The 72,089-nt window shown below is 41.9% G+C and overlaps 3 protein-coding genes across 4 annotated transcripts in view; 2 read left to right on the forward strand and 1 right to left on the reverse strand.

Annotated features, from left to right (window-relative positions):
• Positions 1-13,330: 13,330 nt before the first annotated feature.
• LOC149289498 (MARVEL domain-containing protein 2-like) lies at positions 13,331-31,917 on the forward strand. Its single transcript, XM_089490549.1, has 4 exons — positions 13,331-13,354; positions 14,139-14,918; positions 30,670-30,783; positions 31,849-31,917. Exons 1-4 carry the CDS (start codon positions 13,331-13,333, stop codon positions 31,915-31,917), a joined length of 987 nt encoding a protein of 328 aa, XP_089346675.1.
• Positions 31,918-34,167: 2,250 nt separating this feature from the next.
• Positions 34,168-57,174, forward strand: LOC149289499 (occludin-like). The gene is made up of 7 exons (XM_089490550.1): positions 34,168-34,866; positions 34,957-35,118; positions 51,621-51,775; positions 54,254-54,418; positions 54,865-55,036; positions 55,143-55,184; positions 57,073-57,174. Exons 1-7 carry the CDS (start codon positions 34,168-34,170, stop codon positions 57,172-57,174), a joined length of 1,497 nt encoding a protein of 498 aa, XP_089346676.1.
• A 6,807-nt stretch (positions 57,175-63,981) lies between these two features.
• Positions 63,982-72,089, reverse strand: part of LOC149289500 (nuclear receptor subfamily 2 group F member 6-like) — an 8,426-nt gene continuing 318 nt past the window's right edge. The window contains exons 2-4 of one of the 2 annotated variants that reach the window (XM_089490573.1): positions 67,806-67,900; positions 64,386-64,913; positions 63,982-64,256 (exon numbers count right to left, since the gene is read on the reverse strand). In XM_089490573.1, coding sequence (XP_089346699.1) covers positions 63,982-64,256; positions 64,386-64,913; positions 67,806-67,900 — 898 coding nt within the window. Of the gene's footprint in view, positions 64,257-64,385; positions 64,914-67,784; positions 67,901-72,089 lie in introns of both variants that reach the window. The other variant, XM_089490572.1, reaches the window with a different exon arrangement.

Consider the following 72,089-nt stretch of genomic DNA (forward strand, 5'->3'; position numbering starts at 1 on the left):
GGATTGGTGTTCTGGGCAACATGGAAGGATGGTATCCGAAATTCGCAAACAAAGGAGACATCTTTATGGAACGGTGAATGTGGTTATTATATGCAAACTTTGCTATAGGTAAGTATTGACTCCAGTTGTCCCACTGGGCAGGGCACAAGGCAAGAAGCCCACTGGACAGGGTACAAGGCAGGAAGCTCACTGGACAGGGCACAAGGCAGGAAGCCCACTGGACAGGGCACAAGGCAGGAAGCCCACTTGAAAGGGCACAGGGCAGGAAGCCCATTTGAAAGGGCACAATGCAGGAAGCCCACTGGACAGGGCACAAGGCAGGCAGCCCACTGGACAGGGCATAAGGCAGGAAGTCAACTGGACAGGGCACACGGCAGGAAGCCCACTTGAAAGGGCACAAGGCAGGAAGCCCACTGGACAGAGCACAAGGCAGGAAACATTCAGGATCAGGTACAAAGCAGGATCAGGTACACAGGAAGCCAGGAACAAGTCAGGATCAGGTACAGGGCCAGAGCAACACGGTCCCATTACTTCAATGCAAAGGCCCTGACTGAAGGGCAGAGCAGGATAGGCAGGCTCAGTCCAGTCAACGAGGCTCAGCTGGTTGCACTGATTAGGTCTAGGTGCTCCAGAGTGAGAAGGGTTACACCCAAGTAAGCAGAGGCAGCTGGTCTGCTCGTTAGCCTACAGGGTACTGTGTACACACAGGAGGCCTCTAGGGGCTGCCGCTGATATGACATGAAGTAAAATAAATACAGAGTCCTGGCTCACAGGGTGGAATCCTGACAGTGCCCCTCCCCAAATGGCAACCTCCAGGTGCTCTCAGCGGTACTACTTCTTTCTGGGTCCAGCACGCAACACATTTTCAAATATCTGCAGGTCTTCCTTTTTAGTACTGGTAACAGACTTGTAGGAATACCTAGTTGATGTAACAGGTTTAGGAGATCTGTCTTTATAAGAGTGATTGAAGTTGGAGTCCCACATTTGCATCAATGCTTTGCAAAGTTCAAGTACACATTCTCCTATCAGTTTGATAACCGAAATCAACCCAGTGGACTAATTGTAATGGCCTTTGCATTCTGTCAGGACCCAGTCAATCAGGTTGGGTAGGAGCCACATTGCAGGGGATACCTGGGGTTCTGTCTGCACACGGCGATGTATGGTAACCGAAGGATAAGACAGACAGGCACAAAGGAATACACCACAGGCAGAATTCCAAGTAATGCTATGTATTCCATAATATGGCAGGACAAGCAAATACAGGTTAAACAGTCTCTTAGCAAGAAAACCGACGTATGGCAGAATGTATTGTAAATTATGGCAGGGCAAGCAAATACAGGTTAAACAGTCTCTTAGCAAGAAAACTTACGTATGGCAGGAAGCCCTCTGGACAAGGCACAAAGCCGGAAGCCCACTGGACAGGGCACAAGGCAGGAAGCCCACTTGAAAGGGCACAAGGCAGGAAGCCCACTGGACAGTGCACAAGGCAGGAAGCCCACTTAAAAAGGCACAAGGCAGGAAGCCCACTCGAAAGGGCTCAAGGCAGGAAGCCCACTGGACAGGGCACAAGGCAGGAAGCATTCAGGATCAGGTACTAGTCATGATCAGGTCAATAGCCAATAGTTCTCGTTTTCCTACACAGTGGTTTCTTTCAGCGGGAGAGAGGGTACGAGAGAAATAGGCCACAGGATATAGTTGACCGTCAGTCTCCTGTCTTTGTGACAGAACAGCGCCCACGGCAGTGTCGGAGGCATCCACATCGAGTGTATATGGATATAGAGAGTCAGGCATCTGCAGTATAGGTGCGTAAATTGACTTGCTTTTCAAGTAACTGAACGCTCGGGCGAAATCGTTCCAGACGAACTTGGTGTTCTTGGAAGTTAGTGCTGTGATGGGTTGAACATGCTTAGAAAAGTCTCTTATGAACTTTCGATAATTATTGGCAAAGCCTATGAATCTCTGTACCCCTTTACGATCAGTAGGTGGGGGCCAATTAAGGATCGCTTCTACTTTCTTGGGGTCTATTTGGATGCTGGTGGTAGAGAGGATATACCCCAGAAAATCAATGCTTTGTACCTCGAACGCGCATTTTTCCAGTTTGGCATAAAGTCCGTGAGCAGTAGATCCAGTGATGGTGAGAAGATTAAAATGTCATCCAGGTACATGATGACAAAGTGGTCCAGAATGTCACAGAAGACCTCATTAACAAAATATTGGAAGGTGGAAGGGACATTGCAAAGCCCAAAAGGCATCACTAAATATTTAAAGTTGCCGTACACCTGAACGCAGTCTTCCACTCATCCCCATTTCGTATCCTCACCAAGTTGTAGTCTCCCCGTAGGTCAATTTTAGTAAAGATCTTAGTCGATCGTGCGTGTTCGAGTAATTCAGGGATCAGTGGAAGGGGATATCTGTCTTTTACTGTAATGTTATTTAATTTCCTGTAATCAACACAGGGTTGCAAACCGCCGTCCTGGGGACTTAGAGGGACGAATAAAACCCTTGGCGAGACTGTCATCAATATATTCTTTTAATGCAGCCAATTCTGGTTCAGACAACAGGTAACAACGTTTGTTGTGTGGGTAAGGCCGACCGCCGTCTGTTTCAGACAGGTGTGGTTGCAGCACGGGGAGGCGAAGCGGAAAACCCCTGTCTCCCAGTTGATGGAAGGGTTCTGTAGCCTTAACCAGGGGAGACCGAGGATAATCGGAGAAATGGGGGATGGTATGACATCAAAACGAAGAGACTCGATGTGTCTATCTCCTATTTTGAGGAGCAAGGTGATGGTTTCTCGGACGATGGGACCAGTCTTCAAAGGGCTGCCGTCGACAAGTAGGATTGAAACTGGATGTTTCTTGCGATGCGTCGGGGTGAAGAGGGATTGGACGTACGAAGAGTTGCCGCTTGCTCCAGAGTCTATCATTGCCAGCAGCGTGGTGGATCTCTTACTCCACTGCAAGGAGACAGAGAGGGAGAGGTGAGTTGACATACTAGGCAACTGGTCTGAGGGAACATATAGATGGGCTATAGGCCTCTTAATCTTGGAGTAGCAGGCACGGGATCTGCAGTCTTTAAAAGCGTGGCCTGCTCTGCCACAGTACAGGCAAAGCCCCAGGTTTCTGCGTCGCTCCTTCTCTGCTGCGGACAGGGGAACTTGCACAATCCCGATCTGCATTGGCGCCTCCTGAGACATGGTCAACTGGTTAGCAGGGCAGGACCGTACCGGGGTCCAGGTGGAATTGGTGGTCAGCCGTTCCCTTCTCCTTTCTCTAAGGTGACGGTCGATCTGGGTAGCGAGCAAGATGAACTCTTCCAGTCCATTAGGAATAGTGGTGCGAGCGAGATCATCCTTAACGCCATCTGAGAGGCCCCAACGGAATTGATCGTGCAGTGCCTTCTCATTCCACGATGAATCAAGAGCCAGGCATCTAAACTCGGTGACATATTCCTCCACCGGCCGTCTCCGCTGCGGGTTCTATGGCGCACTTTTTTAAGAGTTGTTGAAGTTCTGCGTCCACCAGAGCCCGTTGAGAGAGCGAAAGACAGGGGGACAGATAAGGGACAGCCGGAAAGGGGGCTTGAAAAAGTCTATGAGGAAACCCTGAACCGAGTGAAGAACCCACGAATCTAGGGAGACGAGGGGCCTGTTGTGGGAAAAGAGCAATAGTCTGCCCGCAACCCTTGGGGGGAAAGAGAGATTTGAAGATAAATGACAGTTGCATGCTCTCAGGAGGAACCACTGGAGCCTCTGGAAGCTGGAAACAGGGCACAGAGCTGGTAGCCAGATCGATATGATGGCTGGTAGGTACGGGAGCCTCTAGTTGCAGGCTCCTCAGACATCCAGCCCTGGGGGAAAAAGGCTGACCCGATGAAAAGGCCTTCCTCGTGGAAGAGCTTTCGTAAAGGATGTAAAAATGTTGACCTGTTTGTTCAGTTCTTTAATAAAGGCATTGCTAAAGAGGAGACCCTCAGCAGTTGGACCCAAATGTTTGAGGCGTAGAAGGGCAGCACAATGACGTTCCGTAGAAAGGGCCACATTCTTGTTAGCCAGCAGAATGACACGTCTGACATGACCGCTTGATCAGCCATCAGGAACAGCTGTGTTAGGGGGACTGCAATGTCCAACAACTTATCCTGTGTACCCCTAATGCCCACTCTTCCCCCTTTCTTGGGGTCCCGGCCTGTCTTGGACATATATGTCACCATAGTGGGGTCAAACTCCGGTGTCTTTAGCACCCTGTGTGGAAGGGGCAAGGGCACTCCACCCGCAGTTTATTGCGTACCTCCCTCTCCACAGGCTTGCGAGTCCACTTTACCAGAAAGTTAAAGACGTAGTCTGGAGGTGTCCACTCAGCGGAGAGTGGGTGTCTGATGCATTCCGGGTCAAACCAAGGTTTGCCCACAGCGTCCAGAGCATTAGATTCCCCTGGAGTGTTAGTCGTGCCTGTTGGAGTAACCATGTAGGGGTCTGAGTCACCTGTAGCTAGAGCCGTCTCACTGAACATGCGAGAGGTAGGGAGGTCTGGATTGCCAAGACCCAGATGATAATTGTGTGAATGTCCTCCCCAATCATCCAACGGGGTGTAGGAACTACCTGCAGCCTCGCCATCCTAAGATGAGGAATCAGGAACATCCCCAGTGAGCTCTAGGGCAAAGCCACCGGGAATGTGCACAGCACAGTGTTTCCCTTTACTGGTGCCAAAAAAAAATATGTACTGAGCCCTCAGTATCGGGATCTGAATGCGCACAATCTTCTCTGCAGCGTACTCTGGAAATAGCTAAATAAATGAAATAAGTGAAATAAGTGAATTAATAACAATAAAATAAATTAGAATCAAGAAAAATAAATAAAAAGATCATTTTCCCCTGATGGATTTTGAACCTGAGACCCTGCGGATCCAACATGCTCTGTAGTCAGGTTTTATAAATAAAGAAAAAACATAAGAAGGCAGCGATTATCCAAAAGGAAAGGGGAAACATGAAGGGGTTAAAGTACCAGGAGAAGACCACGAGGGACGAAATGAACAGCAGTACACCCTGGGGGCCCGAAGAGACCAGGCAAGAGGAGAACAAAAAAACAAAATAAACAGAGCAAAGACATCCACAGGGTAATTGAGACATACCCCAAAAATGGCAAAATTGCTCCAGGCTTTGAGGTACCAAAAACCCCTGGGATTGAAGGGGTTAAATGCCTTTCCTCGCACGTTGAGGTTAGGACAGTATCAAATATTCTATACTCTGCCCTTGGGTATTTATGCCCTTGATGCATTAGTTTGCATTTATCCACATTAAATGTCAGTTGTCACAGCTCTGACCATTTTTCCAATTTACCTTAATCATTTGCCATTTGGCTTCTCCCTCCAGGAATATCAACCCTGTGGCAAATTTTTGTATCGTCAGCAAATAGACATACCTTTCCATCAAGACCATCTGCAATATCACTCATACAAATATTATAGAGAATGGGTCCAAGTACAGATCCCTGAGCTACCCCACTTGTAACAAGACCTTGCTCTGAATATACGCCATTGACTACAACCCTCTGTTGTCTTTCACTCAGCCACCCCCTAATCCATTCAACAATGGATTAGGGAAGAGAAGTGATATAGCGTATAAATTGAGTGAAGCGGAAGTGCTGAAGCCCTTTGGGTCTGGGAGATGGGACAACCCTATCAACAGGGAAGGGAGCATCCAGATCTCATACATTCGACAGGTAGGACTCAGGAAGAAAGCCCATCGACCGAAGGAACCCTCCTTCCATACCCTGCAAGAAGTCCAAATTGCCCGCAATAGGTGTCAACGGGGATGGAAAGGGTGAAAGTGTCCCTCCATTCAGCCTTAAGCGCCAAACACCTAGAGTAGCACGAACAAATGGATTAGAACAGGACGAAGCTGGAAGAGCCCCCGGATGAAGCCACATTCATGTGGATAGGGAGAACCGCATGGTCACTTGTTCCAATTCTATCCATATCTGAGAAGACGGACGGTAGTTCCATTCCAGAATGCGCTGCAGGTGTGAAGCGTGGTAATAGCCAAGAAAGTCGGGTAACACAAGGCCACCCTTATCTTTCGGTCGGGTAAGCACAGCATAGCGTAGTCTGGGACTCTTCCCCCTCCAAACGAACCGTGTCATAAAGGAGCAGAGCTCCGTAAAGAACACCCTCGGAATAGAAATAGGTAGGGTCTGAAAAGATATAATACCCTCGGAAGAATGTTCATCTTGATCACGTTGATCCTGCCGTGCCAAGACACATGGGGAAGAGTCCAGCGCTGCAAATCACCTCTCAATTGTTTCATAAGTCTGGGGAAGTTTTCCCCATACACCACGGATGTATGGGACCCAGTCACTCGGGACCCAGGCTCCCAGATATTTAATGTTATTATGGCACCACCTGTAGGAGAATTAATCCTTAATCATCTGCGCCTCACCCGAAGGTAAAGAGACATATAGGACCTCAGATTTTTCAGTATTGATTTTGAAGTTAGAGAGGGAGCCATAAATACGCAACTCTTCATGAATATGCAGAAGGGTGATAATGGGCTGAGAAACTGGGAATAGTAAATGATCCGCATGTGTGGAAACTTTAAGTGAGCGGCCGAGGCAAGCCAATCCATGGATCCTGTGGGAAAGGTTCGAGTGAAAGGGCAAACAAAAGAGGAGATAGAGGGCAGCCTTGAAGTGTACCGTTACAAAACGGAAAGGGTTCCGTGAGTGCCCCGTTCAATCGGACTCGAGCAGAAGGTGACGAATATAAGTATGTGATCCAATGGAGCCAAAAATGACCGAAGCCCGTAGATCGGAGGGTCTGGAACACGAGGTCCCTTGCAACCCGTTGGAGCCTGGTCACCAAAACCTTCACAAAGATTTTTAAATCCGAGTTGAGGAGAGATATGGGCCTGTAGCTCTGGCATAACAAAGGATCCTTGCCGTCTTTAGGCAGCATAGAGATCGCTGCCATTAGCGAGTGAGGATGCAATTGCTCACCGGACCTCACGGCATTGAGCATAGATGTAAAGGGAGCCTGCAAGTGCTTCCAAAAGACCCGGTAATATCTGAGGGGGAGCCTATCTGGTCCTGGTGCTTTCCCGACAACCATGGATTTCATGGTGGCCAACACTTCCTCAACTGTAATTTCACTCTCTAGGTCCTCAGATTGATCATCAGTAAGTTTGAGGCGTACATGAGTATCCAAGTAGTCACTGATAAGAGAACGCCCACGGCCCCCTGCGTTATCATTCTGAAGATCATATAGCGACCGATAATATTGACAAAAGGTGTCTGAGGGAGAACAAGAGATCATGCCTCTCAACGTTTGAATTTTACTGATGTATAGCGGTTGTTGCTTAGCTCGTAGCGCTTTTGCGAGCAAGCGCCTGCCCTTATTGCCATGCTCGTAGAAGCGAGATTTAGTGCACTGGATGCTATAGTTGAGCAACGTACCCAATCAACGCCAATCGACGCCTAAGTGCAACCAACTCCAAGTAGGTGTGCTCGTCACACGAGCGTTTATGGAGTTGCTCCAATGATGCAATGCTACTCGTAAGGTCCGAGATTTCCGGGATCTCAAACATTTCAAATGCAAGGCCATGCTGAGGAAAATCCCCCGTATAGTGCATTTATGGGCTTCCTAAATTCCTAAATGAGTCGCTTCTGTCTCACCAAAAAAGTGGATAAACATCTGCAACTCTGCAGCATTTACCCACTTTTATGAGAAAACTCATCTATCACCATACACATCAAAATACAAATTTGATCCCAAAAGCAACCTCCAGACAGCCAGATCCACTTAACATAAATTGGCAAAATAAAAGTGACCCCGCATGCAAAATAGAAGGTTTAACCCCTTAACGACCTTTGCCGGTTCAGGACCGTCATGGAAAAACGGTCGCTTAATGACCTTTGACGGTCCTGAACCGTCAAAAAATTAAATAAGCTTCGCTTAAACGGTGTTACTGTAATGCCTCGATGTCGAGGCATTCAGCAAGGCCGAGATCGGCATCGGGGGCCATGTCTGGCCCCTCCCCGGGGCGTCAACAGCCGCCATACATTGTATGGCGGTGGACGCCCGTTTTAAAAGCTTTTAGGAGGCGATCAACGAATCAGGAGGCATCCAGCGACACCAAACACTTACCTCTGGATGGGCTGTGACACAGCCGCAGCTGCCGGTGATCTTCGCCATCAGCAAGATGGCGGCGGCCCGGGAAAAAAAAACAATAAAGATGAAAGAGTTCGCTAGATGGTCTCCAGACCCTCTAGAGAACTCTGGCTCCACTTGCAGGTTGAATACAGGTACTGCACTCAACCATGCAAGTCAATAGAGCCCAGCTTTCTAATCACAATGTGATTAGTAAAATATTCAAAAAATAATTAAAAAAAAAAAAAAATGGGAAAAAAAAATGTGCTAACATTTAAAAATAATTATGCAGTGATGTCACTAGAAAAACCATCCAGTACAAGCAAAATTTGTAAAAAAAAATATTTAAAAAAAAGTATTAAAAAAATAAAATAAAATAAAAAAATAAAGTTTATTATTTTGAGCAAGTGCTAAAGTTTCTCAAAAATCTCAACAAAGAGTTAAAATAAAAGCACTTCAAATACCCAAGGGGTGTCTAATATAAAAAAAAAATGGCTGATGGGGTAAATTGGAGTGGCCGAGCTCAAAGATAGGGCATAGGTACAGACTGACCAAAATGGAGAAAAAAAGCGCACTTCCCAAATGTGGCATTTTAAATCTCAAACAACACGACAAACACATGCATGTCGGGTATCACTGCACTCAGGAGATGTTCCTGAACACACATTGGGGTGTTGTTTGACAGTGACATATACCAGAACCTGTATATCTATAACTAAAGTACAATTTGTGTGAAAAAAATAAATAAAAAAAATTACTATTACAAAGTTTGACAAAGTGTAGTTGTATAATTGGTGCATGGAAAGGGTTAAAATAACAGCAATTTGAATACCCTGGGGTGTCTAGTTTTCAAAAATATATGGTTTGAATGGGTTAAATTGAGTTAACCAGATTCAAAGATATTCCAAAGAGGAGATGGAGGCAGAATGACCAGATGCTAAAAGTCTGTGTTGCCTCAAAAGTAGCCCTTTACCAGTCAAACAATCTAACAAACCCATGCATGTGGGGTATCGCTGTACTCAGGAGATGTTCCTGAACACATATTGGGGGCTTGTTTGACAGTCACATATACCAGGACCTGTATATCTATAACTAAAGTAAAATTTGTGTGAAAAAAAATTAAAAAAAATTACTATTACAAAGTTTGACAAAGTGTAGTTGTATAATTGGTGCATGGAAAGGGTTAAAATAACAGCATTTGGAATACCCTGGGGTGTCTAGTGTTCAAAAATATATGGTTTGACGGGGTTAAATTGAGTTAACCGGCTTCAAAGATATTCCAAAGAGGAGATGGAGGCAGAATGACCAAATGACTACCTGAATTACTGTATTTGCTCGATTATAAGACGAGGTTTTTTTCAGAGCAAATGCTCTGAAAAATACCCCTCGTCTTCTAATCGGGGTCGTCTTCTAATCAGACCTCAAATAGAGGTCTGATTATGAGACTAAGATCCAGATCCCCCGCACCGCTGCAGGGGACCTGGATCCTCCTGTCTCCCCTACACACACACACACTTACCGGTGCTTCCTGCTGTATTGCCGGGGCAGCGGGTTGACGTCTACGCGATCCGTGTAGACAACGTCCGCTGCAGCCGGAAGGAGGTGTGGCTAGCAGCGGGGATTGTCTGCGTCCGTCGCGGATACCTTCCCCGACTGTCAGAGATCAGAGTTCCCCGCACCGGTGCAGGGAACTCTGATCTCTGAAAACCGGGGAAGGTATGCGCGACGGACGCAGACAAACCCCCGCTGCCAACTCCACCTCCTTCCGGCTGCAGCGGAAGGAAACGTCAACCCGCTGCCCCGGCAATACAGCAGGAACTTGGAAGCAACGGTAAGTGTGTGTGTGTGTGCGCGTGTGTGCGTTAAATGGGGGCATAGGGCATTTCTGGAATGCCTTATACCCCTATATGCCACTCTGGCACTTAGGGGGTTAAAAGGCATATTATGGGGCAGAGTGGCATATAGGGAGGTATAAGGCATTTCAGGAGGCAGAGTGGCGTTAAGGGGGCATTTAATAGAGCACTCTGCCTCCTGAAATGCCTTATACCTTCCTATATGCCACTCTGCCCCATAATATGCCTTTTAACCCCCTAAATGCCAGAGTGGCATATAGGGGTATAAGGCATTTCTGGAGGCAGAGTGCTCTATACAATGCCTTTTAACTCCCTTAATGCCACTCTGCCTCCTGGAATGCCTTATACCTCCCTATATGCCACTCTGCCCCATAATATGCATTTTAACCCCCTAAATGCCAGAATGGGATATAGGGGTATAAGGCATTTCTGGAGGCAGAGTGGCACATAGGGGGTTAAAAGGCATATCATGGGCCACAGTGCCATATTGGTGTGGCAAGCCTGGGGGCAGATGTGCGTAACTGGGGGACAGGTTGGAAAATACAAGGAAATAAAAACAAAAAAAATATTTTTCTCAATCATAGCTTTTATTTAAAAAAATAGTTTACATGAATTAACATTTACTGGTAAAACTTTTTTCCTTTAGGGTCGTCTTATATTCAGGCTTTTTCTTTTTTTCCTAAGTTAATATTCAGATTTTGGGGGGTCGTCTTATAATCGAGCAAATGTACCATTTCCAATGTATTTTTCATTATATAATTATGCTCTAAAGTACATCATAACTCCCATCACTCTATACTGTTCCATACAGTGGCAGAGCTGGGAGACAGAGGCCTTGCACCCCCACAGCAGGACTCCTGAAAGGTAAGTGAACTTCAAAGAGGGAGAGAGTAGATAGTTAGGAGGGGGTAGATAGGGAGAAGGGAGTGAGATGGGGGATAAGGGGTAGATAGGGAGAAGGGAGTGAGAAGGGGTAGATAGGGCAATCATACTTCTATTATGCCAAGTCTGCGAGTACATCCTGGAATCTGGGTATGCCTGGGCATGATAGGAATGTGATTGCTGTTAACAATCATATATATATATATATATATATATATATATATATATATATATATATATATTGTTATTGTTATTTAATTGTTTTGTCCTATTTTGGTGTGTTACTTACTTTAAATAAAAGTGTTAGATTTTTTTTATGGTGTGGGGGGGTCATATTCGGTTTCGGCCAGGTAAATGCTGCATTTTCGGTTTCAATGTTTGGCTTAGTATATAGTGATAGGAGTTATGCTGCACTATTGTCAATGTCTGGCTCAATATATAGTGATAGGGATTACGCTGTACCACCGTCAATGTGTGCCTCAGTATAGAGTGATAGGTGTTATGCTGTACAACCGTCAATGTCTGCCTCAGTATATAGTGATAGGTGTTATGCTGTACCACTGTCAATGTCTGCCTCAGTATATAATGATAACAGTAATGCTGTATCACCTTCAGTGTCTGCGCCGGTATATAACGGTAGAAGCTATGCAGTTTTAAAGTGTGTCTGTGGGGGGGTGCCACATATAGGATCCACCCCAGGTGCCAAATACTCTAGGTACGCCCCTGCCCTGAATGCCGGAGAGACACATTGCTTCTCCTCGCACTGTACGGCTCTACTCGTGGCTCATCGCTGAGTGACTTCTCCTGCACTCTGGGACTTATTCTCGCACCTATAGCCACAGGTTCACTGTTATGTTACCGTCTCTTGCTGTTTGGGGGTTGTTTATTTTGGGGTGAGGGACGAGGGTGGTTGAGTACCCCCCTTTTTCTTTTTAAGAAACAATATGGCGAGAGACACAGCAGAAGGACATCAGTAACCTAGCCAGAAATGCATGTGTGCAAATCAGCATGTATTAGACCTTAGTTTACATTAGTGATTAAGCAAGCATGGGCATAGGAACTGCCTTCAATTAGATGAGGGGGGGATAGAATTCAGTACCATCAAGTGGTTTATGTTTATCTTTGAAGCAGGGCTGATATTCAGCAGGGCCATGCCAGGATGTAAACCCAGTTGCTTTAAGAAACAATATGGCAAGAGACACAGCAGAAGGACATCAGTAACCTAGCCAGAAATGCATGTGTGCCAATCAGCATGTATCAGACCTTATTGTACATTAGTAATTAAGCGAGCATGGGCATAGGAACTGCCTTCAATTTGATGAGGGGTGAATAGAATTCAGTACTGGTACATCAAGTGGTTTATGTTTATCTTTGAAGCATCTTATTCAGGAGACATAAGCATATATCTCCTTAAGTGATGACCTATAACCAGCCATAGTAAAATATATATAAAACTAAAAAAATGTGTACAATGTCCAACTACTACCAATATAAACCCTGTCCCCAACATTTCAGGTGTCCAAACTGGAATAGTTTTGTTGGGGAATGCGGTTATAGATCATGCCATATCCCAGCTCATGGCTTTACAACATCGAAAGGAGCCCATGTGAGAGTCATGATTGCAGTAGCACGGACCTAAATTCATCACAGCTTGGTGGGCCAGTAAGAGAAAATCAAAGGAAAATGCCATGATCCACACTGCCCACAAAAAAACAGGAGAGTAAAGATGCTTTAGCGGGTAGCCCGACTATGTACAAAAATTGGGACACATGAGAGATGATAATATCCCTTTAATTAACTACAATATACACAGCAAGAATTAAATACATCAACCCTTTATGCCCATATTTCTCGAGAAAAGGGGAAAAATATCCAACATTAGCTAACACTGTACAAAAAAGGCAAAAATGTATTAGTAAATGGAACAGCAGTTTTAATTAGCATTATTGTAAAAATGTCAGCCCACGTCGACATATCTCATCATTCTACATACTTATTATACCTCTCGTACCCTTGCTAATTAAACCCTAAATCCGTATATTTTTAGTTTACTGAAGGTATTTAACCTGTTATACACTTTCATGAAACTCTTTCACCTAGCAATATCTTATATAGGAGATACAGTTTTCATTTGAGCTCAGTCAATTCAATGGTATCTTAAAAATTTGATTAGTTATAAATAATCAATTGTGAATCATGTATTTTGGTTCCTTCATCCATATGCTTTCAAATGAGATCACCCTTTTCATTCAGCACACCTTTCTGTTGCTGTGCCTTATCTTGCAGTTAATGATTAACTGCACATTACCCATTACCCAAGATAACAGTCCAGTTGAGTGGAACTCCCTCTCCATATCTAAACTCAAAGACCTGCCTGGCACAAGAGATCCGGGCTCAGAGCTGGTACAGCGAATTTAGCCTGCGTACTTCTTTAACATACAGATAGGGAATCATGCCCAAATGGCCTATACAGATTTCTGCAAGGTAAATAATTAAGCTTTTTATAAACCTTATTGCTACTTATTATTATTATTATGTTATTTGCATCCCAATTCCATACTTTTGCTCCACCCCTACTGCTTTCCACTTATCTACAGTTTTTATTTGTATTCATTTTTTTAAACTCTTCAGTTAAGCACTTATGGTATTCCCGTTTCCTGTCACAGTGTATTATGTATTCTTTCTTCAGGCAAATCCACTCATAATAATTTAATCTTAAATTTCGTTTAACATGACAACGTGATGTGCCATTAAACTCCACCTACTTTGTCCATGTTAAGTAAGAGACTATATCTGTTTTCCTGTAGGATTTTTATCTTTGTGTAAGAAAGTTAGATGTACCACGTGCTTCATAAACTAGAGCAGCCTCTCCTAGGGGACATGGAAAAAGAACTGGAGCCTACAGATATATTTTCAGAAGCACATCTGACAAAGCATCATTAAAATAAGTGTTATGTATTCCATCCCCTTCCTCTCTGAGAAGGAAAGGAGCAGGAGACCCGTTGCATGCCCATCAGACACCTCTACTGCAAAATCACAAAGAGGGTCAAGACTTTGTGACAAAATGCCCAACTGGGGGGATACACCAAGCTTTTCATTTGATTACTATGACCACAACGCACGCACAGCACATGGAAGATCACAACACTTGCATGATACAGAGCTTCCACTATCAAATGAATCAAAACCCACCAGATGTTTCATTCCTGATTCCTGGAGGAGCTGCTTTAGGAGAAATAAAGCAAATGGTGAACCTTTCACATTAAAGAATTTGGAAGGGGGACAGCGCTCACCACCTGTCACCCCTCTTCTTGATATCAGCAGAGACTCCAGCCTAACTGAAAAGAGTGATGCCCACACCAAGTCATGCAGCACCATCAATTCCAGTAAAGAGATCCAGATCAAGAAATCTTTGGATGCCATGGACCGGAAGAGTCAGGAGTCCACAAACTTCATGGAAAAGGTAGAAGCATACAACCTAAAATACTCATATATGAAGTCCTGGCCAGGTTTGCTAAGGATCTTAGCTGGAGTTCAACTTCTTTTTGGTGGGGTAGTATTTGCCTGTACTTGTTCTTACATCCAGAAAGACTATCAATGGTACAATCTATTTGGCACTGAACTCCAAAGGACTTTACCTGGTGGCTACAGCTACTATGGCCCAATGACTCCATTTGTGTTGGTTGTGACCAGTGTTGTGTGCCTGATCACCTTGATTCTAATGGGTTTGGGTCTAACTATGTATTACCGGACCATTCTCCTAGACTCCCACTGGTGGCCTCTGACAGCGTTTGCCATCAACATCATCATGTTCCTTCTTTACATGGCAGCTGGAATAGCTTATGTAAATGACATAAATCGGGGGGGCCTCTGCTATTCCGTGTTTGCTGTGAATCCACTGATGGCAGCCTTCTGTAGGGTGGAAGGTGGGCAAGTGGCTGCAATAGCTTTCCTCTTCTTCAACATGTTTCTGTATTTGGTGAGTTCCCTGGTGTGCCTAAAAATGTGGAGACATGAGCAGAGACGGAGGCAGGCCAACAAGGTTAAGGTGAGGGATGGTTTTTTCAGACCTTGTAGTTCCTTTCATCGCATGTTCTGACATAATGTAAGATTTCTGAAACAATTCCATGACCACCACTGCTTCTCACAAAGTGAATTTGTTCAATTCATTTCTATTTCAGTCTCTTATCTTACCATCAACTTTTTTTAACGCTTTCTTTCTACATATCGTATTATTATTTTGTGTCACGTTATCTAAATCACATCCATCAGAAGTGAGCTAGACTTCTACAGCCCAACAAACACAAACAATGGACAATGGTATGTGACTGTTGCTTGCCTCATTTAACAAAGCCTCTTCCCTTCTATTTTTTACTGGCTCTTTAAAAGCGTGCATCAATTAATTACATCTGCTTATAAAGAACATGGTTTATTTTTAGTCTTCTTGTGCTTTTTAATATTTAATATATTTTGTGCTTTTTTTAGTCTCCTTGTACTTTTTAAATATTTTTTTATGTGTGGTCAGTGCATCTTGACACATTTAACCACAGGAATATGGCCATTTGCTCTAAAACATTCTCAAATTGAAGTAAAATACACTTAACCTAGTTTGAAGGGTTGAAGAATTTTAATCCCAAAAGGAACAACTGGAAGTTGATGCAACATTTACAGTCGGTTGAAACTTACCATAGTTACCATCTCATTAGATATAAAGCAAAGTGAGTGTGGACCATTGTAGGCCATCTCATAGCTCTCATTCTCCCGTTTTACTAGATGTCGAGGATGATGGAATATTTTTACTGTTTCCTTTACCGACAACGTCAGCACATTATTAAAATTAGGAAGGTAAAAAAATAGACACAACTGTGTCTTTTTTTAGACAGGCAAAGTTGTGTTCAACTATGGGTATGTTGAACCTTATTACTAGTTGCAATATCCAAAGAAAGAGTATTATTTTTTATTGGCCATCTATAATGATGAATAAGCTTGCCACTGTTTGAAGTTTTAATAATTTGAGCGGTTAAGATACATTCATTTTAAGCATCATTCAAATAATTCAGAGGATGTGGGAGAGGTTAATAAAGCAAGATAATTCAAACATGCATCAGACAACAATTAGGCTATAAGACAAGGCCAAGAACCAAATAAGGATTGAGGCTTTTGCACAGGAAAAATGGGCAGACTAGATAGGCCGAATGGTTCTTACTAAAATTCTATATTCCCTTGTAACTCCTTTCTTTTTTGCAGAGATTGGACAGACCTAGAAGGATAGTTTTCCAGGATGAAGTTGAACATTTAGAAGGAATAAAAGCGAGAGTTACCAGTACAATCAATTTCTCAGACAAAGGGAGTGACATTGGTGTCTTAAATCGTTCCATTCCCACAGGTTATCGACCAAAACCTCATGTGGTACCAGACTATGTATTGTAAGCATCTTAAATCCTTCTTCAGTCCTCCTAAGGCACGTGTGCAATAGAATATAGCTAAGATATGATGTTCAGAAGGGTAAAATACCTTAAAAGGGCCTTTGGATGCAACTTACATTGTCTTATTTTGGTCCAGTTAATATTTAGTTTTTAATTGATGAATGATCATTATGGGTAGTTAACTAAGCTTTGCTGAATATAGCATTGTTTTGACTAAAATAATCATATTACTTGATTGTGGTGTTATATGTCCTCTGTTTTAAGAAAGTATCCAGAGATCAGAACCACAGAAGAACGAGAAAGTTACAAAGCTGTGTTCAATGACCAATATGCAGAATACAAAGAACTGTATGGGGAGGTGAGAACAGCAATGGTGAAGTTTAAAGAACTGGACAATATGATGATTAAATTGACCAGTGGGCCACAAAGCCAAAAAGTGAGTTTGATAAATGAAGTGCAGCTCTACATAAACATTTCTAAATCATTAAAGGAAAAATGCAAATATATATCATTGAACCAATGTCTTAATGTTCTACAAATCCCATATTATCATATCCCATTATGGATGTGGCATTGAGATCATTCTGGATATTTGGTGAAACTGTTCCCTTATATGTTCTTTTTGGTCCTCAGTTCATTACATAATAGCTAAACATTAATACCTCGTTATTTCACCCTATCAAATTGCTGCTTCACCAGACATATGCCACACAATGGCATTGGCCATACACCTCTATAAGGCAGCTTAATGTCTCATTGGCACTCATTGGCAATGGCGGTGCACCTAACCTATAAAAATGAAAGAGAGAGACTAATGAGACTGAAATTCAGACCTTGAAACAGATTGTTTGAAAGAACAAAGAAATTAAAAGATACAGTGGATATAAAAAGTCTACACATTCTTGCTAAAATGCCAGGTTCTTGTGATGTTAAAGAATGAGACAAAGATAAATTGTGTCAGGACTTTTCCACCTTTAATGTGACCTATAATGTGAACAATTAAATTGCAAAACAAACTGAAATCTTTGAGGGGAAAAAAACTCACAATAACCTGGTTAACCATAAGTGTGTACACCCTTAAACTAATACTTTGTTGAAGCACCTTTTGATTTTATTACAGCAATCAGTCTTTTTGGGTAGGAGTCTATTAGCATGGCACATCTTGACGTGGCAATATTTGCCCACTCTTCTTTGCAAAAGCTCTCCAAATCTATCAGATTGCAAGGACATCTCCTGTGCACAGCCCTCTTCAGATCACCCCACAGATGTTCAATTGGATTCAGGTCTGGGCTCTGGCTGGGCCATTCCAAAATGTTAATCTTCTTCTGGTGAAGCCATGCTTTTGTGGATTTGAATGTGTGCTTTGGGTCGTTGTCGTGCTGAAAGGTGAACTTCATCTTCAGCTTCCTAACAGACGCCTGAAGGTTTTGTGCCAAAAATGCATGGTATTTGGAACTGTTCATAATTCCCTCCACCCTGACTAAGGCCCCGGTTCCAGCTGAAGAAAAACAGCCCCAAAGGATGATGCTGCCACCACCATGCTTCAGTGTGGTTATGGTGTTCTTTGGGTGATGTGCAGTGTAGTTTTTCCGACAAACATACCTTTTGGAATTATGGTTAAAAGGTTCAACCTTGGTTTCATCAGACCATAACACATTTTCCCACGTGCTTTTGGGGGACTTGATGTTTGTAGTTGCCAACTTCAGCCGGGCTTGGATGTTTTTCAAAAGGCTTCCGTCTTCCACCCTACCCCATAGCACATGACTGCTTAAGCCCATAGCCCGAGGTCAAGAACCCAACACCAAGCTTAACCCCAACATATCCCCCCAAATAAAGACACAGACACCATTAGTGGGGAAAGGGCTTTTGGCCACAGCTTTATTAACATTTGTATACATTCCCCAGGCCAGCGGAAAAAACACACAACCAAACCTTAAAACGACCTGCCAGCTGTTAAGCACTAAACCCAACAGGCAGATAATTACCACATGAACCAAGAGTCCTAGCCCCGTAGGTGCCATAAGCGGACCACGGGACACGCCTCCCCAAGCCCATTATGGGCAAACATACCATGCTTATTTTAAATTCGTGCTGGCCAGGGGACCCAGACCGCAGCTGTGACAATAAACAAAAACATGTTGAAATAAAAAAGGTAACAAACAGATAAGTAACCTGACAGACCAGAATGAGCGTAAAATAACCATCAGATTGAGAACACAAAATGAGGGCGGGCGGGAGGGGAACGTCTGCAAGGTAGCTGGTGACAAAGGAGAAAGAGGTAAGATTCACCTCGTGTCCCCAATATAACCCTAATACCCACCAATGACAAGGACCCTGACTTATGCCCTGGGCATGAGCCAGCAGTCATGACCCCCTTCCCTATTGGTCCAGGGGGCCCCTTTCATAGGAAGAATACGGGACATTTGTTGTCACATGCGGCACACAGCCTGTATTTGCCAGAAATTCCATCAGTTCCAGCAGTAGGCCTTTTGTAAGCCTCCCTGACCAGTTTTCTTCTTGTTTTTTCATCAATTTTGGAGGGATGCCCAGTTCTTGGTAATGTCTCTATTGTGCCATATTTTCTCCACTTGATGATGACTGTCTTTACTGTGTTCCATGGTATATCTAATGCTTTGGAAATTATTTTGTACCGTTCTCCTGACTGATATCTTTCAACAATGAGATGCCTCTGATGCTTTGGAAGCTCTCTGCGGACCATGGTTTTTGCTCTGAGATGCAACTAAGCAAATGTCAGGTAAATCCTACTAGAACAGCTGAACTTGTTATTTGTGATTAATCACAGTCACTTTAAATGATGGCAGGTGTGTAATGACTTCTATTTAACATGAGTTTGTTAATTCTGAACAGAGCCACAGCCCCAGTGTTTTTCGTCAAAGATTTTAGTTTGTTCTGCAATTGAATTGTTCACGTTATAGGTCACATTAAAGGTGGATGAAATTCTGTCATGATTTATCTTTGTCTCATTCTTTAACATCACAAGAACCTGGCATTTTAACAGGGGTGTGTAGAATTTTCATATCCACTGGTTCCATTGAATAGAATTGATTTCCCCTTTAAAACTTACTCCAACCTGCTTTATGCTACTGGATGCATCTTTTGGCCCTGAATTATAAAGCAATGAGATTATTCACTGAGCAAGAATGAGATACAAGGATGCATATCATTCTTGCCTTGAGACTTAGGGAACCATCTTTCCCTGACTTTGCACTGATTCCTCATAACAGATCCACCACTCATTAGCTTTTGCACCCAAGACTATACCTTTATATGCCTATATTAAAGAGTTTATGGTGAACATGTAAGTAAATGACCCACCTGCACCAGACCACCACAAACTTTGTGGTACTGACACTTTGCCTGTGATCCTGGCCTTGTTGTTTGAGGAAAGTGGATGTTAAGAGTAACTCTTCTGTAATATAATAGAATTAGAAGCCCTACAGCTTTCTTGTTACCCGAGGGATCATATAGTTCAAGCATATATCCTAATAATGTTTGTTGAAGACCAGTTTTAACTGACCAATCACACAAAATTAACTGCACTTCTTATTACCCTTGGCTTATATGTAACACTAGATTAGTTGTTTAATTTTCCTGTAGAAAAAATTGACTACATGTTTCCAGTTACAGTAGTGCATCTCCTTTCATTTGGCGGTCTTTCATTTTTGCACCCTCTGCAAAATGTTTATCTTGTCGTTTATACTGTATTATTCCGTAATGTGCTCATGTGTTTCAAAAGAGATACCAAAACATTTTGCTGTACTAAAAACAACTCAGTCTCACTTTGGTAGAATTACACTTTATTCACAATAGGCTGTGTAAATAGTCCTTAGTGCTTCTTGTCTTCTAATATTTTTAACCCATTCACAGCTCCTTCACTCTTCCCACCTACGTCACACACAGCAGCGGTTAAAAGCTCCAGACTGGATCAAAAGTGTTTTTGCACTACATCATTCTAGCAAGAATAAAACTTTCCGATCTCGGGCTATTGCTTTCATTGGATTCGACCCTCCATCCATAAAGGGGCGCACAATTCTTCCATTCTCAGGAAGCTTTTAGGCAAAACATATCAGGTCAACTACAACCAGAAGTCATGTACATAAGTTGAAGAAATTCTGTATTGTATATCAATTTTATTACATCTGGACTACATTCCTTTTATATAAATTGTTACTTTGATTTAAACACTACAAAGCCCTAACTATGTTTGCTTAAAATGCCTGTTAAAATATAAATCAATATAAAAAGATGGACTCTGAAATCGCCTGTGAAAAATGTGCTTTGACCCTGCCATTTTGAAATAAAATGACAGCTACAACAAGGGGCTGACCCAGACAGCTTGCAATCTTATAATTTAATTTCCTATATATTTTCTTCACTGCTGCCAGAATAACATTTAAATGTAAACACTGCAATTTATTGAAAGTTTAACATCTTTAATATTTTATGCAATCTTATAGGCACTAGACAGAATGAAAACCATTACTCAAATATATGAAAAGAAGAAAAATGTAAGTGTAACAAACTTAGATGTCATGGTCATTGAATGTCACATTATCCAACAGCACTGGATCATTTATTCAATAAGAGTTAAAACATACTGGCCCATCATGAGAAATTCCCCTTGAAGTGTGTTATACTAAATATGTGAGCTCAGTAGAATCATCCTGCTGTTCTGTTAGAGGACTGTCTTTCTAAACAGGAGATCCAAGACTCTTGCTTCATGGAAGCATGATGGCAAAAGCTTGCAGTCTCCTCACATACTTATACCTGTTAGAACTCTAAAAGGACTGACCCTCTATTATCACATTATGTTTTATTTCCGATTTTTCTTTTAATCAAACTGCATATGAACTGCTGGTACTAGGAAATACAAAAAAAAAAAGAATTCAGATTTAAATTTTCTTGTGACCTGCATGTGTAGCTGAGATAAAGGGGCAAGGCTTGCCACAAATTGGGCTGGGGTTGCCCCAACTCAGCTTGCAATTACGTGGCAGCATGACCCAGCTCCACTGCTTTACCTGGAGGGTTTGGCTGTCCTTGCATATTATAGTTCAATTAGTAAGGTGACTTTCAATAAATGCAATTGATTTAACAATTAATTCTACTGGGGCAATCAAGCCTTTGTTGCACAAAAAAGCTAACGTGGGGATGGATCATAATAATGCAGTTATTTTTGTGGTTTAAAATTACAATTCGCCTCCAAACCATACATGAATAATGTAGAATTCAGCCACATAATGCCAGCAGTATATAAAAATAAATCAGTATATTAATTTAACATACTGCTGGGCAGTTTCTTGTAGGAAACAGATGGGTGTCTGGTATTCAAACAGAGTCTAGTCAAAGTTAATACCTTTCATTTGCCCAACATAGAAAAAGATGTAAAGTCACATAAGTGTTTGGGACCTCAGAGGTCTTTTCCTCGTATAAGACCTTACATCTTTTTCTATGTTGGCTCAATAAAAGATATCAAATTTGACTGAAGACTTCTCTTGGGTTAATACTGCTGTATCCTTTTTTAGTATTCAAACGCTAATCTTTCAGTCATAAGGATTTGAAAATGTTTAGCTCTGTCAATTAAATTTAGCGTGTACATTGCCTTTCATAAATGGTATGATTTTAAAGTGATAAACCTACTTTTATTTCCTCAGGACCCTGGATTTCTTGAGAAACGTGAACGCTGTATGTATTTAAAGCAGAAACTCACACACATCAAGAAACGGATCCAGGATTATGACCAACAGGAGGGCTCTGTGTATTTTTAAATGTTTTTTCAAATATATTTATGGATAATTTAGTTCTCATGCAGCAGCTATAGTAATGCAGTTAAAGACATATTTAGGAAAATACTGCTTTAAATATAAACATTTAATGTTTAAAGTCTGTTATTATTAGCCACTTCTAGATACCACCTTCACTTATTGTACAGAACAAAGAAACATTGTCTTAGTACCATCACAATCTTGGCCTAAGCCTAAACAGTAAACATGGTGCACATGGAACATGTGGCATATCCGGACATGCCAAGGGGAGCAGACTCGTAGAGTGTAGTAGCTCTTAATAGGCTGGTTGGAAAGATACAACATTTATACAGTGGAGGACTGTAGACCTCCCTCGCCTCTTTTCTATTCTAATTTAAGGCAGATCACAAGGATATGTAAAATCTTGTCAATTTGCACACAAAAAGAGACATGCAGTGTAAGTGAAAGAGGTCTCTTTGCATAGTGGGTCTGATTGCTGCCTAAACAGTGATAAATACATCACTGGGGTTTCTAATACTAATCATGCACCTTATTCTTAAACCTTAGATTATAGACATTAGGGGTAGTCACTGGTAGAGCTGGATGCATTCAGCCAAGCTTACCCTTAAAAGAAATCTGCCTATTTATTCTCATGGGGAAATTATAGTTTCAGACAGGGCAAGAGTTATGTATGAAGAGAAAAGCCAGAAATGGGAAGCATATTGAACTATGTCTGCAGGACTCTAAGGACAACTAACTTTTCAACAATATGTCTTTATCAAAGGCTACACATCTTGCTTCTGCAAGGGCATCCTTTATTCTGTAATGAAGAGTTGATGTCACTTTTATCATACGAACAGCACTTTATTGCAATAAATTACATGAAAATATTATTCTGTGTATAAATCTTAATATTGATGCTATAAAATATTGGAGAAAGCACAAGGGTATTGCAGAAACCTGCATACATTTGCAGAAGCAACACCACAAAGATTTAAAGGGGCCACACATCAAAGTATATACGATGACTGGAGTCGGCCTTTAAAATGATGCAAAAGTAATCTGACCAAAATATAATTAATAAAGAGCACAATGAATAAGCAAAACTTCAGATCAGTATTTATGAAGGCAATTGGAAACAAGTACAAAAGATCCGCAGAGGATCAGGGCTTTAGAAGTAAAAAAAAGATTCGGCCACTGTATGAAATGTGTTCATCATATGCTTTTTTTAAATTATATTTTCACATTTGTTAAAAAAAAATCATTAGATATAACATTACAAACAAACAAGAAATAAAAACCAACACTTTCAAAAAGTAAACCAAATAATATAAAGGACCCAATAGAAGAAAAACAAAGGAAAGTGGATACATTTCACAAATTATTTCATTAAAAATTCTTATATAATTCTGTGTAATATTATTGATAAATTAGTGTCACTTATACGCAGGTCTCTCCCCTCCACCATCTGTATTGCACATTCACAAACTAAACAAATCAGAATAAATGGCACATTAGTTGTTTGTTATAAAATAAAAATGACAAAAAACCGTGGTTCCTCTGTATTAGAGTCCACCTTTGTGTGGTGTTTACACTGCCAGATGTACCCATTGATGGGACAATGAGGGAAAACAAACAGTAAAACATATCAATGTGGGCTTGGTGTTACAAGGTGTAATAGGCAGATAATAACATGTTTCCTTTCCTTGAAATCTTTATTCAGAGATTAATAACCCAAATTATGCAAGAGAAGGGAAAAAAAACATAACATAGTGTATACTTTGTAACAAGGTGTATATATTGTGTGTTTATATTACTGTCACAAAACAGAGCAGATGTAAAATTGTAATCAAAAGGTATTGCAAATTCTCTTTAACCTCTAGGGATGAGAAAGAAATAATGTTTTTAGAAGAATTATAGGTTTTATTGAAATGTAGCTTCTTATATTTAAATCCTCAATAGAGGATACAACACAGTATCCTTATTAAGTATGAGGTTCTATCAGTGTCCATTAAAAAAGAAGGGAATAGTCTATCTCCAGTCCAAATGTTTGGACGTGTTTCGCCCCAATGAATAAGGCTTCTTCAAAGTGGAGATTGTGACTGAAATTTCTTCAATGTTTTATGTGCACTGCAGTCTGGTGTCACGATAATGAGTATTCCATCTAAGCACGTTTTTCCGGTTGCATATGAAAGCGGTGTAGGCAGAGGCACATGGGGTGAAAGGAGGGATGGAAGTAGGGCAGAAAGCCACCAGGGTTATGGAACCTTCCTACTCCATTCTGAGGTTTTGGATGAGCAGCACACATCAGCTTACTTTTTGGCAGCACTTTTTGGACCACACGTAGGCAGTAGGAATGAGAATGATGGTTACTGATGGGGCAGCAAATATGGTTACTGATGGGGACTTTGTGGGTTTGTGTTGCGCAGAACATATACTACACCTGGTGGCAAGGGCAGCTATTCCAACTGACAGGTGGTGTAGGCTTGAAAAGTGCCATAAGATTGCAGGGCACTTTCACCACAGCGTAAAGGCAAGCAAGCATCTGAGGAAGGAGGAGGAGAAGGCAGGACTACCCCACGAACATCTACGTCAGGATGTAGTCACCCACTGGAGCTCCAACCTGGATATCACAGTGCAGATCCTAGAGCAGCAGCATGCTCTTCACTCCATGTCCTCTGAGCAGACCATTGTGGTGTCCAGCCCATTGGGCAGTGAGGAATGGCCATTAATGGGGCAGGTGGTGGCAGTCCTGAAGCCATTTAGGTATGTGACCGAGGACTTAAGCTAAAGCACTACCACTTTGGGCCAGATCATCCTCTTACCTACCTTGAACAACACATACATGACTTGCTGGAACAAAACTAGGTCTTCCCAAGCAAAACATTACAGGTTGAGGTTGTGAAGCTGATTAGTAGGCTGCTAAAGGAGCTAAAAGGTCGCAAGCAAGCGATCATGGAAACCCCAGAGTACATGGTGGCCACCCTCAGTGACCCAAGGTTTAAGGGCAATCAGCCCTTAAAAATTATTTTAAAATCTGGAGAGACATGTTTATCCGTAGGGTGCGAGGGATACTGTACAAAAGGAGCATCCTAAGAGAAGAGATGCAGGGGTTGGAAATGAAAATTCCCCACAGCAGTGGCAGTAGTGCCAGCCACATGTCCCAATCCCTTGCACCCAGCAGAGCAGCTGTAGTAGACCCACTGGAGCATCACCCAATTGGGCAGTGGTGTTCGATATTTTGGTGGTTACTAGAGCTACGGATTTTGATGGCGCTATATAAAACAATAAATAATAATAATACTAGTACCACCCAAGCTCCTCAAAGTCAGTGTAGCTCCTCAAAGTCAGTGTAGCGCCTCTGAAATGGTGAAAGCCTATCTTGAGGAATTGCCACTACCACCTGATACTGACCCTCTATGTTGGGACCAGCAAGCTGTCGTCTGGCCAGGTCTCACTTTAGTGGCCCAGTGTTGCTTTCATGCCCACTAACAAGCATTCAAAGTGAAAGGGTTTTCTCTGTTTTCTCTGCAACATACTTAACCCCCAGAGAACACAGCTCTTCCCGCACCTGGTTGAGCAGATAGCCCCAATGTTCCCAAATTAGGCTATACAGCACTCAATATTCAAACTAGTGAGTGAGGTCTAATGCTGCTGCTCTCTATCTTTCCTTACTCTGATCTTTTTTGTTAATTTTCTTAAATTTAGTCTATCATCCGCCAGTGAGTGCCTTCCCAGGTCAAGTGTCCTACTACTAGTGCTCATGCTGCACCTCTTTGACCGTCCTAACTCTGAAGGAACCTTTTTTATTAAAAACAATATTATAATAAAAAGTGAGTCCAGAAGGTGTCAGAGAACTCCCCCTTTGGGAACACCCTAGAATGTCATAAAAAAAGGCTCTCAAATTTTGTCTGAGACAAATGACCGGGAACCAAAATTAGGGATTAATCTAGCCTTGGTGTATAATTAATCTAAATTTTATTAAAGACAGGAGGCGAGTATTTTCTTGCCCGAAAGCAAACTCGTGGTGCAAGTCTAGTACATAGTGTGTGTGCTCATTTATAGTGGCATGTCATTGATGGATTGTGTTAAAACTGCTACTGTTGCACTCAACTCTCAGGTGTCATTAACCTATGGCAGCCTAGATATTTCTGGGTGAAAAAGCACTATAGTTTGTGTCATTCAGATGTAAAGAACAAAACAGCACACAATTAAGTAAATATGACATACACATTTTACGCATCTATATGCATCTATTCCCATTGACATTTTTTCATCATTCACTTTTTGTCCCTGGAAGTGGTCCCTAAAAACTTTAGGCATAGGGTTTCAAAAACAAATGTGAAGTTAGTGCCTCACACATTTGTTAGACTGGGGAATGTATGGATAATTGTGTGAGAAAGAATGTATCAATATGTATCAGGTAGAGAATCGTACACTATATGACCAAAAGTATGTGGACACCTGACCATCACACCTATATAAGCTTGTTGGACATTCCATTCCAAAACCATGGGTGCTAATATTAAGTTGACACCCCCTTGCGCCCTCCACTCTTCTGGAAGGCTTGCCACAAGATTTTGGATTTTGGGATGTGGGATTTTGTGCCTGTTCAGCCAAAAGGGCATTCCTGAGGTCAGACCTGGCCCATAGTCTCCATTCCAATTGATCCCAAAGGTGTTCAGTGGGGTTGTCAGGGTTCTGTGCAGGCTACAACAAACTCGCCAATACATTTTTTTTACTTTGATTTGTGCGCAGGGGCACAGTCATGCTGAAACAGGAAATGGCCTTCACCAAACTGGTGCCCCAAATTTGTGTAAAATGTGTATGCTGTAGCATTAACATTACCCTTCACTGGAACTACTTGGCCTAGCTCAAACCCCGAAAAACAGTTCTAGGCCATTATCCCTGCTCCACCAAATTTTACAGTAGGCACTATGCCTTCTGGTAGGTAGCATTATTGTTCTTAAAGGAAAGAACCTTTTTTCCGCTGCTTTAAGTGAAAAACATTTTTTTCAGCCTGAAAGGATGATCTCTTGTTTATTGGACAGTACTCTTAATGAACAAGTTATCAGAGAGCGCCCCCCAACTTCCACAGCTCGTCTGTGCCATCATTGCCCCCACACAAATGGTCTGTGACTTCTTTGCCCCCCTTCCCACATACAACATATTTAAACATACTTACACAATTACACACCCATGCTCTCACAGACACGAGTAAACATGCATGCTCTCTCACACACACACAAGTACACATGCATGCTCACACACACAAGTACACATGCATGCTCTCCAACACACACATAAGTACACATGCGTGCACTCACTCACTCACTCACACACACACAAGTACACATGCATGCTCAAAAACACACACAAGTACACATGCATGCACACAAACACACGTACACATTCATGCTCTCTCACACACACACGTACACATGCATACTCACACACACGTACACAAGCATGCTCTGACACACACACATGCATGCTCACACACACAAGTACATGTGCAGGCTCTCACACGCAAGTACACATCTATATATATCAAACACATATGTCCTGCCCCTACTTAACACTCACTGCTTCTGCAGCTTTTTCTTTGGCTGCTCGCACACAGTCTGCGAGCAGCCTCGGTTTCCCTGCGGGGTCACATGACGTCACGTGACCCCAGTATGTTCCTGTCTCCCCGTGCCGGTTCAAAATAGTTTAGAAAGGGCCCTTCCGACCTGGATCGGGATCCAGGTCAGAAGGGCCCTTTCTAAACAATTTTGAACCGGTACTAGGAGACAGGAATAAAGGGTTGCAGGGGTCGCACCGGGACTCCTGTAGTTACGCCAGTGATTGTCCCCATTTGTATTTGCATAATGCTATAATATCCCCTCTAAGATATCTTTTTTCTAATGTGAACAAATTCAACTTCGCTAGCCTTTCCTCATAATAAAGTGTTTTATTTCTCTGTGAGAGAGCCCAGTAGGTCTCTTTATGACTTGCTGGATGATTTTAGGTCTTGGTTTTTGAGAGTGAGGATGACTTAACATCTTGCTGTTTGTGAGACTTTGACAGGAATGTCACTTCTGGAAACATTTGCTATAGTCTCAAATCTGTTTGGTGAATATGACAGTGTGATAGAGCCAACGAAATGGCTGTGACAATTTGAAGGAGCCCTAGAAATGGCAGTGTAACTTTTTCCAGACTGATATGCATCAACAACTGGTTTGAGTTTTTTCATGCTGTAACCTTGTGTGTTGATAACATCACTCTGATGACAAGGTTTTTCATGGGTTCTCGTCCTCCCACCTCACCACCTGCCCATTTGACCATGTTTCATAACATCTCCTACAGTCATTTTCCGGTATCCTTACCCCAACCCTAACCAATCTCTTTAAAATCTCTCCTTTTACTTATGTACTGTTTTTTCCACCCTTCAAACGTGCTATAATATCTCCCATTCTAAATACACCTTTCCTTGATCACACATCCCCATCAGTCTTCTTTCCTCTAACTCCCTACTTTACCCTCAACAATCTGGCTTCTGCTCACACTCACAGCACTCTACTGAGACAGCTCTCAACACATTTTTTAAGGATCTCCTTGGAGCTAAAACAGAAGGTAATTTCTCTCTGCTTATACTCTTGTACCTCTCCGCAGTCTTTGACATGTATGTAGGTAGTGTGTACCGTGCATTGTGAACCCGATACCATTTACATTTAACCCACCAAATAACGACAAGGAGACTGAAATTGGATAAAGCAGGCCACAGCACAATTTTATTATAAACCATAAAACACTGTGTTGGCCCAAAACACCATAAACCAATAACAAGAATATACAATAACCGATAAATAATAAATACAAATATACAAATATACATAACACATTACCATAACATATTCAAACATAACCAACACAGGAATCGAATTAACCCCGTCCTTGCCGGCCTCTCACACTGCACAATCCAGACCACAGGTACTCACCTCCCCCCTCGTCCAAACAAAGATGACAGCTACCTTTCGCTGTCCCACCACCAATGCTAACCACCAGCCGTCCACAAGCTCGGTGGGCACGTCCAATAAAACACCAGAGGTTAGGGGAGGATTGAGCCTTCCATTACACCATCATCCAAACTCCATCACTTACCAAAACCAGACCGGCAAGGACACACAAACCGCCACTAACCCCGCTGTTTAAACCCCTTAAATCAGCGGGGGCCCCCACCAGCACACGCCATGGCCTCCTGCAGAGCCAAATTGAAAAGATCCAAACCGATGTCATTCAAATGAACACCATCACTCCGAAACAAATTAGCCGCGTCCCTCTCAAACACCCTATGCCGAACCGTCACGCCATTAACGCTAGCCACAAACTTGGAAATCCAACGATTAAATTTAACCAGCGACCGCTCCAGGGCCCGCTGGTTAGTCGCCACCCGCCAAAAATTCCGAGACACCACCTCGGACCATACCAACCGGACATCAGGAAACAAAACCAGAAGCCTAGCGAGGTCCCGAAGAACCGTATCCCCCAGAGACCTGACCGGGACTACCCCAAGATCATTCCCCCTGAGGTGAATCACCAGGATCGAGGGAGGACCCAACAACCAGCTCAGGGAGGAGATGAACCCACCGCATCCCCCGCTTCCCGAACCACTGCACCTCAACCGCAAGAGGAGAGAACCCCAACTGCTCCCTGTTCGGGTGAACTGCCGCCCGCCTCCTGGCCCAGAAGATGAAGGAATGTCCAACGAGCCAGACTTGAGGGACAACCACACCTACAAAAAACAGAGAACATTAAACAGGCATATCCAAACGAACATACGACCTAAAACGACCCGATCGCCAGCGCCCAATACGTTGCACTGAGGAATCAGGCAAACCAACCTGGGTAGCCTCCGTGGCGGCACCAATCCGAAAGGAATGGCCCCCAAAAGACCCGGCAGGAACACCCAAGACTGACAGTGACTTCCGAAAAACGCCGAAAAACTGGAAATGGGATAAAAATGACCCGTTCTGATGCACCAACTGATGCGGACCCCCCACCGCCGGGCGTACCAGGAGAAACTCGTGAACCGACGACACTGGGCAAATAGGGGAGCCCGCAATGGCACCCAAACGAACGCAAGACCCCCTACCCAGGACATCGCCGAATGCGAAAGCTCAGACCACCAGCCCCCAATTCCACATCCTCCGCCAAAACACCCCCAGGAACACGCTTACTAGGGCTAACCAACTCCCCTATCCGCATAGCCCCGAAAAAGGCTAAGCTGAAAGCCGCCCTGAACAACCGAACTTCGAATTCCGAAACGCAAACAGAACCCAACACCCCACACAACCTAACCAGCAACTCAGCCGTAACAACCCCCTTTCGCCATCCCCTCAAGGCCTGGCGAACAAGGAAATCCTTAGTAAAATCAGCGATACCCATCAACTTACATAAAAAACTAAGCCCCGACAGGCGAGCTGAAGCCGCAGACGGGGACACCCTGGTCGAGTCCCACTGACACAGGAGGGAAAGCAAGCCACGAACCTGAGCAGCGTGAGTCGGGAAACCCCCACAGTCGCTCTCAAAGACCGCCCACTCGTCCCACACTTTTCCATACCTCCCCCAGGTGGACCTGGAAACCGAACCTCGAATCCAACCCAAGGGACCACAGGTCCACTGGACACGGGACCCCTTCTTCGTCCGCGAACAGTGCCGTAGCTCGAAACTCTGCCCACTGAAAGTGAGAAAGAGCATCAGCCGTCACGTTTTTGACACCGGGTATATGCACTGCCCTACAGGTCACATTCAGACCCAAACACCGCAACACCAGCCGACGCAAAAGGCGAACCACCGGAGGAGAGGAAGCCGTCAAAGTATTGATAGCCTGAACAACCCCCAGGTTGTCACAATGAAACAGCACCCGCCGATCTCGGAGAACATCACCCCATACTTCCACCGCCACCAAAATGGGAAAAAGCTCCAGGAACGCCAAGTTCCGGGTGAGCCCCGACTCCCTCCACGAGACCGGCCATTGCATTTAGCTACGCTGATTCTCAGGGGCCTTTGTTTACCATCGCCTTCTTCTGCAAACCCTTAATACTCATCCATGACATGGCCATATCCTGGTTCAAATCATACCCCTCTTACCATTCCTTTAGTGTCTGCTTCTCTGGAACTACTCCCCTACTTCTGTCTGTTGGTATTTCAGTTCTATGGACTCTACACTTTACCATCTACATGTCTGCCCTTGAACAACTTATATCTTCCTTTGGTTTCCAGTATCACCTGTATGCAGATGACACCCCTAACCTACATTTCCTCTCCTGATATTTCACCCTCTCTTCTAACTCATCTCAATGAGAAATAGCATCATGGATGATCTCCCATCACCTGAAGCTCAGCAATTCAGCATTATGGTTATTCCACCATCCCCTTCATCCACAATTCCTGACATCTCTATCACTAAACCCCACAATCCTCCCAACAGACCAAGTTTGCTGCCTTTTGTAAAGCTTAACTCTTTCCTCTTTCCTTAATACTTCACACACAGTCACTCACAAAATCCTGCTGCCTTCACCCGAGAATTCCCCAAATCCTTCCATTCCTTACACAAGAAACTATTAAAATACTTATCTGCTCTCTTGTGATATCCCATCTGGATTATTGCAACTCCCTATTAACTGGTCTCCCACTCTCCTGCTTTCCAACCCTCCAATCCATCCTGAACACTGCCGTCAGACTAATTTCACTACCTACCATTCTTCATTTGCTGCCCTGCTAATCACTGCCTTTCTTTACATTCCAGACTCTGACCTATAGAACCCTCAACAACACAGCACCCTCCCAGCCACTCACCTCTTCATTCCTCCAATGAGTTGCATCTCTCTTTTACCATTATTATCTCTTCCCACTTCAGTATTCTGAATTTCACATGTGATATACCTGTTACATCAAATTTAAATTGTCTTATTTATTTTCACTATACCCTGTAAACTGCTGGCACTATAAAAATAAAACTAGTATACCTTGTATATCAAATAAAAGGAAACAAGCAATAAACATTCCCAAACTCCATCTATATATTACTACATAAGATATTTTGTATTAAAGAATATGCCACATATTATATGTACCGCTAAGCAGAGACTATACAGTACACACTATGTAAAAGCACACACTATCAGTAAAGATTTATAGGTCAATTGAAACAATCAGTGAGGATTTATAGATCACATTTTGGCACCAACGTGAGTGTTATGTGATAGTGTAATGGCTTTCATTTAATATTATAATCATTGTATTTTATTTGGTAAAAAGGTTGCTTTTGACTTACTGTATAATATGGCACATATTTTATTTACTGATTTATAATTTTATTGATGTACATTCCGTCAATAATATGGCACATCTTTTATTCTATTTGTACTTTTGTATATGAGTTTTTGCCAGAATTTTTTTTTTATATAATGGAAAGGAGGGAGTTAAAGTGTGTGTGAGACAGTCCATTATACTAACTCACAGGGAATTCTCATGTGCTCCCATTACTAGCCTAGCCCTGAGGGGAGGATTTCACAGTGTGACTGTGGGCAGAGCTGGCTTCTAATCATTAATCCCAAGAACGCCATTACTGGAAAACAGAGAGGGAGAGAGGTGAGAGGGAGAAAAAAAAGAGTAAGAGGGACCTAGTAAGAGAGAATAGAAGATGAATAAACAGTGGGGCTGGGGGTACTATAGCTAGAGAAAACAGACATTTTAAAAGTGTGGTAGCAAAAGGCAAACAAGAAAATATCAGATATGGTAATTAAAAGTGATGGGGAAAAAAGTAATGTTGGAAAAGAAAAAAGGTGAAATGGAGGGGGTGAGGAGAGAATGAGAGAGAGGAAAAGAGAGGAATCATTCAAAATGGTGTGGCAGTTATACCTTTATATATATATATATATATATATATATATATATATATATATAAGGTATAAATTATATATATATATATATATATAAAGCCTGTTATTTTAATATAATTTTCATTATGGGAAATGTTGGTTTCATGTTCCCAGTTTTACAGAGCTGTGTAGTGTGTTGTTGCTTTATACGTATACGGTAGTACAGTAACATGTTACGAGTGCAGACAAAGTAATCAGATTAACAGGGAGCCTGTTACAAAGTAAAGTAGAAGAAAAATGTTAGTTAATAGAGGCGGAGACTTGGAGTGAGAGCAGGGAGGAGAGAGATTACTGATACCAGTGTGTGTGTACAGAAATGCTTTAACACTGTGAACCTTTTGGATTTTGCCATCAGAATCTGAAGTTGACACCAGGTACAGATCATGAAGTAACAGGTAGGTCTTAACGGTGGGCAACTTGCAATTGAAGCACAAAGGGCTAGGAGGGTTTGAGAATGGGGACTTTGCTTTATGAGGAACCACCAAATGATATTGACAGGCTTATCAACCTTTTAAGAAGGGATACAATCATTGTGCAACATTGGGATTGCTTACCCAGTGTCTACAAGCAAAGACAGAGAGACGCTTTATTATTTATAACACAAAAGTTGCTAGAGATCAAATTCACAATGGCAGAGAGGTGTGTAACAGAGGTGGGGGGGAGCGGGAGAGACATGGGGTATGAACAGACAAAAAAGGAGTAATACAAACAGGAGAAAGCAGGATAGCATGCCATGAAAAGGAGAAATAAATGGGTTTAAAGGCAGAGTGAGAAATAGACTGATAAGGAGAAAGAGTGAAACAAACAGGCAAATCGAAAGAGTGCAAATAAAGAAGGGTGTGCAAAGGGAATCGAGAGAGCGTTGTAAAGTACAGACCGATAAAAAGAACAAAAAAGGAGAGGAGAGAAGGGATGCAATAGTTCAAAGGCAAAGTGGTTTTATATAAAGAAAGTGTTATTGGTTACTAAGGTGACTGTACCATTTTAGGAAGTTTGTCCCAGAATTGATCTTTGTACAAAATAGGAGCATTCAGTCTAGATACAAGTAGAACATTTCAGTTGCTTGTCCCAGTTTCCCATATGGCATAATTGTTATGCCTTATAAATGGTGTTCATAATTTAATGAGTGAAGGAGTGAAATAAATTATTACTTTGTTTTAATCCTGCAGAGTACACATACTGTCATGTATAACCACAGCCGATACGACAGCCCACCAGTCTACAGCCCACCCACCACCTATTTTCAGCAAAAAAGCCATGGCCCTGGATCTTATGCTTACCATGTCCAATCACCCCATCCTGACTCCTTCTACGCAGAAGACATCCCCCCACAGAGATTTTACAAATGGAACTCTCCCCCTGGGGTAGTCCGTATTCTCCAGGCCATTGTCATTTTCCTGTGTGTAGCAATCTTTGCTTGTGTGGCATCCACCTTAGCCTGGGAATACAACTATGGTGGTTTATATGGTGGAGGTATGTTGGGCGGCTATGGTGGCTACGGTGGCTATGGTGGCTATGGTGGCTACGGTTATGGCTACGGCATGACAAATCCTCAAGCCGCAAGTGGATTTATGATGGCTATGTGTGTGCTTACCTTTGTGGCTACTCTTGGCCTCTTCATTATGAGTGTATCTAAATCCAGTGGGTCCCGTTCTCGGAAGTTTTTCATGGCTGTCCTAGTGATGAGTGCAATTCTAGCCACTTTGGAACTCATTGCTACCATTGTGTATGTGGTTGGGGTGAACCCAAGGTCCCAAATGGGTGGCAGCTATTACAATAGCCAGATCATGATGCTTTGTAATCAGATCTACTCTCCTGTGTCTGGTGGAGCAGGCTTTGTCAATCAGTATCTGTACCACTACTGCATGGTGGATCCACAAGAGGTGAGAGCAAATTTAAACTGACCTAATTTTACCTTTTCAGTTTGTTTTCATCAATGTTCCCTCATACTTAAACCCTCTTGTCTCTTCCAGGCCATTGCCATAGTATGTGGTTTTGCCATAGTTATCCTGCTATGTGTCACATCTTTCTTTGCTCAGAGGACGAGACGTAAGATCTGGCGCTATGGAGAGCCAAACATTTATTGGGAAAAACCTACTGCTGCATTGCAAGAGGGACCAAATGTGGAAGAGTGGGTGAGTATGGAGGAGCAGTGGACATAAACTCGTCAGGTGCTTTGAGTTAAGGCATATAGTGTTTTAAACTAAAAGTGATAAGTATTTCCTTCCCGCCATCTTTTCAATATTTTCAACCCTCATAGCATCAGTAGACATCAAAAGCAACACCATTGTTGGTAGCCACATGAGTGGCAATGTCTGTCTATCATTACGTGCAAGCTGGGTGTAATGGACTGTGTTTAGCTGCCAGTCTTTCTCTGTGAATATTTGCTCACTGATATGGCTAGTTTCTGTCTGGTGACTTATTAACACTATTGCTGTATCGTTAGGCACATAATGTTCACACCTCATTTTAGGGTTGGAGAAGATAACCCATAAAATGTCATATAGTGTGACTATTCCCACTACATATCAATTATATCTGTTTGCATATAAGAATGCGAGTATCTTTTTAAGTTATTAAATTTTTTAAGTTATTTACAGAGAAAAAACAGCCATTAAATATGGTCATTAACGTGGCTCTGCTAGGAAATAACTTTTTGTGTAAATTTTAGAAAACAATCAGTCATAGTTCTTAAAATGTTAACCCCCTTAACACTGTTTTCTCTGCAGATAACGTGCATGTTACCCCAATTACAAAAATGTGTATTTATTTAACTAGTTCACTCAATCACATCCAGGGGGTATGTCTGTACTTCTGTAATAGAGCAAAAAGGTCAGGCCCCTTTGCTTGGCTACAGGGGGGCACTAAAGCTGAGGCACTCAGCAGGTCACGTAATGTCAGGGCCATAAACATACAAACATATACACATACCCACTAACACTTTACACACACATGCATACACTCACCCTTACAACATACACATACAATTACAAATACATACACAGGGCCGCCCCAAGACATAATGTCGCCTGGGGCGAAGTTTAAAATGACGCCCCCCCCTGCCAAACCGGGGAGGGGGTGGCATGTTAAACTTCGCCGACGCCATTATCTACCCTCCCTCCCTATTATCTATCCCCCCCCCTTTGTACTTACCTTTAAACAGTCCTGCAGCGAGTCTCCCTGCTCTGCCACGGTGCTGGCTTGTAATGCTGAGCGCCGGAAATTGACGTCACTTCCGGCGCTCAGCATTACAAGCCGGCACCAAGACCACGCTAGAGGGCTCGCAGAGGAGAGAGAGGAGCGCCGAGCGGGTACTGACAACTTGGTAAGCGAAAACCACTCGGCGCCCTCTCCCTCGTCCGCTTCAAAAAAAAAAAACGCTTGAGGCGGCAAAGTGCCGCCCCTTCAAAAGTGCCGCCTGGGGCAATTGCCCCACTCTGCTCCATTGTAGGGCCGGCCCTGTACATATACACTAATAGCCACTCTAACACCATATACTTACATATACATGCACACACCACTCTAACATCAAACACATACATACACACACAGCCCGTCCAACACTATACACTTATACATACATACATACAGGGGCGTACCTTGAGTATTTGGCACCTGGGGCGAATCCTATATGTGGCACCCCCCCACAGACACACTTTAAAACTGCATAGCTTCTACCGTTATATACTGGGGCCGACAGGTGGTACAGCATTACTGTTATCATTATATACTGAGGCAGACACTGACGGTGGTACAGCATAACACTTATCACTATATACTGAGGCAGAAATTGACGGTGGTACAGCATAACACCTATCACTATATACTGAGGTAGACATTGACGGTTGTACAGCATAACACCTATCACTATATACTGAGGCACACATTGACGGTGGTACAGCGTAATCCCTATCACTATACATTGAGCCAGACATTTACAATAGTGCAGCATAACTCCTATCACTATATACTAAGCCAAACATTGATGTGGTGTAGGCCTACCACTTCATTGTCTGGCTTAGGGATGCACTCAAACGAATTCTGGACTGAAATCGAAAATGCAGCATTTACCTGGCCGAAACCGAATATGACCCCCCCACACCATAAAAAAAATCTAACACTTTTATTTAAAGTAAGTAACACACCAAAATAGGACAAAACAATTAAATAACAATATATATATATATATATATATATAATTGTTAACAGCAATCACATTCCCATCATGCCCAGGCATACCCAGATTCCAGGATGTACTCGCAGACTTGGCATGATAGAAGTATGATTGCCCTATCTACCCCTTCTCACTCCCTTCTCCCTGTCTACCCTCTATCCCCCGTCTCACTCCCTTCTCCCTATCTACCCCTCCTAACTATCTACCCTCTCACTCTTTGAAGTTCACTTACATTTCAGGAGTCCTGCGGTGGGGGTGCAAGGCCTCTGTCTCCCAGCTCTGGCACTGTATGGAACAGTATAGAGTGATGGGAGTTATGATGTACTTTAGAGCATAATTATATCATGAAAAAGACATTGGAAATGGTACAGCATAACACCCATCACTCTCACACACTTACCAATCCACACATATACCAATCCACACATACACCAATCCACACATACACCAATCCACACATACCAATCCACACATACACCAATCCACACATACCAATCCACACACATACCAATCCACACATATACTATTCCACACATATACCAATCCACACATATACCAATCCACACATATACTATTCCACACATATACCAATCCACACACATACCAATCCACACATACCAATCCACACATATACTAATCCACACATATACCAATCCACACATATACCAATCCACACATAAACCAATCCACAAATATACCAATCCACACATATACCAATCCACACATATACTATTCCACACATATACTAATCCACACATATACCAATCCACACATATACCAATCCACACATATACTAATCCACACATATACCAATCCACACATATACTAATCCACACATATACCAATCCACACATATACCAATCCACACATATACCAATCCACACATATACCAATCCACACATATACTATTCCACACATATACCAATCCACACATATACCAATCCACACATATACCAATCCACACATACCAATCCACACATACACTAATCCACTCTCACTGTCACTCTCACTGAATGCTTTCCTACCTTTCCTCTTTTCTCTTTACAGCTCCTTTTCCTCCTCTTCGCTCCTCTTCTTCAGTTCTTCTGTCTTCTTCCGGTTCAGAGGGCACGGACGGCGGTGGGCGTGGCTTCAGTGTTGTGCGCCGGGATCTGCCAACAAACCCCGGCGCACAGCAGCTGTTGCCGCGCGGATCGAAAGGGAGTGGTATCGGAGGTCTTTAACAGACCTCCGGCTCCCTTAAGTGATTTTAAGCCGGATTCAAGGGAGATCCTTGAACCGGTTTAAAATCACTCAAGGGAGCCAGGGGTCTGTTAAAAACCTCCGATACCGGTCCCTTGCGAGCCTGAGCCCGGCAAGTTGGCACCCCCCTGATGAGCGGCACCCGGTGCAGACCGCCGCCCCCCGCTAGGTACGCTACTGCATACACATAGCCTCTCTAACATAATGTACTTACACATATAGACATAAATGCATGCATACACACACATATGCACCATAACATCATACACATCTCAAGATTGTAAGCTAGCAAGCAAGGCTAATGTATCGGTTTGTCTTAGTCTGTCAATTCTAGTCTTGACATATATATTGAATATATGTATTGTAAGAAGCACAGCATAAATTGTTGGCGCTATATATAAAAAGGAGAGCTGTATTTACATACATTTTAAAAAGGTTAATTTCATATAAAGATTTTTTTCGCATTAGACAAACTATACTGGTGCTCTCTCAGTTGGTCCCAGCCCGTTACATGAGGTCATGGGTCATAGTGAAATTAGGAACTATGTCTTTATAATTACAATTACAATTTAAATAAAACAAATTTAATAAAATGATTAAAAACATAAAATAAGGGCTACAATATGTTTACTCTAATTAATATTCCTGAGACCTACTTTAAAAAAAAATTAAATGTAAAGAGGTTGTAATAGCAAGATTTCTTGTTTTGTGGGATTGGAGTAGGAGGTCTTGCTGATGTCCGTGGGCAGTCCCGCCGACATCACAGGCAGGGCTAGCCACATGTCATTATTGGACTGGAAGTGGGGAGTGACTGAAGTTGGCATAGAGGGCATATCCAAATAACCTAGATACACCTCAAAATTAATCAGGGGCTTTACCAGAACACCAAACACACCAAGCTTGGGGTCATGAGACATTACGTGATGCCATTGCAGACAGATCCAGAGCCTGGCCAGGGGAGAGGCACTCACACTGAAGACACACCCAACCACCCAACACTAACACACACACCCCTATACACTCAGACTTAAACACACACATACATTGACACTAACACGCACACTCAGAAACCCACATATACACACACTAACATAGTCACTCAAACTCTTGCAATAACATACAAACACACTTACATTAACATACCCAAAGAAACATACACACACAATAACATAACAACACACACTAACATACACAGACAAAAACACATACACTGCCGGGATAGCCCGCCCACTGCAGGGGACGCAGAGCCGGTTGGGGAGATCATTGATCTCTCTGCGACAGGCGGCGCTCCAGAAGCAAGACGGGGACCCCGGCGTCACTGTGCCATCCCTAGTAGACTTACCGCTTTAATTTTCTGGAGGAGCCTAGTTGCTTGAGTGCCTGTCTTGGTTTGGAAGTGTGTCTGAGTGGGTATATTAGAGTCTGGGTATGTAAGTGTCAGAGTGGGTATGTTAACGTATGGGTAGGTATGTGTGTGTCCTCCTATATGCCACTCTGTTCCATGATATGCCTCAAAGGCATTTCTGGAGGTAGAATGGCATATAGGGGATTAAAAGGTATAACATGGGGCAGAGTGGCATATAGGAGGGTAAACCCATACCAGGGAGGCAGAGTGGCATTTAGGGTATACGGCATTTCTGGGGGCAGAGTGGCAAGCCTGGGGGCAGATGTGCATAACTGGGGGCAGGTTGGCAAATAAAAGGAAATAAAAACAAAAAAAAATAGTTTACATGCATTAATATTTACCAGACCTATAGGGTCGTCTTATAATCAGGCTTTCACTTTTTTTTCCTAAATTAATATTCAGATTTTGGGGGGTCGTCTTATAATCGATCTATGGCCTCATCTAGAGTATTGCGTATAGTTCTGGAGACCCCATCTCCATAAGGATATTGATACATTGAAGAGAGTTCAGAGCAGAGCTATTGTTATGTATTGGGGTACTATGTAGTCTGTTTTGCCAGTAGATGGCAGCATAATAGAAATGTGCACTTGTTCTGTTGTGTTAGGTCTCTTGTGTTGCATGTGGTTACTAAAGTAAAGAAAAGAAGTTATGTTCCACTGCTTGTCTTTGTTTGTGAGCAACATCTATATAACATTCAAATACACAAAACTGGCAGAAAAAAATATGCAAAAAAAATATAAAAACTCAGCCAGAGTGAGGAAGTTGAACTTTTTTTTTGTTGGAATTACACATATACAAATATATCCAGCATGGCTTCTCTGGGGCACATGGAGGAATTTGATCTGGCTAATTCATCTTCATGGGACTCATATGCTGACAGGTTAGTGTTTTTCCTGGAGGCTAATAAAGTGGTTGATGCTATTCAGAAAAGAGCTGTGTTACTGAGTGTTATTGGATCTAAGACTTTTGATACTGTCCGCTTATTGATAATTCCTGCGACACCAAAAGACTGCTCATTTGAAGAAATACTGGCACTATTAAAAAATTATTTTACACCCACCTCATCTGAAACAGGCGTTTCTATTTCAACAGAAGAACTCAGCAACCAGGGGAAAGTATTGCAGCATACATTGCAGAACTGAGCAGGTCTGAAAATTGCAATTTTGGTGCCAGTTTAGAATCCTTGCTTAGGGACAGGCTGGTGTGTGGAGTGCATGATGAAGCATTAAAGAGGAGATTTCTTGCAAGACAAAACTTAACTTTTATTACTGCACAAGAAGAAGCGCTTGCATATGAGGCTGCATATTTACACTCCAAAGAGATACAATCCTGAATTAAATCTAGTGAGGAAAATGGATGTTAAATCAAAGGATTTTGACCACAGTGCACTCTGTTAATATTCCACATGCTGTTTGGGGTAGTGAAATGACTACAGGTGTTTACTCAAATGACTATGTAAATGAAGTGGAAAATTCGCCATCAGGGCTTAAGATTTACACTGAGATTGTGCTTCAAGATGTTCCTTGCAAAATGGAAGTAAATTCCGGGTGCGCATATTCTTTGATTTCAGAAGAGACATTTGCCTTGTTATGGCCTCATAATGGCCCTTCAATAGTACCTTGTGATATTCATCTGGTAGATTACAACAGACAAGTTGTGGATGTCAAGGGTGCTTGCTTTATACCAGTCAAATATGGTAAATTCAGAGAACACTTACGTTTAATAATTACTAAGGGATAATAGCAAGCTTGCTGGGTAGAGGGTGGTTTGAACCCCTAGGAATCACATTAACTGGAGTTCATAATGTATCCACAAATACACTACAGAATGTGGTTGATGACTTTAGTGCAGTTTTCGAGGAAGGTCTTGGCACGTATAAAGGTCCTCCTGTTTCTTTTGTATTAGATCCTACAGTACCTCCAGTTCGTATGAAGCCTGGCAAAGTTCCATTAGCTCTCAGACCCAAAATACCGTATTGGCTCGGACACTACTGCTTCTGCTGCACTCTCCTTCGGAGGACTACACTTCAGCCACACTCCTAGGCCTGATGGCAGAAAGGGTGGTGGTGTAGGCATCCTTCTCTCACCTCACTGCACCTTCCAGAATATACCAAGCCCTCCCTCCCTCTCATTCTGTTCCTTTGAAGCTCACACAATCCGTCTTTTCTCTCCACTCTCTCTTCAAATTGCTGTCATATATCGCCCTCCAGGTCCTACCTCGCAGTTCTTTGACCACCTTTCTGCCTGGCTCCCTTTCTTCCTCTCTCCTAATATCCCCTGTCTTATTCTGGGTGACTTTAACATTCCTTTAGATATATCTAACAACTCTGCTAGCTCCAAACTCCTCTCCCTAACATCCTCCTCTGGTCTCTCTCAATGGACTAATTCCCCTACGCACACCGAGGGACACTCACTTGACCTGGTTTTCTCCAGATCATGCTCCCTTTCAGACTTCTCCATCTACCCGTTCCCTCTGTCTGACCACCACCTTCTATCCTTTTCTCCAGTGCTAACCCCTAACAAGACATACTTACAGCGCTCAGCTCATACTTGTAGGCCATTACCAGACAATACCATTACCCAACTGTCAGCCTCACTTGAACCTCTCTTACCTTCCATGTTAACCCTTTCCTGCCCAGACACAGCAGCCTCTTTTTATAACAACACACTTGCTTCATCCCTCGACACCATAGCTCCAATTACTACAAGTTACCCCCGACAAGTTAAACGCCAACCATGGCATACCAAAACCACACGGTTTCTTCAGAAGTGCTGCCGCACGGCTGAGCGTTACTTCAGAAAATCCAAATCCAGCGAAGACTTTAATCACTATAAATTCATGCTCCACACCTACAACTCTGCCCTCTCTCTCACCAAACAGCTCTACTTCTCCACTCTCATATCCTCTCTTTCTTCCAACCCACGACGCCTTTTTTCTACTTTCAACTCCCTTCTCTGTCCCTCCACACCCACACCACAAACCTCTCTCACTGCCCAAGATCTTGCTACCCACTTCAAAGAGAAGATCGAGACTATTAGAAAAGACCTCTCTTCCTTACAACTCCCTCCTACACCACTCAACACCACTCTCTCCACTCCTACTATACTAACTGCCTTTTCCCCTACAACCGAAGAAGAGATAGCCACTCTTCTTTCTTCCTCTCACCCAACAACCTGTCCCCTCGACCCCATCCCTTCACACCTCACAAAGTCTCTATATCCATCCCTTGGTACATCACTTACCCACCTATTTAATCTTTCTCTATCATCTGGAACTGTACCATCTGCCTTCAAGCATGCGCTAATCACACCAATTCTAAAGAATCCTTCCTCAGATCCTGTCTGTTTGACTAACTACCGCCCTATCTCTCTGCTTCCTTTTATCTCTAAGCTGCTTGAACGGATTGTGTACAACCGCCTCATTAACTTCCTCTCCTCTAATTCCCTCCTTGACCCTCTACAGTCTGGTTTCAAACCCCTTCACTCTACTGAAACAGCTCTAACAAAAGTCTCCAATGACTTGCTCTCTGCCAAAGCAAAAGGTCACTTCTCTATTCTAATTCTACTGGATCTCTCTGCTGCTTTCGATACTGTTGATCACCACCTTCTTCTACACTCACTTGTTTCTATAGGCATTCGAGATACAGCTCTCTCCTGGATCTCCTCATATCTGTCTAACCGTGTCCCCCAAGGTTCAGTCCTTGGCCCTCTGCTGTTCTCTCTTTATACTTCCTCTCTTGGCACACTAATCAACTCATTTGGCCTCCAGTATCACCTATATGCAGATGATACCCAAATCTACCTGTCTTCTCCTGATCTCTCTCCATCTCTCCTGTCCCGTATTACCAATTGCTTGTCTGCTATTTCTTCATGGATGTCACAACAATACCTGAAACTTAATCTTTCTAAAACTGAACTCATTATCTTCCCTCCCTCCATCTCCACTCCACTACCTGAATTCTCTATCACCATTAACAACACGACTATCTCTCCTACTAACCAGGCCCGATGCCTTGGGGTCATCCTTGACTCAAACCTCTCCTTCATCCCTCACATTCAGTCCCTCGCCAAATCCTGCCGCTTGCACCTAAAAAACATCTCTCGTATCCGCCCATTCCTCACCCAAGAATCCACAAAAACACTCGTTCATTCCCTTATCATTTCCCGTCTTGACTACTGCAACACTCTTCTGGTTGGCACTCCACTGTCTCGACTCTCTCCTTTACAGTCTATCCTAAATGCCGCTGCTAGGCTCATCTTCCTTGCACGTCGCTCCTCTTCTGCTTCCCCCCTCTGTGAAACCCTCCACTGGCTCCCAATTACCTTTAGAATTAAATTTAAGATCCTGGTACTGACATATAAGGCCATCCATAATACTGCTCCTCCGTACATTTCTGACCTCATTAGCAAATACTCTCCTACTCGATCCCTACGTTCCTCCCATGGGCTAAGGCTCTCCTCCTCACTCATCACCTCTTCCTTTTCCCGTCTACAAGATTTCACTCGAGCTGCCCCATATCTCTGGAATCTACTCCCAAGGAACCTTCAGCATTCTCCCTCCCTCCCAACTTTCAAGAAACATCTAAAAACCCACTTCTTCAGAGAAGCATACCATCTTAGCTGCTAGAACTTCCTTGTCATCGATACAACCACCACACTACCTCTCACCCTTTCTCTATGCCTTATGTTTGTCACCCCATTTCCCTCTAGATCGTAAGCTTGCGAGCAGGGCTCTCTCCACCAAATGTATCGGTTTGTCTTAGTCTGTCAATTCTTGTCTTGTCATATCCCTTAATTTATGTATTGTATTAAGCGCTGCGTAAACTGTTGGCGCTATATAAATAAAGGATAATAATAATAATAATAATAATAATAATAATATAGGCCGCTCCCGAATATAGGCCGCACCCTAAAAGTTAGGTGCTTTTTTAAAGAAAAAAATTTCTTAGTAAAAAAAAAACACTTAGTGGAACAGATATGCTGCCACTCTGCCCTCCCTAGATATGCTGCCACTCTGCCCCCCTGAGATATGTTGCCACTCTATCCCCCCCTGAGATATGCACTCTGCCCCCGAGATGTGCCCCCCCGAGATATGCTGCCACTCTATCCCCCCCCTGAGATATGCTGCCACTCTATCCCCCCCCCGAGATATGCTGCCACTCTGCCCCCAAGAGGTCCCCCCCATCCCTAGACTTACCGGTGCAGACTCCCCGGGGTCTTGCAGGGCCGGCGGGGGACATCTACGCAGTACGCTTATTCAACTTCCGGTGCTGGCACTTCCACCGTGGGAAGTGCCGGCAAGAAAGATTGTTAGCGTACATCGCGCAGACGTTCACCGGCTGCGGCGATGCAAGCGTTAACAACCTCTCGCTGCTGGCACGTCTGCACGATGTGCTTTAACAATTGTTAAAGCACATTGTGCAGACGTGCCGGCAGCGGAGGCTGTTTACGCGCATCGCCGCTGCCGGTGAACGTCTGCACGATGCGCTTAGACAACCTCCCGTGCCGGCACTCCCCCCATTGAAAGTACTGGCAGGGGAGGCTGTCTGAGCGTATCAGAGAGTAGGATGCAGGTCCCCTGCACCGCTGCAAGGGATCTTTATCCTAACCCTGCTGCCTGCTGGCGCCCGGAACTGCATGTCCTGGGCGTCGGGCGCTAGACCCCGAATATAGGCCGCACCCCCACTTTAAAGACTTAAAGTGAGGGAGAAAAGTGCGGCCTATATTCGAGCCAATACGGTAGATGCTGAGATTACACGTCTTGTAGAACAAGGTATACTTGAACCTGTGACACATCCTAAGTGGTGTACACCCATAGTTCCAGTGATGAAACCAAATGGTGATGTCAGAATCTGTGCAGATTACAAATGTACAATCAACAAAGCATTGCAAGAGCATCCTTATCAAATTCCAGCTGTTAATCAAATTCTTATTACTTTGGCAAAAGGGAAGGTATTTGCCAAATTAGATATGGCTCAAGCCTACCACCAGTTACCTGTGGATGATGAGGCTGCTGATGCACAAATAGTCATAACACACAAAGGAGCTTTCCGAGCAAAACGTTTGCAGTTTGGAGTTTCCATTGTTCCTGGCATATTTCAGAAACTAATGGAGGACCTCTTATCTGGACTTCCAGGTGTAATTCCTTATTTTGATGACATTCTTATTGGAGCAGATTGTCTACAGTCATTGGCTGCACAGCTACAACTTGTTTTGAAACGTTTCCTTGACGCTGGTCTAAAACGTAAAAAAGAAAAGTGTGTTTTTGGTGTAAGCAGTGTTGATTTCCTTGGTTACAGAATTGACGCACATGGCATTCATCCAACTGATTCTAAGGTTGAAGCTATCCATAGAGCTCCAGTTCCAACCAACAAACAAGAACTGCAACTCTAGGGTTGCTTAATTTTTACTAGACTTGGGCACCAGGGGGCTCTTCGTGTTCGTCTTCGTGCTCGTCTTCGGGGAAAAAAAGATCTTCGTATTCCGCGAATATTCGCCTGTTCCTGTCTTCTCTTCGGGCGAATATTTGTGGACATTGTTCGGTTTTTCTTCGTTTTTTCCGGTTAAGGGGTTAAAACGGGGTTAACGCGTGCCGCAGCAGCTCTGGCGCCAGGAGTTTAAATGTCCGTATGAGCAACTCTATTGGTCGTCAGCAGGGGGCTCATCTGCCAATGGTTGATGGCAGACGAGCCCCCTTCTGGTGACCAATAGGGTCGCTCGTACAGACTGTTAAACTCCTGGTGCCGTAACTTGTCCGGCAGATGCCATTGGTCTCCCTGTTCTATCAGTTAAATTTCCGTACGAACGACCAATAAAGTCGCTTGTACTGACATTTAACTGTTAGAACAGGGAGACCAGTGGGATCTGCAGGGTAAGTTGCAGCATTGGGGTCTTAAAAGTCTGTACGAGCGACTCTGTTGGTCGCTAGTACAGACTTTTAGGCTCCTGGTGCACTTGTTGCACCTTAAGGGGTTAAGGGGCCATGCGAGTGAGCCTATTGGTCGCTTGCACGGCCCTTTAACATACGGATTTCCGTGAACTGCCGCGAACTGCCGCGATGCCAAGGTAAGTTAGAAGGGGGGGAGAGTGGTAGACGAAGATCTTCGTGGTGTGTGTCTTCGTCTTCGCCTACATTTTACCGCCGCTGTCTTCTCTTCGGCGTGTCTTCGGAAGGAACACTAAAACGCACTCCTCGTGTTCGTTTTCATGTTCGCCCGAAGACGAATGCACAAGTCTAATTTTTACCATTCTTTCCTACTGGATAAAGACGCTCCATGGAGGTGGACTGACGTTCATACTAAAGCATTCAATGCTGCAAAGAAGCTGTTGTCTTCTGACAGTGTCCTTGTACACTATGATTTAGAGAAACCGCTCAACCTTAACTGCGATGCGTCTCCTTACGGCATTGGAGCTGTTTTGAGTCACACTTTGAGAAATGGTGTTGAGGCTCCTATTTATTCACGGACCTTATCTACAACAGAGAGGAATTATGCCCAAATTGACAAGGAGGCGTTAGCTATTGTGTCCGGGGTAAAAAAGTTTCATGACTATTTGTATTGGCGGAGGGTTACTCCCACTCCTCAAATTATTTCCCCACGCATGTTCAGGTGGTCCCTTATGTTGAATACTTATATGAGGTCAAGTATCGTCCCGGTAAGGATATCACGCATGCTGATGGGTTAAGCCGGTTACCTTTGCCTTCTCCTGATTTCCTTGTTCCTCCTATGTCCGAGGTTCTCATGTTGGAATCTGTTTCAAATCCTCCTTTATATGCAAATGATATTGCTCGTATGTCGGCCAAGGATCCATTACTCTCCCGTGTGCTCAACTGGGTTTGGAGGGGGTGGCCAAAAGCAAAAGTTGAAGACAAGTTGAAGCCATTTGTAGTGCGCCAACATGAACTATCTGCCTATAAAGGTTGTCTTTTATGGGGGAACAGAGTGGTAATTCCAAATGCAGGACAAGCTAAAGTTTTATATGCCCTCCATGAGGGACATCCTGGAATAGTTCGCATGACAGCTTTAGCCAGAAGCTATGTTTGGTGGCCTAAAATGGATGAAGTTGTTGAGAAGTGGGTAAAGAACTGTGTACCATGTCAATCCACACGTCATGCTCCACCTAAAGCCCCGGTACACCCATGGGAAGTGACTAGGTCACCTTGGTCCCGTTTACATATAGATTTTGCTGGCCCTTTTCATGGACAAATGTTTTTTTAGTTGTTGACTCCTTATCGAAATGGTTAGAAGTTGTTCCAGTTACATCTGCTACCTCGGTCACTGTCATAAAAATTCTAAGGAGTCTGTTTGCTACACATGGGTTGCCAGATTGTGTCTGATAATCGCACACAATTTACCTCATCACAATTCAAAATCTTTATGGAAAGTAATCTTATTCGACATGTCACAATTGCACCATTTCATCCATCCTCAAATGGTCAAGCTGAGCGTATGGTTCAGACCACAAAAGACTCACTCAAGATAATTATTGAGGGAGACTGGAATCGTAGGATTGCAAATTTCCTTCTACAACATGTGACACCATGCTCAAGCACCGGTAGGAGTCCAGCAGAGCTCCTCATGAACCGCCGTCTAAAAACTTGTCTGGATCATTTACATCCTGATTTGACATCTGAGCTGCAAGAGAAGCAAGAATTGCAATTCAATAAGCGCTATGATGTTTCTACTGTGAGAGTATTTGTACCTGACAGTGCTGTTTATGTGAGGAACTATGCTTCTGGGCCTAGATGGATACCTGCACAAGTACTTGTGGCCACAGGACCTTTGTCATACAAAGTACAGACTGCTGATGGTAGAATATTACGAAGGCACGTAGATCAGATCCGGGAACGAAGTAACGAGATTGTGCCTGCTGCGGGTCCCAGTCATACTGGGTCTCCTGTGATGCCAGATGTTGGTGAACCACTAGATGATACAGGTGTAAGTTCTCCAGGAGTTGTTGTTGCAGAGCCAGTTCCTTGTAGTCCACAGGACAGAGCACAGGACGACGGCCAAGCTGATGGTCCAGACGAACCTGCTCCAATCTTGGGGCGGCCAAGAAGAAATATTCACCCTCCCAATTATCCGAAAGACTTTGAGGTCTAGGGGGGAGGAGTGTTATGTATTGGGGCACTATGTAGTCTGTTTTGCCAGTAGATGGCAGCATAATGGAAATGTGCACTTGTTCTGTTGTGTTAGGTCTTTTGTGTATATATCTTAAGGTGTTGCATGTGGTTACTGAAGTAAAGAAAAGAAGTTATGTTCCACTGCTTGTCTGTGTTTGTGAGCAACATCTATATAACATTCAAATACACAAAAGCTATAGAAATGGTAAGTGGTTTGCAGGACAGAAATTATCATGAAAGGTTAAAGGACCTTAATATGTATAGCTGGGAGGAAGGAAGAGAGAGGGAGGATGCAATAGAAACATTTAAATACTTAAAGGGATTTAACAAAGTACATGAATCAAGCTTATTTGAAAGGAGGAGCAATGTTAGAACAAGAGGTCATGGTCCAAAACTTGAAGGCCAGAGGCTTAGATGTAATGTAAAGAAGTTCTACTTTACTCAGAGGGTAGTAGATAAACTTCCCGCAGCAGTGGTGGAGGCTACTACAGTGAGGGAATTTAACCAAGCATGTGATAGACATAAAGCTTTCCTCACTATAGGACCTGACCAAAGACCAAAGAAAAGCTGCTAAACAAAAGTATATATTTTTTGAAAGTTGACATCCCAAAGTATTTTACTAGGGGCAATTTAACACTTTTTATTTGATAATTTAAGCGCCAATCTGTCCTAAACATTGCAGTAAAATGTAATTTTTTTCATTTTTAACAAACCCATTCTATGGAAACAGAATTGTGGTACATTTTCTTCCCCCTGGAACTTGAAATTACTGAAACAACTTGTAATTTGTATTCAGAAACACCCCCAAGTAAAGGAATACCCAATATGCATGGGTAGGGCATGTCTTTTAAGCTCTGCGGGTTCAAAATTGGAACATGTGCATTACAGTTTTCAAAACCTTGACAGATCAGTTTGCTAGGTCCACGTCTCATTTAAGACAAGTGATCAGGTAATAATTATGTATTACATTTTTTATTAATTTGTGGTTTTTGTATTATTCATTTAGATGACCCCACTCTCTTTCTAGGGTAGGGTCCTCCAGGGGCTACCATAATGATCAGATCCCTCCTATTGGCCAGGAGTGATCTGATTATCATCAGCTGACTTTTGATTGGTTCTGCAGCAGATTCTGAACGCACAGTAATTGACCTGGAAGCACCCTTGACATTTGGCCCTGTCCCTGAATCTGCCTATAGCAGCTGGGACGTGAGTTACGATTTTTACACTGGGAATAATGGGTAGATCAGATGGACTGAATTATTCTTTTCTGCCACCGCATTATGTTTCTATTCTATTCTATTCAATTACATAGCTAATATATAATATATATATATATATAACACTGTATTTTATGTTCGACTGGAAGTTTTTTTTCTGTGGGTCTTGAAGTTTGAATAGTGAAGGAATGCTAAAAGATTTATTCAGTCTTCTTAGCCTCCTTTCAAGAAATTATGAATAAATGTAAGGTAGTGTGGCATTAATTCTATAAATATTTACAGATACACTATTATCTGACACATGAAAACAAACATCATAAAGCATGATCCTGACTCCCATCATGAACAAGGAACTATGTGCTTCAAAGCCATGTGTTGTATATATTTTGTATATATTTATATATTGTATTTATTTATATGTTGCATATATTTAGACAATTGATTAAAATCCGATTGGAAGTATGCCCTTAAGTGGTACTACTTTATAACTTTTCAGAAGACAAGCCAAGTCAAGATGTGGGAATTATATTGCTGGCCTCTAAACTGATATTTGCCCCCCATAGGAAAATTATGAGGAAACTTAGGCTCCGTGGTTACAACTACATGGCAAGTGGTGATTTGCTATGTTATTCCTTTTAATTTATTTTTTCTGTTACACAATATATAATTGACTTGCTTGCACTTCTAGCAGCATAAATCTCACATACAGAGTAACGTTGTCACTTTGCAAACATGTCATACATTCAGCCAATTCAAGGCTCTGGTTGGCCCTGAGTAAAAAATATAATAGTGACCTCCACGCCAATACCCAACTGTGTTTACAGCACATCCATGCTGACACATTTACCCATGCTCACACACACACATACATACATACATGCTCACTGTAATGTACATACAGTCATACATTGACTGGCCCAGAGTGTGTGCTAGTGTGCCCCCCCCCCCGAAAGGCTGAAACTCAAGGCAGATAGCCTCCCTCCCTCCCCAATGTATTGGGGCAATAAATTGCCACCCTTGTCAAAGTGCTGCCTGGGTCCCATGGACCCATCAGGACCTATGTGAGGGTCAGGTCTGCTAGGCCCCCTGTTGCTAATGGGCCTTAGGCATGTGCTCACTTAAAATGTGGCCCTGCATACATGGCAAATAGCCTGGGGACCGCCATTGAGCGCTATGAAATGTAGTAGTTCAGGCCTGAAAATGGGAACATCTACCCACTCCACTATAAGACCAGGAATCAAGTTTTACATTTTACAGCTAGTAAAAAAATCATGCTGATTAGATGGGTTTATTTGTTATTATATAGAGTTCTAGCATTGGTGAAAATGTGAAGTGTTTTGGTGCAGTGGTTCAAAAGTTATTGCAGTTCAAAGAAAAATGGCAGAATAATAATAATCCAAAGCAATAACAGTAGGTTGTCCAAGCGACTGCTTAGCCACCTAGAAACCTCATTGATGTTGGCTACCATTCTCTCCACAGGTCAAAAATGTCCCTAGTGGTATGCTTGATGATGCAGCCACACTAATTTACTCAGAGAAACCACAGAGTCCAGTCCCGGCTCTCAGCAACAACAGCATTTACAAACCTCCACAAGAAGATGTCAACGAACAAGTACAGACAGCCATCAACAATAGGTTTCTATATGTGTACAACTACGCAATACACATTTATATTAATACTGCTTATAACCGAGTGGGGGTCTAAAGTAAAAGTATATGTATAAAAATGACACTGTTTCTAGGTCTGCTTAGTCTTTTGTTCTACCCCTAAATTGACTACATAAAAGAATCCGGGTTTGATACATGAGAACAAAAAAGGCTCAGTTTTAAATCATAACATGTAATCGCTTACTTAGGGGCAATTTTAATTTGCTGCTTTTATTTTTTACATTTATAGATGAAGTTTGTGAGTTTGTGCCACAGAAAAGTGGCTATTTTTATAGATACAAATTTAAACTAAAAATTCAATATACTTTTGGTGCATATAGTGCATAATGGTTTTTTCAGGCAAAACCAATTTTACTCATTGGCACAGCATTTCATTTAGATACACTTCTATACATAAACATAAATGAGCATTTTTATACTTTGATGTAATCTCTGTTGAAAGATATTTTACCACTAAATATTTTGTAACTGACCATACAAATTAACACATTTCCATTTAGCGGAGGTGAAATAATTAGTATTGTGGAATTTTCAGGGCTTTTTGGAAGAGTAAAAGTTATAGTAAAAAGCAAAAATAAGTTTTCATACTGTAATAACAAAAGCTGTGCTTGTATTCCTGCTGACATTTGACACCTTCATGGATCTGGCATCTGTCAAATGGTTTTATGGCCCCCTCTAACCAGGGAGTAAACTGACCAAAGATGCTCTGACTGAACAGTATCTGTCTATTAGATCTCTGCCAGTCCTGCTAATTTACTGCTGAGCAAATTCCCCCATACATTTTGCATTTAGAAAATTCTGTTTTAGCTTCATTAATGCCTGAAGAAGGGACCTAACAACTTGGTCTTGAAAGCTCGCAATTGCTATTACAATATGCTTCACAGTCATCTATAGGTTATTCTAGACATACAGTAATAATTACAATTAAAAAAAAATGCTTTTCATTGTGTTTAAAATAAACACATTGGCCTTAATAACCCCACTTTTACCTCTGTGCTTAAAAGTACTGAATAAGTTGGTTGTAGTTCATTTGATGTTGGTGAGAGGATTCATGGTTTGTAATGTTATAATGGGAGATGAATTCTCTGTCTCTATTGAGGCCAGTGAGTAGGGTATTAAACAGGCAGATTAGTTTAACCTCCCATATTTTTCTCTCCCTCTGGGTGCGGAATGATCCCATCAGCACTAACAGCTTCACATCCCGAATGCTGTGTCCAGGCTGAATGAAATGTTCTCCAACAGGTGTATCTATTTTTTTCTGGTTGATGGTATGTCTATGGGAATCAAACTGTTTGTGCAATGCTTGGCCCATTTCCCCCACGTACATCGCTGTTGGGCATTTAGCACACATGATGAGGTACACCACGTTAGATGATTTGCATGTAAAGCAGCCATTGATTTTGTGGTGAGCCTGGTATCTGTATTTCATCTGTGGGAAGGATGTGTGCACAAGTCTCGCATCTCTTTAGTTGGCAGGGAGAGGTACCATTTGCAGTTCGCCTTTGAAGGGTGCTCTTCAATATCCATTGTTTGAGATTGGGAGGCTGTTTGAATGAAAGCAGTGGGGGATGTGGGAATATTGTCCGAAGTCTTTCAAGATTTCTTGTAATTCCTTTGAGGTCTTGCGCAGGGCTTCCATTTGTGGATTGTAGGTGACCACTAATGGTACTCGATCTCTTTTTTTGTGGCTGCTGGTATCTCAGGAGGTTTTCTCTGGGGATGTTGATAGCTTTCTGTATTTGGGAGTCTGTGATTCTTATACTCTACCCATGGTTGATGAATTCCTTCCTGAGATTCTGGAGGTGTTTATCCCAGTCCATATTCTTCTCCCATTATAACATTACAAACCATTAATCCTCTTACCAACATTGAGTTAACTACAAACAATTTAATCCTGCGAACATTTGACACCTTCATGGAACTGGCATCTGTCAGATGGTTTTATGGCCCCTCTAACTAGGGAGTAAACTGAACAAAGATGCTCTGACTGAACCAAATCTCTCTATTACATCTCTGCTAGTCCCACGAATTTCCTGCTGAGCAAATTCCCCTATACCTCTGTGTTTATTTAAAGTTTTTTGTTAAAGTGTAAATTGTGCTTTTGTATTTAGAAAATTCTGTTTTAGCTTCATTAATGCCTGAAGAAGGGACCTAACAACTTGGTCTCAAAAGCGCGCAATGAAACTGTCAGATAGTTTTAACTATACTTTTCTCCTGTTTTCTCAACGGCTAACACGGTACAAACCCTTTTATCATATTAACATTAGGTAAAGCATTTAAACATATGGTCCTCCTTCTGAGAGCTCTGCTCAGTCCGCAAAATCCCCTTCTCCTGTTATTCTCACATGCTGGGGTACCTGCACATGCTGCAGTATTTTGTCCTTATTGAGTACTGATGCTAATATAGTATACATATCTCAATTTTAATGGACTTTGCTATTGCAGCCCTCCTGTCTCTGTAAGTGAGCGCCAGGAGCAGAGCAGGGGAAGGGCTCCAGTCCGCAGAGGCCGGAGATGGAGGAAGAATCCAGAACTTGATGAATCTCAGAATGAGACAGATTATACCACAGCCGTAGAATCTGGTGATGAAGATGAAGAGGAATGGGATAGGTAACAGGGTTGTATGGGGCCTGTGCTTATGGGTTATGAATGGGAGACCAATTGTAGAGAATCAAAGGTGCTGCAGGGACTGTAACTTCCTCTGTGCCTCATCTTTTCCTCTTTACTTGCATGACTTGCCCCCTTTTTTTAGGAGAAAAGTTTTCTTTACATACATTTTATCATAAAAAAAATGTTTTTTAAATAATTAACCAAAAACAGTTATCTAGTGGTTGTGACATTACCTAAAAGTCATGGTTGGCCCATAGCTACACAAGAACAAGCTCCCAAAAACAAAGGACTCTTGGGAATAATTGACAATTTTTACACAAAATTGTCTTTGCAAAGTATGTGGCATTAGTTATATGATGGTGTGTGGTCATTGGACTTCAAGGTCAGCAATTGACCACTAATGCTTTCTAATTATTATTAGTAATAAATTATCTTATTTCTCCTAGTCTGTATCCACCAATCAATTGTGATACACAGCGCCAGGAGTATAAAAAAGAGTTTGACTCCGACTTGCGACGATACAAACAGATGTGCGCTGAGATGGATGATATCAACAACCAGCTGCAACAGCTTGGCAAACAACTTGATGGATTGAATGAGGGCAGCATACACTATCAGGTAAAAGGCAATGATTATGAGATTATCAGTGTCTGAAGAGTAGCTCACTAGTAAATCCTAATCTGCTCTGCTTTCTCACGTCTAATGATAAATTTTTTGTTTACAGGGCGTTGCTGAGGAGTACAACAGACTGAAGGACCTCAAGAGAGTGAGTGGTTTTGGATTATTTCTTACATCACTGTTGTCCAGTTGGATGTAAACAGGTGCAACCAGGGCCGGCCTTAGGGGTGTGCGACCTGTGCACCTGCCCGGGACTTAAATTAAAACATCGATTTTTTTTTTTTGATTTTTTTTTTAACTTTATTTAACATCCTCCATATTAAATAAAGTTGTTTTAACTTTATTTAACATGGAGGATGTTAACCCCTTCAATCCCAGGGGTTTTTGGTACCTCAAAGCCCGGAGCAATTTTGCCATTTTCGGGGTATGTCGGTTTAGCGATTATTCTCCTTTCCTGTGAATAGTGTACCCATGTAAACTATATATTGTTTTTTCAAGGACAGATAGAGCTTTTGTTTGATACCATAGTTGGATGATTAGCTGAAAATTTAGAATGAGAAATTTAGTAAAAACTAGTGAAGATTAGAAAAAAAAAACTATTTTTTTTTACATTTTCCCTCTGAATCCTCACAAAATTAGGTAAAGTGATGGAAAATCCCCTCCAAGTTTATCAATTCAGGTGTCCTGATTTCAGAAATACCTAATTTATATAGATTTTCCAGACTTTCCCAGCACCAGGGAGCATACTATAAGGTGTACAATTTTGTATACTTTTTATGGCTATGGCTTAACGGGTTTGGGGGTTGTGAACGGGGGCAGGAGGGTTATACTGGCTAGATGTTATGCTAGGGCAATGGGAAGTAAGGTTTTTTAATATTTTTTTATTATCTTTTTTTATATATTTTTTTGTAATTTTTTTTTATTTTAATTTTTTTACATTTTTTTGTATTTTTTATATATTTTTTTAACACAGAAATGGTTAGAGGTCCTCTTAGGGACCTCCTGAACATGCCAGTGATGTTATAATAACATCACAGCTCACATTATATTTTTTTTATTTATATTATTTATATTATTATTTTAATGATTTAATGAATTATTATTGAATTAACTTTTTTTTTTTCCAGCTTTTCTTTTTCAGGACGGGAGGGGGAGTGAGAGACATGGTTTCTCACTCCCCTCCCCACGATCCCCCTGCACCGATCACACTGTGATCTCTATGCAGGTCCTCACAGACCTGCATAGAGATCGCAGCGTCTCTGTGCCTCATCAGAAGTGACGCAACCCGGAAGGCAGTTTACAGTGTAACAGCTTACCGGCTTTCATGCCGGAAGCTGTTACAGGAGATCGGACAGCAGAAGGCCGGCAATGCCGGCTTCTGCTGTCAGTGGGGAGTCCAGGCTGTCAAACGACAGCCTGGTCTCCCGTGCAGCGGCAGGGATGTGTCCCTGACGCTGCAAGAAGGGCTGGACGTACCGGGACATCCATAGGGGTTTCTTAATAGGCGTTTTTTGGACGTCCCGGTACGTCTATAGGGGAATGAAGGGGTTAAATAAAGTTAAAACAAACAAACAAAAACGATGTTTCAATTTAAGTCCCGGGCAGGGGCACAGAGCGGTCGCTCGTGAAGTTTTCAGCGACTGCTCGGTGCCCCTCACTCTCCGTGACTCCGACGCCTCCCGCTCCCACCGCAGGACTCCGGCAACGAGGTAAGTAAGGATAGGGAGAAGGGGCAGAGGTTGGGGGCAGTGAGAAGGGGCAGGGGGGAAGCAGTGAGAAGGGGCAGAGGAGGGGGCAGTGAGAAGGGGATGGAGGGCGCCAGAGGTGTAGTCCGCACAGAGCGCCAGAACACTTAAGGCCGGCTCTGGGTGCAACTATTGGTAGCATGAAGTAATGGGACACTTAAAGCTGACCTAGGTCTCATGTTGTAGAGGGGTGTTGGTAGTATTAAATGTATTATAATTGTTACCCCTCGTGCTAACAACTAGTTAATGTTAATTTTTTTTTTTTCAAATTCTGTGTCAATTTGGTTTTAGACACCTGATTACCAAACCAAGAAGACTCAAACCAAACAACTCAGGAACAAACTATTTCATATCAAGAAAATGGTGAACAATTATGACAAGTCAAGGGGTTGAGGTGTTCTATAGTGACAATACTCCTGACTGCCACAATAGGAAAACAATAGGACATTTTAAAGAACATTTTTTAAAGAAAAAAGGTATACATTAATTTTACCAAATTGGTCCAAAACTGAGGTGTTTAACATTTATAATTACTCTACAGCTGTTGCACTGCACATACTATTTGTGTTAAGAATGACAGCTTCTACAACTAGGTGATCATTCCACTTTTCTAGACATTTTCTATCTTTTCAAGTAAAAAGATCACCCTACCATACACAGAAGGTCTGCACTAGATTTTTCTGATAACCTACAGCCAGCAGGTATAGCAACAGACATTAGGACATGGTCTATCAGTGTCCCAGCACATCACAATTAATTGTAGTCAGGATGCCATCCGACATATCTAAAATATCTAAGGCATTTTTTCAATGTTGTGTAAATTTTGTGATCAAGAATAATCAGCAGTGTGTTTAGTATAGTTATAATCGTTTCAATTGTATTTTTGTATACAGACACTAATACAAATGTGAATAATCATGACAATTATATGTGGAAGATACATTATTCCACAGCAACTGTGGTAAGAAAAAATAAATTTATTTTAGACCAGAAAGGGCACATTTGATGTTAGACTTTATGGAAATATATTCCATTAGCAATTATTTTTCCATTTACAGAAAACATATATTGGAGTATAATGGCAACAAATGTGGTACTGTTATTTGCCCCTATGAATGTTAGATACCTACCCACCTTTGAGGCCCTTTTCAGTAATCAACAATATTGCTTTTCAGAACATAGGGTGGTAAAGGCAAACCAGTGATGCCAAATAAATAATTACATACAAAATGAACATAAGCTTTGTCATTAATAAAGCTTAAAAGAACTTTAATGTTCAAAGTGGCATATTTGTGAACTAGATGGGACATGTATGTACTACCCTGCAATATGTAGGACATATATGAAATATATATACTGGTATATAAACTTCCAAACTGCTCAGCATAACATCAACTATATCCATGCTGTGGGGAAATGGTTGGTGTTGTAACCTACCACCTCGGAATTTCAGATCGATGTGTGACATATCCATGAAAGAATGGAGGATCTGTACAAGCAGCATCATGAGATAGGTACATATGTCCAAGCATACTTTCAAGGAGGATAAAACAGACACCTGTCCAGAGAGCCAGTTTGAGAAAAAAAGATTCTTCACAAATACTTTAATGTCATGACAATATTTTTTTAAGTATTCGGGTAGGAGCGCCACTATGAAAAGCACTGCCCAGAGCTAATCAGTGTCTTTCTGACCTAGATTTTCAGATTTTCAGAAACAACTAACAAATAAAACAGTGTGGGTTTACATGTGGGCATGTTACAAATATGTATTTGTACCTATATATTTTAAGCAGTTTATTTCTAAAAATAAATTACATTAGCAGTATGAGTTTTGCCCTTGTGGATGTTTTTCTTTAGACATTTTATGACTTCAAACTATATTGGTATAACTGTACTTCTAATAAAGTTCCTGGATCCAAATGATGTGGTAAGAAAGGATTCATCTATACTTCATCCTAGGCTAATGTACAGACATTAATCTATAACACATTTTCCAGAAAGTGGAATGTGGCTTCAACATTCTTGTTTATATGGGTAAGCATTTTATCTCTATACTAGCATTTTGGTCTATCGTTAAAATGATGAAACATCTCGTCAGGATGTCTGGACAAACACTATATGACCAAAAGGATGTGGACACCCTCTTAATATTTGACTTTAGGTGTTTCAGCACATAGGCATGCCATCTCCATCAACAAAATTTTGCAGTAGAATGGGTCATACTGAAGAGCTCGGTGACTTTAAACCTGGCCACCTTTGCCGCAAGTCAGTTCGTAAAATGTCTGCCCTGCTAGAATTTTGCCCTGGTCCACTGTAAGTCCTATTATAGCAAATTGAAAACATCAAAAAGTAACAACAGCCTGGAAGCAGCAAACCACGCACACTCACAGAGCAGGGCTTTCGAGTGCTGAAGCGAATAAAGCATAAAAATTCCCTGTGCTCTGTATCATCACTCACAACAGATTTCAAAACTGCTTCTAGAAGCAACATCAGCACAAGCACCGTGCATCAGTAGCTGCAAGAAAAGGGTTTCCATGGCTGAGCAGCTTCACACGAAAAGAAGATCACTGCCATGCATTGGCTGGAGTGTTGTAAACCACACAGCAATGGAAACATTCTCTGGAGTGATGAACCATACCTCACTGGAAGTCTAATGGACAAATCTGGGTTTGGCTGATCACAAGGGAATACTACCTAGCAGAATGCATAGTGCCTACTGTAAAGTTTGGTGAAGGAGCGATAATGGTCTGGGGTTGTTTTTCAGGGTTTGGGCTAGGCCCCTTAAGTCCACTGAAGGCTACAGCATATATTAACATGTTAGACAATTATATGCTTCCAACTTTGTGACACTATTTTGGGAAGGCTCCTTCCTGTTCCAACATGTACTGTGACCCTGTGCACTAAGCAAGGTCCATAATGTCCTTGTTTTAAAGGTTTGGTGTGGAGGAACTTGAGTGGCCTGCAGAGAGCCCTGACCTTAGCCACACTGAACAACTTTCGGATGAATTGAAACACCAATTGCAAGCCAGACATCACAAATGCTCATTCACAGCGTGAGTGCTTCTCAGCCAATAAGATGAGAGTCATGCACAGAAGAACAAATCACATCATATTGACAATGGCATTGCTACTGGGGGATTACTGGTTTGATGGATGCCTCTATAAGAGAACCATTCTTGCAAGAGACCAGTACTCTTCTTCCTCTGAAGAGGCTGTGATCCCAGTTAATAAAAAAATATACAAAATGTCTTCCCTCCTCTTCTGATGGGAATTTGACAGGCTCATCTCCCCCTACTGCCTGTCTTTCCCAGCTATATCTTCTAGAGTGTTTGCTCATTTTACTATTGACAGTCTAATTCCCCTCACAGTTTCCCTGAAATTGAATGGGAGTCTAAGGAAGTAGTACGCTCGGTTGCTTTTTCTTAGAGAGGAACGTTAAGCAATTTACAAATGGACAGAGTTAATTAACTGGGCAAAAAGCTCCCATCAAAGCACTTTACCTTTTGATGAGCTATGGAATCAGACTCTGAGGTCAGAGATTTTGACCCTTAAAGCACATTTGATGAACAAGGATGATGTATTTTTTAGAAATTATATTTGGGATGTTTTGGGGCTTTAAGGGTGTTCCTTCCTCACACAGTCAGGGAAGAATTAAGGGCTATTCTGGGTAATGGGATTCCTAACCTCACACATTAATTCCACTACCCTTTGCCTTAATGCTGACCATGAACACCTCAAACACAGTTGAAAAAGCTCAAAAGGCAGAGCAAGAAAGCTCTATTCATATAAATGTCTTAGAGTTGAGAGGGATTAAATTTGCCCTTCACAAACAAGTTCAATTATGCCCTACAGAAGTGACTGTTCCCATTCAGTCAAGCAACAGGAGGAACACAAGGTCAAAAACTCTGTATTAGAAATTCTGTGGTCTTGGGCTTTGGCAAAAACATTAAGAGTGGTCATAGAGTATATTCCCGGGGGGACAACGACAAGTAAGCAGATGCTCTGTCTCATCAACATATTTTGTTAGCGACAGTTCAGTTGAAGACTTCCCTGTTCCAACAGAAAAGACCTTTGGTCAGAAGATGGTAGATCTATTTGGCTCTCAGAAGTCAGCTCAGACCTTAAAAGTTGTATTGCAAATGTGGACAAAAGGGGCATGTAGGATGGATGCAACATCCTTTACGTGGAGTGACATACCAGCTCCCTCCACTTTTCCTCCTCCATTCTACACTGATGAAGGTTCTGACGAAGATCTGCCAGGACAGAATTTTGAGCGCTAGTCCTGGTATATTCAGTTTCAATGTCCAGACCCTGTTACCCCCTGATTCAACCCTCAAAGGAGCAAACATTCATTATTTATTATTGGAGGATTGCTTTCAGGGGATCAGAGACTTGCTTGTCAGTCTTCCATTGATGTGGATAGCAGAAACCATCCTATTTCATCAGATCAAGCATTAAGAGTTAATTCTTGATAGTTGATGCTATCCTATTAGCATTGTTATTCCTCACATTCAAATTTCATTCAAGTTATGAGTCTGCTCTAAATGTATTGGTACCAGATCTTACACAAGACCCCTATTACCATATCACCCCTTGGGGCATTAATCCTTTATTAGACTTCTTGAATAATCTTAAAAACAACACTCTTGACTGGCTATAAAATTGCCATCTTTGTTAGCTTTAGAAGCCATAGGCGTGGAAATAATGCTAAACACATCACATATTGATCTTGCTCAAGTAAAACTTGGTTTGATCCAGGTACACTCCTTTCAGTCAGACCTTGATTTATTGGCTGTCATTATGCATTTGGGGATGGATTCTAGTAAAATCTTTGTTAAGTTTTATTGAAGGCCATCTGAAGTAGAAAGACCTCAATTTCTCACAACTAAAACCAGGTGTGCTATTCTACCCACTGGCTGTAGCTAGGTGATCGTGTCTCCTGGGGGGACAAAACTTAGTTTGCAGGAATCTGTGATGTGGAAACTTTCTTTGTCCTAGGTATAGGTATGACCACCTAGCAACAACGCCCATCCCTCCTTCCCTGAATGTTGGGTGCTTGCCTGGTGGTAATCTATAAACATTTAACAAATCCAATCAAATCATATAAAGTTAAATAATTGCAGCTTTAACTCTCAGTGTAAAATAGTTTATTCTACATTCTGTCTTTGGCAATTTTTTCCACACATTTTTGGCATTAGCAGGCTGTTTACGCATTTATAAAAACATCAAAATAAAACATATCGTTGGCCATTTCTTTAAAAACACAGTAACCCATTATATGCCATTTTACTTTATTGTTTTCCAACAATAGGTGCTACTGCACTCCTATTAACAATATTTAGGGTATTATGTATCTCAGGTCCAACATAGCCATCGCTGAACAGCCAATATTATTTTTATTATTTTGGTACTTCAGGTCAGCAGTACTCTTATGTTTCATTTTAGGGATCTTTACATTAAGAGCTAAATGAAATGGCACAAACCTTGACTTACTGTAATGGTACAAAGAGAGGGGGCTTCCAGCGCTAACATATCTGTGATCTCACAATTCTTCCACATACATGACAAATTAATAAAAATAATGAACATCATGTCTTCTCATATATGGGCACTCTCCCTAACCTTGATATATTTCCCCATGCTTCATGTAATGCACAATAATTATTCTACACATAAGAAGTACAATACAATGTGATTTCCTGACAAAAACAAAAACAGGACCAAACCCATTTTCTCTTTTTGCTTGGAATCCTATTATGCTGTCCATTTAATGTCTACATACATTTTACAACATAGTGTATGTCATATGTGGCGCTGTTTAGTCATACAAGGTTTTCTATAATTCTCTTCAATTGGTTTTTCACAATAGGCAGATTACTGTGTGTACGTAAGGCTTTTCTTGCTGCTTTTATGAATGTTTTATTCACATTTATTCACACACAGCAGTGTTCTATCTACGTGTGTCGGCTTAACCGTCCTAAGAACGGAGCTTTGGAATGTGGCCATCACAAGGTTGCAGCCAAATTGGGTCAGTCCTTAATTAAAGTTTAACATATGTGTTTTAGCGGGATCAGTGCTTTTCCATGTAAAATGTTCATTATACGGTCTCTGTATGGTAAAAATATGTATATTTGACACCAAAAGACAGGCTAGGACTTAATTATGTTGAAGACAATATAGACAATACTTTTGTCATGGGCTATACAATGCACAAAGAGAGAGGGAGGGCAAATAAAGATTTGAGGGGACTTTTTTTGTTTGTCAAAATAAGAGAAACCAAACTTAAGATAACATAACAAAAATATTTAGTGTATATATAAAGATTTTTTTTTCCCCATCCTGTTTTAATCTCTGTGTACATAAGTATGAATCAAGTATAATCATTGTTCCTGGAAGTTACCTATTTCATAAGCCAAGTTTGATGACAAAATACTTCACAGAAAATGCCCCATCGCTAAGTGATTTCTACAAGTATACTTAGTTGTGATGCAGACAGGAGGGCTTAGATTTAAAGATAAGGGTGAAAAGGTTACAATTCTTTGTCTTGGCAAACATCCAATAAACATATTTCCCATAAGATGTATTGGAATTTAGTAAGATATCATATAAAGAATGGAGAGTCCTGTTATTTCCTAATATATCAAGGTATCTCTCTCTGTGTGATATAAAGATTTTCAGTAAGTGTTCTCCAGAATAAGATATCCGAGTACAAATATAACACATTTTAAAGGATCACATTGTAGTGTTTAAATCATTTTCTTTCTTCTGGGACACAAAGTGTGGAGATTCAAGAGGTAGAGAGAGTGTGCAACAAGTAAATCAGAATATTGTTAACTTTGTGGATTAAAGAGTCATTTTCTCACAGATATCAGGTCTTCTGAAACTGATGAAGTCAAGTTATAAAGCATCACCTAGAGCTGCCAGAAATCGCTATAGTCCTAGTGGTTTAAATGTTCAACCACCCAAGCAATGACTCTTTTAGTAGTTGGGTTCCCGAAGCTTTTCCTAGGCCCCAACTATAACCAGTGTCCCATATTGCCTGAGAAAATAGAGAGGGCTTTTTGAAACAATTTCTCATTATTTTTGAAGTGCCTTCATAATTCCAGGAGAGGCGGTTGCAACACAGGCTGCCCCTTGTTAGTGTGTATTGCATGGCTATGGTGGTGGAAAAGACTGAACAGACTGAAGCACCAGGTGGCGCTACTGACCAGATGAATATGGCCAATTGAAGGTGCTGCCGGAAAGAAGCATATCTCTGATCAGTGTCTCTATAGGAGTTTTTCCAACAAGCCTCATGAAGAACAGCTGGGAGATGAGGGATGCTGGCACAGCCCTGAGGGCAGGTAGGCGTAGCAGAAGGCGGCCAAATCTCTGAGGCTGAGAAGGGTACTGAGCTCGAACATACTCTGTAAGAGCCACTTGGGCTTTCTCCTGTAAGCTCTCCACATGAGCTGGGTCAGTGAGGCCACAGGCATCTAGAGGTAAAGATAATGAAGGATTAATGTAAGACCATGAAGCAAGTTGCGTAATTATACACATATGTCTCTCCCTTACACCCTCTTTAAATATACATATTTAAAGCCACAGTCCCTAATTCCACTTACCTGAAGTGAAGAGTGCAATAGCTTTCAGGCAAGCATATTCAGCTGAATCCACCTGCAGTCTATTAAGTTTCTCCACCTGATCCTGGAATACCCGAATTTGGTCCATAAAGGACACAACCCTGTCAGCTGACATCGGAGAGGCATGGAAGCCAGCAGCTGCCAATAAGGGTGCCATGTGGAGCGGAAGGGCAGACTGTGCCGCATTGAGGACGAACAGTTCACTCCAGCTCAATCGAAGCAGAGATACCTGGTCTGCCATAGCCAGCTCTGGAAAATATGGAATGCTCCTGGACCATTCCACAGTGCTAAAAAGAAGGCGCGCAGCAAGCTCGCAGATGTTATCAATGCCCATCACACTGCCCTGCTGAGCATACTGGGATCCATAGCGGGACGCGGGGTATGGCTCTGCACGGAGCAGTTGGGAAATTAACTCAGAGACGGGTTGCCCATTGAAATACTCTCCCCCTCCCGGCACAGATGTGGGGCTGGCACTGGAATGAGCAGGCGGTATACGACCTCGCTGGACAGCTGTTGGATTAAAAAAATAAGTTTCAGGTTTAAATGGACAAATAACAGGAGATATATTAGAATAATAAAAGGCATCATAAATGCATAACTGTCCCTTCTATGCCTTACACTCACATCCTAAGCAAAGTGACCAGGGGATTCATATTTAAAAGCTATGTATACATCAAATCTAGGTTCAAATCATAAATTCTGGATTCCTTGTGTTTGAGACTTATTCCACTATCTGGACACACTTCAGACACTAAATGTACTGCTTTACATAAAGAACTATGTATTTTACAGAGAAGGAAATACAGACAGAATTACGTACGTGGTTAAAAAAATAGAATAATTAGACTGCAAGATGATGTAATTTTGAGTCTGCCATGATGTAACTTGAGATATGGCCTAAGATAGAGACATGCTGTAAGATGAGTCTATTTATAATAACTGTAGGTATTTCAGCCCATTGTTTTGTTTTGTGTTTTCTTGGGGTTTTTTGCAGACACTTCCTCACCTACTACCTTTTCTCAATAACCAGTTAGAGCAAGTGCCTGCAGCCGCCACCTCGTCCCAGGAGACAGATTAACCCTTTCACTGAACTGAAAAAATGTGCATTTGTGAAGCTACACCCCATCTTCAAATATATACCAAACGCCTTGTGGTTACCACCTTCCTGTTGCCCTATTCAGGTACTCATGTTTTGTTGACTTTGCCTAACTCACACACTTTTAAAAGGTGTCCTTTCCCCTGCCATTGTGTATTCAGAGCATTTTTATACAGTCTTTTATACACACAGGCAGTATTCATTTACACAAAACATCTTCTATGCAATCAGGATAGTGCAGCTGTTCTGCACTAGGATCACTTCTCCCTGCCCCATTCTCAGTAATACTGCAGTGGCCTGCGGGGACCCCTCCTCCCCTATGTGCACTCAGGTCTTTGGTATATCTCCCCCTCCCTTATCTCCACTTGGTTTGCTCCATGTTTGCTGAGCCCTGGCTGGAATGTGCTGAACTGAGGAAGTGGCAGCAGAAAGAGGGGGGAGTGTGCGGGAAAGAAAGAGCTTTTATTTACTCTCTGATGCCTGAATGGGCGCTTAGGATTCACTCAAGCAAGGAGAGGGCATGGAGCTTAAACCTCATCAAAAGGAGGGTAGAGGAAAGCGGGTTATAGAATGGAAAGGAGGGGAGAGAGTGAGTGACCCCCAAAAAGGCAAATAAAGAATAGACATAGGATAAAGGTGAGAAATGAGAGGTGATATGGGAGTTAAATGAATAGAAAATAACTCTAAATAGCTATAACAGAAAATGTTAATATCATGATAAACAATCTAGAATAACAAGGGAAGAGTGTTAAAAAGTATAACATAAGTGGATTCAGCACATGTAATTTAAGTGTATTTTCCCAATATCCCTCTCTCCTCTCTTCTCCCTGCACGTTACCCAATTTTGCACCTTTTACACACACCCCCTGACCAATCAAATAAAGCTGCCAATTCCGGAATTCCATTTCACAATACATTTCAAACCTTGCTCTCCATCAGAAAGTTTGTGGTCACACACATATAGCATTCAGCATGTGATTTATTGATCTAACCTTTATCAGTTAGGTCACATGACGCCGTGTTCCTGACTGTCACCTGTCCTTTCCTCACACACCCTGCCCACATTGAACCTATTACACTCACTGATTAAAACTATTGTTTTAATTAGAAGCAGGGCAAAGTGTAGCAAAACTGATCTTTGCCTAAGAAGAGGAAGCTTATAGCAATATGGTAGTTTTTTTCCATTGATAATTAATTTCCACGTATCTGTAGGTGAGAGGACACCCAAGTAGGATAACCACATCAAACCATTTTATTTCCAGGACACACATGTTGCTGAAGAGCGGGAAGGATAACAGTAATCAATTCCCTTATGTGAATTTATGCATCACACACATGCTGCAGGATTCACATGTGTTGGTCAGCAATATTTGGCATGTATAAGGGTCCTGGAATCAGGATCAACCTTCTGCCAAGTTATTTTATTCTTTTGAAAAACAAAACTTCTTACAGGCACCTATCAGTTTTTTACCTTTCACCATTTGGTAAGAACAGCATAAAATGAACACTGCAAATCACTTTGCCATAGCCAACAGGTTTGAATGTTAAAGAGATGAAATCAGTATTGACGGGGAATGAGTCACTACTAGATCAAAGATGGCAGCCAAAACAAATTAAGAGGAACTGAAACTTGATAAGGCCATGTCCTCTCATAAAAGTGGCAGACTCTAATTTCCTACCCTTAATACGTTACTAAATATTATGTGAAATAGTGATAGGATTTAATTAGTGAGGTGAGAATGCCACAGAAGGTAATGATCCTTTCGTGGCATATTCAAAGTAAATATAATTCAGAAGTGAATGAAAGGGTTGTTGACAATTGGGATGGATTACGAAACCAAGGCAGTGAAGTTCTGGAGAAATAGGAGATGTCAGGCTTTGAGGCTGGTTTTTACTCAATGGCACCAGGCCCAGGTTGGTAAAAGAGGTTGGCCGATTATACCTCCCACTAACCATATTACCTTGAATAGATTGCTACCCTGCCCCAGTGCAAACGTTTAGGTGTCTGATGTAAAAGTGTAGAGTGGTCATATGAATGTGACTTATGAGCCATTATAACGTTCAACCTCAGTCTGTTCCTGAATGCCACTTAAACATCAATGACCAGTACAAGGCTTCTTTTTTTTTACAGTCACTGGTGATGTCATGGACACATTGCCTACCCCGAGCATAGGGGAGAGAGATGTCGTAAAGTATGTGGCATGGGCATGAGCACAGCATGAGAATTACTTTACATATTACAGTGTAACAAGATGCCATTTGGGTAGTGTGAGCACAAGCAGGACAACGAGGTCCATGAGCAGTACCTTCTTTCCTCATGCCCACTCGGAAGCACTTCTTCAGACGGCAATATTGACACTGGTTGCGATGGTGCTGGTCTATCTGACAGTCCCGATTTGATCTAAACACACAAATAGACAGAAACATAAGAAAGACACCAAGTCAATCTATCTAAACACAATGGGAGACAGTGCTTTCCTAAAAAGTTGCGGTACAATGTTTGAAAAGTGGACCTGTCGCTATAACAACATGTCATATATACCCACAACTATAAACAAACTAAACACAAGCCCATAGTTTGGAATTAAATTAATTTGCATGTAGCTTGTTATGAAACATTGTGAATGAAAAACCGTTGAAGGTAGGTAATGTTTTCTGCCAGTGCCTTGGAGGCACTTTAGCTCCTCCATTCCCTTACTCTTCAAGCCACGTCAGCTTTTTGCATATTAAGTGTGGTATAATTCCTTTTGGTATTTGAAGGGCCAAGAAAAGATTTGGACACAGAGAAGAAATGAGACTAAAGATATAATATGGTCAAGATGTATTTGGAAAATATGAGGGCGTATGGTAAATCATGATATTAGGGAAGGAAAAGGTATGAAATAATATGGGGCTGGAAAGGGTATAAGGGAATATAAGAATGACAGAGTCATGGTACTGCTGGAAGGAGTGACACAAGGTGTTGGTTATTGTAACATGCATGTGACATTGACAAATACAATGGATGAATCAATAACAATAAAATCTACAAGGAAAAGAAAACCCTGCTTTCAGTTCAAAGGGGGGTTTATGTAAGGAAAATGTATTGATTATATAGACATGACATGCTGAATGCATGTTTTTTGTGGCCCTACCACAAAAAAATATTTTGAATATTTTGTGTAACCGACTTCAAATATGTTTAGGTCAACCAGTTGACAGATATAGAGTTGTGTGATTTGTGTGTTGTGCATGTGAATAAATAAACACACGCAGCATGCTCCTGTGGCTGCTTGAATCATGATGAATAAATTACTTAGTTGCTGATTAATTTTTTATAAGTGGAGCCTGTCCCACAAGTTCCTGATCTCACACTGTTGTCGTAATTCAGTGTTACCAAAACAGCAAAGCCTGTATGCCAAATGGGAAAGATACCATTGATGTAAGACGCAGCTGGGTCACAAAAAAATAAAGAAATTGAAAAATCCGCCAACACTACCAACACTGAGTTAACTAATAAGGTCAATGTGTTGTTTTTTTAATAACAAATGTTATGGTGGGTAAAGGTGATGAAAAACTTAAAATTAAGGGGGTAGTAGAAGCATTATTAAAACACTCATCTACAGACACCAGACAAGCCAGAAGGCTTTGACAACTGTCCATGAGTGGTGATCTGGCTACTGCACCCGAGTTTTGTTTAAAGGTTGTCTTGTACAGCGGGCAATTACTTTCAAGGGATCCATGTATAAAGTGGATATAGAGGCAAAAGGCGGTCATTGTTGACCTTATTTGCATGTGCCTACCCAGAATCCCCTGTGGTTGTGGCAGCACCATGAGATTTCTGAGGGAAAAACAAGCCTTCTGGCTTGTCTGGTGTCTGTAGATGAGTGTTTAATAATACTTCTACTACTCCCTTGTTTTTTTTAATGCTCTGAAACTTTGTACTGCAGAGACTAAGGGTTAAAGAAAGGAAACCACCTGGGTTAATGTAAATACATGAATTAGGTAGACAGGAGAGGAGGCGCTGTGTAAAATAAACACTTTGCAAAGGTCACGAGTTGTGATCTCTTCTCAACTAAGACAAGGAACAAGGGGTGTGCAGAGATTGCATAGCTAAATGGTAGATTCATGGTATTTTCTACCAGGACAGCGTCATTAAATAGGCAGATGTAGAACAGTGTTTTGTTTTAATCAGATGGCACAATGAAGGCAGCTGTTGTTGGGGCAATGAAAGAATCAAAGGCAAATTATACTTTATTTGAGAATTTACACAAGTATATCCAATAGCCCTTGCTTAAAGGATTTTCCTATTTAAATGTAGGAGTTTCAATGAATAGGTCAATCATTTAATCCCACTTGGATTGCTCATAATTCCTGAGGACTGAAATTGCTCACCCCTGCTCCAATATAACACTATCTTGCCAGTGCCAACTTGGATATTCTACAGAATTCATGTCAGGGTTTTCTTTACAGTATTTTAAGATACAATCTAGCCTTTTCACAGTATCACAACTTCCAGGTAAGGACATGCTTAACTTAGAGAAGATTCAGACATAGCTTCCGTCAAGATGAGCTCCTGAGTTGAACCCGCACTAAAATCAGAAAGAAGTCAACATAGGACAACTAGCTAAAGCTCAAGGATGCTGGATAAATAGCGAATTAGCTGAGCACTTGGTGTCAAAGACCCCTTTCAGAGATTAATAACATACTGAAACAGTTACAGATATGTCTTCAGGGGCTTCTATATGCTTCTCCTTAGTCTCAGCAGAGGCATGATTTGTTGTAGTGGACATGCCAGCACTAAATGTCCCCCTTGGGCATTCACAAATGCCATTACAAAAGGTTGTTATACTTAAAAGTTGTTAATCTTAAGGGTTTGGTTTTTTTTATGAAATTCCATGACCCTGCCAACTCCCAGCTTCAGAGTATGACCTCTTGCTCTAGTGCTAACATGTCCAAGCAGGTATAAATTCCATCTGTGAGGGGAGGAAAACATTAAAAAGCTAGTTTAAATGTCACTCAGCAAAACTTCACCAGTTGTCACGACCTGACGATACCCAACTTTTAGTTTAAACGTTTTCAAAATCTGAGGATATTTTGATTGTCACAACCAAATCTGCATCAGATTTTTTTCAATACCAAATATATACTCAGTTCTTTCATTTGCGATACCACACTACTTTAAAATGACAGTTAAACCCAAGTAACACACTTTTAATCAATCTATAGGCCTCAATATAATCTACTCTGTTTATTCAGAACCAGGGGTTTTCCTAAATCCAGGTGGAATTCTCATATGCCGGTATGTAAATTCTTAAAATATATTTGTAAGAAATAAGACGTGTTGCTTTTATATTAGAACTTGACTGATACAATATTACGGAAGCAAAACGTCAACGGTAATACTACTCGCGATACTTTGTGTGATGAGGTAAATTGTGTTATTATGACTATTGGGTAGCAGTATAATTATGGTTGGCTCATATTAGAACTAAACTATACAGGAGCATCGTCAAAACTACAGTCGGTTGTTATATGATGATAACTGACAAATTTAATTTGATATCTGGACCCTTGTGTCAACCAGGTAGCCAGCTCTGTATCTTAATAAAGAAGCCACTACTCAGCCCTGATGACGTACAGAGACAGAGGGGGCGAAATGTAAGCGTGGCCCTCACAGAAATGTTTAGCAATTTAGTCACGTTGGGGATGGTGCATAGCTGTAGGTGATCCTATCCCCGTTTGAGGTTGTAGCCCTAAGCAATCGTATATCATTCAGTATGGAGTCATAACGCCAACCATACCACTCTATACGAAACTCTTGTTCCAAATGTTCCCTACACGTGTTGTGTAAAGTCACAGTTGTAAGATATCCTATATCACTATGCAATGAGGTCACAGCTGAAAACTATCTTACCAGAGGTCTAATGAAACCATGTTTCCAAGCGATACTGTTTCACTCCGCATGAGGTCATAGTTCCAAGTTATTTAATAACACCCTCTGAGTTAAGTACAAAGAGCAATTGTGCATAGTTCTAAACTAGAGCAGTCACTATGGCAACAAATCCAACGCTCCTGCTAATTGCTCCACTGTACTTTGTATCAGGAATTAATACATAAACCCCAAGTGACACTTGGGGTCTGCTTGTATGGGCGGTTAACTTGGTTATTCTGCTTGGCATCTTATGTAACAGAAAATACACAATTAGTAGTATATGTGTTATGTACGGCTATACAGTTCTACATAATGTGGCACCCATGTGATATTAACTGTGAAACCAAGGCTATAGATTTCAAATACTAGAGCAGTTAAAACATTATCGTTTATTCAATATAATCAAAGTAATCCCAAAGGCAGCATAAATATTCCAAAAATAAAACATGCTATATATCCCCTAGCTGTTTTGGATAGCAAAAGTGTCTGTGTTCTCTCCTTGCCACTCCTATTCATATGATTTACAGCATTATCTACATTTTTAACAAAATTGTATGAAATGCTGAATTATGCTTAACTGTTGTAAGATTGGGAAACTCTCATTAGTCCAAAAAACACAGGAACAGGGACAATGGTTAGGCATAAAAATGAAGACCAAACATGCGGAAAAAGGGTG

The sequence above is a fragment of the Sceloporus occidentalis genome, unplaced genomic scaffold (genome assembly GCF_023333645.1).
Source record: "Sceloporus occidentalis isolate IW3139 unplaced genomic scaffold, rSceOcc1.0.p SCAF_45, whole genome shotgun sequence".
Classification (NCBI taxonomy): Eukaryota; Metazoa; Chordata; class Lepidosauria; order Squamata; family Phrynosomatidae; genus Sceloporus; species Sceloporus occidentalis.

Bases quoted from the DNA above. Each gene is read 5' to 3' on its own strand.
- LOC149289498 (XM_089490549.1), top strand. From the start codon at position 13,331: ATGGCCTATACAGATTTCTGCAAG. The intron at 13,355-14,138 runs GTAAATAATTAA...TTCACATTAAAG, and splicing joins CCTATACAGATTTCTGCAAG to AATTTGGAAGGGGGACAGCG. The intron at 14,919-30,669 runs GTGAGGGATGGT...TACCTCCCCCAG, and splicing joins GGCAGGCCAACAAGGTTAAG to GTGGACCTGGAAACCGAACC.
- LOC149289499 (XM_089490550.1), top strand. From the start codon at position 34,168: ATGTATAACCACAGCCGATACGACAGCCCACCAGTCTACAGCCCACCC. The intron at 54,419-54,864 runs GTAACAGGGTTG...TATTTCTCCTAG, and splicing joins GATGAAGAGGAATGGGATAG to TCTGTATCCACCAATCAATT. The intron at 55,037-55,142 runs GTAAAAGGCAAT...TTTTGTTTACAG, and splicing joins AGGGCAGCATACACTATCAG to GGCGTTGCTGAGGAGTACAA.